Source organism: Dryas octopetala, chromosome 4 (assembly GCF_963921425.1).
Source record: "Dryas octopetala chromosome 4, drDryOcto1.1, whole genome shotgun sequence".
Lineage (NCBI taxonomy): Eukaryota > Viridiplantae > Streptophyta > Magnoliopsida > Rosales > Rosaceae > Dryas > Dryas octopetala.
Genome location: NC_141369.1, coordinates 8,938,546 through 9,010,634, shown reverse-complemented (window position 1 = coordinate 9,010,634; position 72,089 = coordinate 8,938,546). Strand labels below are relative to the sequence as shown.

Here is a 72,089-nt window from a genome sequence, read left to right as displayed (position 1 = left end):
GAGAGAGAGAGAGAGAGAGAGAGAGAGAGAGAGAGATAAAATGACAAGGAGATGAATCCAGGTCGAACTCCCCCATTTCAACCTCTAATTCACACAACCCAAAACTCTGTTTTAGTTCTGAAACAAAACCCGATCGAACTCATAAACCCACCAAACACAGAACCTGTGACAGAGAGATAGAAAAAGTATATATATATATATATATAGAGACAGAGACAGAGAGGAAGAAAGCAGGAGAGGGAGAGATGGAGAGGGAGGTGAGGGTAAGCCGTCACCAGAGGTGGGTTGGGGCTGGGTGGGGAGAGGTGCTGCTGCAACATAGATCGATCTCCTCGTCATTCTTTTTTAGTTTTAACCTTTTTAAATATGTTTTAGTTATAATTCTTTTTGTTTTTGTTTTCAATTTAATCTTTTCTGAATTTTATTTCAATTTTAATATTTTATGTTTTTAATTTTAATATTTTATGTTTTGAGAATTAATATTTTCAGTTTTAATGTTATTTACTTTTAAACTTGTTTAATTTTAGTCTTTTGTAATTCTCAAAAAATTAGTTTTAAATATTTTGATTTATTTTTAGTATTAATCTTTTTAGTTTTTGAGTTTTAATATTTATTAAGTTAGAAATTGAATTAAAATTTTATTTAATATGAAATGACCAAATTATCCCTAATGTGGATGAAAATGTAACGGAGTTGACGGATTGTTCCACTATAACACAAATCTTAAATATGTGTCATACACTAACACAAACTCAAACGGTGTCCTAAACTAAGATTGACCCCAAAGTATGTGTCCTGTTTGAAAAGTTTTTCTTTTAATAAATGACAATATATATGACATTTTAAAATAATAACAGGGTTAGTTTTGTTAAAAAAAGAAGCAATAAATATTTTTCCAAAAGGGAGGAAAACAAAACCCAAGCTAGAGCAAGAGTTTCATTTTCCTCCCAATAAGAGCATCAGATTCTTTTAGGCTAGGAATAGATTTCTCTTCTCCGCCTCCAAAATTTGAATCAAACGAACTCTTAAAGTTAACGAAAGAATAATGCTATATTTACCATATTTTTATACCATCTTACGTGTCATTATTTTACTGGACAAAGTTTTTCTTTTTCTTTTTGAATTTTTGTTTTTATTTTTTAGTGTCCAATACATGAATGCCATGTAAGTTGTCACATAAGGTGGTATGAAATTATGGTATAAAAATATGAGATGTCTAGCACTACTGTTAACGAAAATCTTGAGATTAACTCAAGTGGGTGGGGTAAAGTAAAGATTAGAATGATATTATATTCAGGATTTGATTCTCTTCAATGTTACACACAAAAAAAAAAAAAAAAGTTAAAAAAGATTTGTCTTTAATCCCTAAGGTCGGGGATAAAACATTTACGCTAAAACCTTGCCTTTGATGCCAAGACTTCCCTTATTGTTGTTTTTGGTCATGTAAACGACAATGGACTTGGGCTTAACACTGATTCAATGGTCATGCCAACTCGTGGGCCGAACCCTGGCCTTCTGCATATCAGACAATCATAATTTCTCTATCTTGGTCTTCAAATCACCTACCATATATGGACTCAAACGGTCTGGTCACAACATATATACCACCTTACTAAGCCCACAAATTAAATCCGGTCCAGCAGGAATCAGATTAATCCACACAATTATAAATTCTTTCCTTCTGTCCAGAAAATAAAAAAATAGGAAAATTACCACATTTCCTGGGTTTTACTAGCCAGTCTCTCTTATTGGCTGCATTGTCCATCACGCGTGGCAGCCATAATCTTATTAGCCCGTCCATCACGCTATACACATGGCGTGCTCATAGCCTTCTTCATCAATTGTTTGTCAAAATCACACTAACTATTCAACGTTTCAATATCTCCGGTGCCTTTTTTTTCTTCCAATTTGCTGAGTCTCTCCGGCTTCATTCATATAGGGCTTGACAATTATATATATTCTAGATGTACTGACAATCAAAGTTTACTTGCTTAGTCTCTCTCTCTCTCTCTCTCTCTCTCTCTCTCTCTCTCTCTCTGTGGAGATGAATACATACAGGAAGACTGGAATAGTAGTAACAGGGACTTAGAGGTCATCCATAAATGACGGGTTTAATTTTCTGGATAAGCTTTGAATTTTTGCAGGGAAGGTATTCAGGTCAATGACGATAGCTAGACCAGTCCAAGACCACGTACATCAGCAATTTGGTAGTTTCCCAGCTAGTGCCCGTTTTAATTACTTGTTATACCATGGAAACTTAGACCCGTAATTAAGTGCTCATCATGCAAAAGATCAAAAAGTTAGGCCGCTATAAGCCTATATATATAAACCACCCCTTGCTTCCCAACTTCATCAAATTAATCAAAGTAAGTGTTAATTAATCCAAGTATAGCAGTAAGGAAATCAAGAGTTAAGACATTCAACGATGATGATGAAGAGCCATGTACTCCTGGGCCTCACCTTGGCCATCCTCTACTTCGCAGGTATATTATATTGTGTAAGCTAGCTAGCTTCTTATTTTCTTTTAATTTGTTTGGCTTTAATTAGAGTAGCCATTTCCAATATATATGTATTGGTGCCTAATTAGTAATTACAAATAATTTATTTATTTAATTATTTTCACAATTGTATGTAGATGTTGTCAGTATTAATTGTAATCCGTTGCTTTATGTTGGATGCAGGCGCACATGCAGCTACAATCACTTTCACAAACAAATGCCCCGACACCGTATGGCCAGGAACCCTAACTGGTGATCAAAAACCTCAATTATCAAGCACCGGGTTCGAATTAAAATCCGGGGCTAGCCAATCCGTGGATGCTCCGTCTCCATGGTCCGGTCGCTTCTGGGCCCGAACCAGATGCTCCACGGACTCCTCCGGAAAATTCACTTGTGCCACCGCGGACTGTGGCTCCGGCCAAGTCACATGCAACGGTAACGGTGCAGTCCCACCAGCAACTCTAGTGGAAATCACTATTGCAGAAAACGGAGGTCAAGATTTCTACGACGTTAGTCTTGTTGACGGCTTCAACTTGCCCATGTCCGTGGCCCCGCAAGGCGGTTCAGGCGAGTGCAAGACCTCGAGCTGCCCCGCCAATGTCAACGCGGCTTGCCCGGCGGAGCTGCAAGTGAAAGCGGCTGATGGGAGCGTGATTGCGTGCAAGAGCGCTTGTCTAGCATTCAATGAGGACCGGTACTGTTGCACTGGCCCTAATAACACGCCAGAGACATGCCCTCCCACAAACTACTCTCAGATCTTTGAGGAACAGTGCCCTCAGGCTTATAGCTACGCTTATGATGACAAAAACAGCACATTTACTTGCAATGGTGGACCCAACTACGTTATTACATTCTGCCCGGCCTGAGCAAATATAGAAGGAAATTATCTATCCTTCTCTTTATGTTATAATAATAGATCAAGAGATCGAATAAATTTCATGGAGATCTTGACACATTGTTGTTGTCAAGAATATTTGTAATAATAAATGATTTTATAAAGAAATAAATTAATTAAGATTATGCTTTCGAATGTTTTGATTTTTGATTTTTTTTTTCCTTTTGGGTTAATACTTAATTAATACCAATGCTACTCAATTTATACGAATGACAAGCTTAATTTTGACTATGGATCGATTTGCATCCTCTACTAATCCCTTCATTCCCTTAATTGTGTCATGATATCATATAATCTAATCAATTAAAACTATATTAGTGTAGGATTATAATCGCAATCATTCATTTTTTAGATCACTTTTTAAAGCTCATCTACGTAAAAAATTAATCAAATAAAAAATTATTTGGTTGTGTAATTGTTATTGAATGAATAGACAATGAAAAATAATATATGGGGTAGGCCAGTTGGCCAAGAAGTTGTGCTGCCCCCACCTCATCGGGTTTCGATCCCCCCTCCCCCCTCTAGGCCTCTTTCCTTGGCCTCCTCCCTTTGTAACCAAAAATATATATATAATAAGTTCAATTTTATAGGATCTAATTGCTATGCTTATATATTAAATATTTATAAAATAATACACATACAAAATATGGAATTTATTGCCTATTGTAAATCACATTGAATTATTTCTATCATTATTACTTATTAGAACTCCTTTCAATTAATTAAAACTTATTTTTAAACAAACAAGACGTACCTCATACACCTAATAATATACAAAAGTGCAACCATAATTGTATATGGATTTTAAAAGATTTTTGTGAAGTTAAAAAATCATGTGGTATTCAATTAAAACTTTAAAAAAGTATGTTAAAATTTATATGTATTCAATTAAGAATTTTAAGAAGTTTATAAAAGTCATAAAAATCGTATAGTATTCAATTAAAACTTTTAAAGACTTTTAAAAAGTCTGTAAAAATCTATGTGTATTTAAAAAGTCATTGATTTTTATGGAATTCATTTAATGATAGATTTTAATAGACTTTAAAAGACTTTTATGTGTATTTCAAAGTTATTATAAATCCGATCTCTCTCCAGCAGATTTTTAAGAATTTCTCTAAACTCTGTAGAACTCTGTGAAAATTTATAAATTTTGCAAAAGTATGTTAATTACTTAAAAAAAGTCTACAAAAGTGTTTATAAATGTATATATATACACTACACCCTCAAACCTCTAGTAAAAAGAAAAATAAAATATAAGGTTTAATTGAAGAGGAAATTACAGATTTAGTCAAGTTATTTTATACCTAATTCAATTTTGGTCCACAATCTTTTTTAAGTTATGTTTTGGTCCACTAATTGTTCAATTTGTTCAATAAAGGTCCAGATTTTTTTTCTCAAATTTGGCATGCCATTTGCCTTATCAAATCTCACCAAAATTCAGCAAACATATACTTATTTTGAAGCTATGCATTTCTTCTTTACAACCATATAAAGATCATTCAAATTAGAGTTCTAAAACTCAAAATAATTAACCCCAAAGTAGGATACCTGAAACTGTCAATTTTTCAAACCTCACCAAATCTTAATTCTCTTAGATTCTAATACTCCAAATTTGTTTTTATGACTAAGAAATGATGAAATATAACTTATACTTCAATTATAATTGAAGAAAACATTACCCAAAGGATTTAAAGTCACAAATCTGGACCTTTATTGAACAAATGAAACAATTAGTAAACAAAAACAGAACTTAAAAAAGATCGTGAACCAAAATTGAACTAGGTATAAAATAAGTGGACCAAATCTGTAATTTTCTCTTTAATTGAATATACATGAAAACTTAAAACTCATTATATTCTCAACACGCGCTCATACACATGCCAAAAGTATTTTTTATTGTGCAACAGTTGATTTGTTTTTTCATTGTGGAGTACATGGGTAGTTGGTGGGAAACTTTCACCAATTAAAGAACGTGTTCTTTTGTTATTTTTGTTTTAAATCATTTTAATCTAAAAAAATATAATAGATTGTTGAGTTAGTGCTATACCCTCCATTAATATAAAAATTTACTTGACATTTTAATTAATTATGGACATGCAGTATATCAAATAGAGTGTTTTGCATTATATATATAAAAATGCTCTAAAATTAACTAATTAGTAATTTAATACGAAACAAACTACCCTTTTAGGCCCACAATACGATGTAATCTCATAATTCGAACCGCGCGATTCATTTTTAGACCTCACTTCAAAGGTTATCTTTATAAAAAATCTCTCAAATCAAGAATCTTTTAACCATTTCATCATAATAAAAACCATTTACATGTATTTATCGAAATATAATATTGTCTATTTATTTGATCATAGTTAGATTGCTAAATATTTATGATTTGGTTGATTTTTTTTTTTTTTTTGCAATATTGATATTTTGTCATGGAAAAAATCCGAGAGGTCACGTGCATAGCCGAGATCGACCACAACACTCCTCGTCGTAAGTGTGGTGAGCTTTCCGACCTTAGACGTGAATGCAGGTATGCCACTATTCGGCTAGGAATAAAAAAGTATAGAAAAAGATAATATTTAATGCAAAAATAAAAATAAAATGTAATATTGTGTCAAATTAAAAATCTAAATTCTAACCAACTATTGTGCGATAGGAAATGGAAAGGAGAACTTATATAGATTATTTTCTTGCCTAGGATTGATTAGGACTTTGAACATGAATAAACAAGAAAAATAAATAAAAGAGCAATGAGATTTGATTGAAAACTAATGAAAGATGACATTAATTTAAATTGGTACTAAGAGAAAGTTCAATCTTAGTAAAGCAACAAATGAAATACATAGAAAAAACTATGAAGAAAATATTAAAAGGGCTAAGAACTTGACGAAAATATAAAAGTAAATTAATACAAAGAGAGCTTTAAAACACTGTGAAAACTAAAACATTATAGAAGTTGCTGGGTTGAATTGATTAGTTGTTGGAGTGGGCGTGTGTAGGGAGAGCTCCTAAAAATTGTTCTGTGAGCTTCCTTTTATAGTGGTCTAATTGCTTTGTCCTCAAGTCTTTCAATAGGATGCAATCATATTTTTGCCAAGATCGCTTATACTTGAGTGGTGAATAGCTCTTTATGAGCTAAGAATGAGCTAGATTAATAAGCATTGCAATGTGTTTATTTATGTGGGTCAGTTAGCTAAGAAAATAGCTAGCTAGCCCAATTTCCCAATGTTAGTGTTATGTTGTAAGTAACCAAATGATTTGTTTTTGTCGAGCATTAGAATACTCAATTAATGCCCATGTTTTAACATTGATCAACAACTTTTGATAATTATGTCAAAATAATAGTTTTGTAAATAATAATTATATATTGTGTACTACAAACTTCATAACTAATAATTAGGAGAAAAACTTGTGTGGGGAGTTACTTGCCAACTCACCATGCTGAGTGGCACTACCTTCCACTTGAAACTTGCCACTTAATTAACTTTAATTACTGCTTTTATTTATTTCTCTCTCAAATTAAAATTAAAAGAAATAATTAAAATAAAAAAATAAATTAAGAACCAACCCACTCATTCTCACTAGACCAGGCAAAAATGCTCACAACTCAAAACGACACGAAAATTTCTTGTTCAGGTTGGAGCTTATCGAGCTGGGTTGATATTAATGTCACCCGTTAGTGACCCGTTAAGATAACGGGTCGTATCTAGTGAATTCGTGGGTCATCCATTAAGAAAAGGGCATTTATGTCACTTTATCACATCTAACAAAACAGCCTCTACGCCTCACCATAATGACCTCATCCTCTATGTCTCTCAACTTTCTGCAATCTCTCTCTCTCCCTCTCTCTCTCTACGATCTCTCCCTCTCGACCCTCAGCCTCCATCGAGTTCAGCCTTGTCTCGCCTCACCTCAGTTACCTCACCCTCTCTGTCTCTTGGTGAAGTCTCGGTTTGGGATCGGTGGGGTCTCGGAAGAGCCCACAGAGTTGGGATTTGTGGTAGGGAGGCTGACTGGTGGTTGAGGTTGTTCATTGTGGCAACTTCACCATCCCCATAAGTCAATTGGCGATGACGGCGAAGACTAGAAACAACATCTCCCAGACTCATAGCCCACTCTCTCAAGTCTCAAGTGAGAAAAATAAACACAACATACCCCAAAAAGAGATTTTAGGACAGTATGAGATTTTTATTTGTAGTGCTCTTTGCCTTTATCAATCAAACCATGATGTTTCCAAATCTCCATATTTCAACTCCTACCCTCCCACTGCTCCTTCTTCTTCTTTAATTAGGTAAGTGAAGAAATTTTCCTAATTGCCATTTCACCAGGGGCCTATGTTTATTTTCCAGAACACTAGTGGTAGGCATTAATGTTAACAATCTGGGAATTAATTATAATTTTGTTTAAAAAATAATAATTTATTATTTTTAAACAGGTGAAATGCACGAGTGTCGTGTTCACTAGTTTATATTTGTGTCGTGTTCGTGTTTTAGTCACCCGTAGCTCAATGGGTTTTATCGTGTCATGTTTAACCCTAACTCGCAAAACACAACCCGTTTACTAGGTCTATTTATCACCGAGAAGAACTTCAGTGGCACCCATCCACTCCTCCTTACCAGTGGCGTCGTCATTGACGGCATCTTCACCAACGCCTTGCATTGTCGGCGCTGGCTAACATCTTCCAGTGTATTTACAAGTCATCAACTACAAACTTTTTTCGCAAATATTTGGATTTGAGAAGTAGATAGATTAACCAACGTGCAATACCCATAAAATAAAAGAAAGCTTTAACTATCCAAAAGAACAAGAGAAATAAAGACAAAACATTACAGATCTAAGTATTAAACCACCTTCAACTTAAATCAAAACAGTAAAGAACAATAACTCTTTCTTACTGTTCATGAAAAAGGTTTACAGTACTTTTAAGGAAAGATGACTACCTAAAAGCCAAAACAGTGAAGAAAATAGATTAACAAGACAAAGAAAGACTTTGAATATTTAAAGAACTTCTGCTTTGGGATTTGAGTTTTGTGGGGGGATTTGATGATGCCTTCATTCCTTCAATAGCTTGGCATTTATAGTGCTTTGTGGATTAGGGTTTTCAGGTTGCCTTTTTGGTGATGCCTTACACATGTAAGGCCCACTTTGATCATTATTTGCCCGACCTACTCGTACTATCGTCAACTTTATGCATGTCACATCTTGTTTTTTTCCCAACTGGAATAGTAGTATGATAGTGTCACTTTTCAGAGCTTGTCCCCTTGTATGACATCACAAGATTCTCTCGGATTGCCTCGTTGCCTCGGCCTGATTGTTGTTTGTCGACTTCAACTGAGGTCTTTGTTTTGGTCGAGACTAGATGAATCTTAGTCGAAATATGGCACACGTCACGTGGCCGAAATATGGCACGTGGTCGAAATATGGCATGTGGCCAAGTCAAGGAAGTGGCACGTGGCTTTTCAATTGTTAGTTCCAACAGGTTCTTGATTTGTTTTTTATTTTTTAATTCCAAGTTGAGAAAAATGGTAATTAAAGCTAAACAAATGTCAAATTTTAAGTGAATGGCTGTGCCACTCAGCATGATGAGTTGGCACGTTTGTCCCCACTGAAGTTGTTCTCAACAATTACACGAGCTTACAAGGGGTATTGAAAGTTCAAATTAACTCAAAACTGGATCCAACAAAGACATTTAAAGGTGAGTTCTTTATCAATGTAAATGTGAAGTTTGTAAAGGGCTTTTTAAACAGTGTCTATTTCTTTTGTTTCTCTAATTTATTTATTATTTCATTAGTTCTTTTGGTAGTAGCGGTGGAATTTATTGGAAGGTCAACCGTTGACATTGGTAGCGATGCACCAGACTTCCATGCAAAATCCACGTGCTGTATGAAACTCAAATAGATCTGAAGTCAGTAGATCGACGGTTGACAGTACACACCAACAAGATCAACGGTTCAAGTTAATAGAGGAGCAAGGATAGTAGTGCTGATGCGTAGCAGCGAATCCCCCATCTTCCCTTCGGTCCTTCCTCTCAACGATTCGATCAGGACTGAGCCTCGTGAGAATCAAAACACGCAGAGAGAGAGAGAGAGAGATTGTCGATCTGCTTCGGTGTGGTTCTTCAATGGTGTCGTGTTAAAGTTTGTGGATTATAGGTGGGAGCTTCGATGGACGTGGAGAGGTCGTCGCTCTGTAATTGCGTGGTGAATTTTCTGCTGGAGGAGAACTACTTGCTCACGGCGTTCGAGCTGCTCCACGAGCTTCTCGATGATGGCAGAGACGACCAGGCCATTCGCCTCAAGGACTTCTTCTCCAACTCTTCCCAATTCCCTCCCGATCAGATCTCTCGCTTCAACTCTCTCCGAGGTTAGTCGGTGCAGCGATTCTGAATTTGTTTGAATTGGCTGTTGCAATGTCTTTGTTCCCTTTTGGTTGAAATTCGAGAATTTGAGAAATTTGGGGAGGAGTAGATTTGGAATTGAGTTTTCTGCTCTGATGTCATGGCATTCTCAAAGGCACCAAATTGGCGCGCTTGTGATCTTATACTTGGTCTGTTTTTGAATGATCCTTTATTTGATAAGTGACCGTTTGAATTGTTATTTGTTGCTTTGAAAAGCTTTTGCTGACGGCAATTTTTTGGAGAAACTAGAACTAAGTTTTGTTTGTTTGAGGTACAAGTAATATTGGTAACTAGTTACTGAACTTAGAAAGTGTTGGGAATGCTTTTGATTAGGTGCCCAAATGGGCTACTTCAACCATCAGGTAGCACTTTATAAAGGAGAGGTGGTGACCCAAATGGTTTGCATAATTCAACATCAGTTTCTCAACTATATGTATGCTAGAAATTAGTCTCTAGTAAGGTGAGAACTGAGAAAGCAAATAGTGTAGAATGTTATCGAATTGGTGAAACTACTTTTTGTAGAAAAAGGAATGCATATTTGTATAATGCAGCCAAAAGCGTGAGTATGTGGGTGGGTGCGTAACTATACTGCCTCTCCTTTCTGCTGCTAGGGCTGTGAGACCTGAATATGAATATCTTGATGGCTTTGTTCTGGAGGCATATATAGTATTTTGGACCCAAGCTTCTTTGGTGCATTTGGTTATCATTCATAAGCAATTTTACATTTCCAAAATCTAAATATAAATTTGTGAGAAATGGAACAAACAACAAGTTTTGGCAGCTGAGTTTGATCCTTAATCAGAGAACTTATGTAAGAAGATTTAAGTATGCTTTGTTTTACAAGTTAATCCCTCAAATCCCAAAATTTCAAAGTAAGAGAAACAAAAGGAACAACCTATTTTCTTTTGGAAAGTTACAATAAAGGAATCCCATCAATCTCTTGCATCCTGCATCCTCTAAGCTCAACTGTAAAGTGGGGGAGGGGTTGTGAAATTTTCTGGATTTGTGTTTCCAAAGTACCAGAGGGCCCATTTAGTAAGAAAATGAAAAAAGAAAGCTTCTCTTAGCAGCACACAACAGAAAAATAGAAAGCTAAGACAGCCTACAACAATTTCAACACCCAAAGCAAACCAAAAAGAGCCTAAACTACAAACAAAAAACAAACAACAAAAACAAGCCTACTAACAGAAAGCTAAGCTGAAAAGAAAGAAAAAGAAGGAAAAGATAGAGCCTATGTTGAACTTTCTCAATACAGTGACAGAACTGAATCACTAATAGACAAATGTTTGATCCTAGTTCTCTTTGCACATCTTAATTATTGGATTCCAGGTAGTGGTGATGATATCATAATTTTATTCTACTTATCATAGTTTTCATGCCTCTTCTACATGAATTGATAATTGGAGCTTGATTCTTGCAGCCCACTCCTGAAATCTCAATACTTAATATCTCCCTATTGGAACATTACTAATCCTTTCTGCTGCATTCATTTTTGAAATGCAGTTGCAGATCCTCAAAGTTTGCTAGAGGAGAAAGAAGCAGTAGAAGAAAAATTAGCGATTAGTGAATATGAGCTTCGCTTAGCCCGAGAGGACATTTTGAAATTCAAGACTGAATTGCAGAAGAGAGCAGAATCACCTGTAAATGAATGTAGAGGTAATTTTCCTTCTGTGCAGCATTTCAAATTGTATTCTTCTGTATGTTTCAGCTTCTATTAGTACACATCTTTCTATATTGTAGTCAATATTATATTGTTTGCTGCATAATTTTGTACTTAGTAACTGTGCATTTATAAGGAGTAGATGCTTTATGGTTATTAAATCAGTGAACGTAAGTTGTCATGTAGAGCGACCATAAAGCCATAGGCAAGCTGATAGTGAGGTTCTTAGGTAAAATAACTAGGGTACCCCTTTGTTGCTTTTGTGATTCTGAATATGCACATCCATGCCTGTGCCCTAGTTGTACTGGGATTCAGTTTTCTAGAAAACCATACTAAAACATCCATGTCAATGCTGGAGACTGACACCAGTTCTTTTTTTTTTTTTTTTTCTCGTTATCATTCATAGAAATTGTTTTGTCTAGAATCTGTATTGCACCTGTAAACAGTGGGAAAATGTGACTCACTGTATGTACAATATTCTCCTTTACTATTAAAACACAAAATTTTTGTTGTTTTTTGACTTTCTCCCAAATGTTGGATTCAGAGTCAAATGCCAGTATTTCTGAAAATAATGGACCACAATTTCAGCGGAAAAAGAGCGATGTTTCTTTCTCTGATTTGGGTCCATTGAAGGATAATGAACGTCGAGATCTTAACTGTGCTATAAAAGAATATTTGCTTATAGCAGGATACCGGCTTACTGCAATGACGTTTTTTGAAGAGGTATGGGACACTATGAATGCTTAATTATATTTTTCTCTCCTTGTCCTAATTTTTTTTTTCTGTTCTTTTCTCTCCTTGATATTCGTATATGAGAAAAGATGACTCATTTAGTCATTTCTTATTTGTGCCACACATTGTTTATGAATTGAATTCAACCACCTTTAGAAGACTAAAACGATTAAATTTTATAGTGGTTGCAGACTTGCAGCTGTAAAAACAGGCTGTCTTACTAGGGGAACTGGATAAGAAATCTTAACAAATTATACCGGATTTAATATGCATGCTGGAAAGCAAGAGAATATTGTAATCATAATTCCAAGTTAGAAATATTTTGTTTCATAGGTTTTTTTGGTTGTTGATTGGTGCTTAAGTTGTTTGGTTATTGATGCCTGTCCAGACATTTAAAATATACATATGTTTTTTTTGAGGCCATATTTGTGGTGAGGCACGTGATTCCCACCTTAGTCCTTTCTTGAAGGCAAGTGACTTCTTTGTGTTGTGGAGGCACATGATGCCGTGCAGTTTGTAGACATATGATGCCTAAGTTGTTGAAGTGGGAAATACTATTTCTGGTCAATTCTTTAGGGGAACATCATCATCCAAAAATTTATAAGTTTTGGTTCAAAATCTGTGACAAATTGACCACCTATTTGATGAGGATTTTTCTTTGATGTCGAATTTGATGGGGAGTTTTGAGGATGATTAGATGGTTATATTTTCACTATCACCAAATGTATTGCCTTCTCTATCTCTCTCTTTGTATTAATGACGATGACTAAGTAGTTATAATTTTTTTTGGGTATGTTGCACATGGATACATAATACCTGCTTTATTTGATTAAAAAAAAAACAACGCAAATAGATTTAGGAAAAAAAAATGAAAAATGAAAAAGTTTTACTAGATAGGATACGCAATCTGATCTGTTTATTGCAGTAAGCAGTGACATTGAATTTTTTTAAATTTTTTATTTTAATGAAATATGGTGCTAGATTGACCTGTTTGGAGGCTCATTAATTTCTAAAACCTTTGCATCAGGTGAATGTGGTGTGATTGTCACTTCATTTCTGTGGCTAATTTTGACATGTTATCATACTCTGTTCGACTAAACTTATCATAACCTGTCAATAATTTCTCCCCAGGTCACAGACCAGAATCTAGACGTTTGGCAGAACTCACCTGCATGCGTATCAGATGCCTTGCGCCATTATTATTATCAGTATCTTTCATCCACTACAGAGGCTGCTGAGGTATTTCTTGAAACATGTGATGTAGCCAAATTTCTTAGGGCCCGTCTGGTGACGTTTTGCAAAATGTTTTTTTTTTTTTTTTTAAACTGTTTTGTAAAATGAAAATGAGAAATTGATTTTGACCTTTTTTGAAAACTAGAATTTGAATTTGTACATCATGATAGATATTAGATATATGCATCTTCTATGAAATTGCCCCTCATTGATAAATTAGCCAACAAGTCATCTTGTACTCAATAATACATCTTAGAAGAAATTCTCACAACCATCTCAGTCATCTTCTCATTAATCTTCCACCGACACCTAACATTACTCTAAAACATGTTAACTTGACCAGAGCTTCTCCTCTTAGCTCTCTGATATATTTTCCAATATAGGCAAGTTAGCATGAGTCCTGGCTCTGATTAGACCATTTTTTCATAGAATCTATCTGCAAGCTCGAAATATTTTGATTTGACCATGCAACCCAAAATCAAAGACTGATTAGTTTGCTTATCATCGCAAGTGAATTCAACTGCCCTCTTGGATCAGTACCAAGTTTTCATGGCATCGATGTCTCCCAACTTTGAGAATCCAAATATGAATGCATCATAATATTAGAATTGGGTTTAGATCCAATTCAACCAAACTCATCTGAAAACAAAGACAGATCCAGAATTACCTATTCATTTTTGGATCAAAGAATAAGTACACACCCATAATACATCAATAATGGAGAGGGAGTTTTAGAGACAGAAAAAAAGCAGATAGTTTAAGAGAGAGAAAGAAGATGATTTTTCATAGAGAAAGAAAAAGTGAGTTTACACTGATATGTATAGATTTGTGTAGACATCTATGTACATAGATTTATGAAATTAGAAAGGAGAGGGATTTAATGGTTCACTGAGAAATCATCAGAGCAAGTGAGGGAGAACTGTAGGGCAAGTGAGGGAGAACACTGATATGTAATTGTTTTGATTATATTGATAAATAGAATGATTATGAGCCATTCCTCCATATTTCATTAATAAAAGCATGTATCACTCAGAAATTAATTTATAACTAGATGTTGTTGACTTTTGCTATTCTATATTATCAATATTTAGCACTTTGGATATGTGAGATAACTGTCATAAAAAAACCAATCTCTTTAACTTTTTGATATTTAAAGAAGATTTATTATGTCAATAAGAAAATCATTTTCTACAGCCTTGGGGTATGAGCATATCGATCTCTAGATTTGTGGGCTGTGGATTTTCCCCTACATTTGCTCATATAAATTATCTCTCAATATGAAAAGTGCTTTTTCCTAGCATTAGATTTCTGATTGCAAGAAAACTTGTCATAGATACTTGCACAGTATATTTCACTTTATAGGTTGCTTGATGTTTCTTGAGTCTTAAGAATTGAAGTTACATTATTAATACTTTGTGACTTTGACTATAGTGTTTCTTGTACTAAATTCAACATAATATAATCATGCAGGAGAAAATTTCCATGCTTCGAGAAAATGAGTCGTTATCGAAAGAAAATGAGAGGCTGAATCATGAAAAAATGTGCTTGCTTAAAAATAAAGATTTGGCTGAAGGTCAGATTAGTGCACTAAACAAATCATTTGAAGGTTTTCAGAAGGACCTTAAAGACAAAGAGAACCTTGTAAGTCCCCTTACTACATTGCATCGTGAGCTGCTGTCCGATAAAGATTCATATTTAACAAAATAATACACTCTTCGTTTCAGGTACAAGTTTTGAAGCAGTCCTTGGAGAACCAAAGAAAGGAGCTCAATGATTGTAGAGCTGAAGTCACTGCATTGAAAATGCACATTGCAGGATCTCTTTCTGGACGAAATATAGTAGCTGGTGATGTTGATCATGTCCAATCCCTGTCCTTGGAAAGATACAAGGAAGAAATAAAATCACTGCAGATGGAACTACAAAGTTTAAAATCCAAAAACGCAAATGCTCCTGATTTTGTAGATTCCACCCATTTTGAGAAAGAGTCTATGCAAATGGAAGAAAAAGTTGTTGTTATGGATGAAGATAAAAGTGTAAGCACACGTCCAGTTGATGTAGCATCAAGAATTGTGGAAAAGGAAGATGATCAATCAATGGTTGCTCAAACTTTTGATGCCAATGTAGTTAAATCTGAGGAAGTATCACAAGAATTTTCCACGGGTCCTTCAAATGATAGTGGTACCTTGGCGAATGGTGAAAGTGTCTCCAAACAAAATGGTGAACCATCATCAGGCAGCAGCCTACATCTAACGCCAGAGGATCTTAGTGCTGAAACTGTTCCGGAGAAAAGGGCAAGTTCCTTGAACTTTGTTTTTGTCTTCTGCTGGGTTTGGCTGTGGGCACATATGGGTTCATTCTTTTCATGCCGACCCTGGGGTACCCCTTTTTCTCTTCTTTTTGGATGGTGCCCCATTCTAAATGATAGAACTCCTTATACAGAATGAATTTAAAAGCTTTGGAACCTTGCCCAACCCCCTCTTTTCCTTTTTTCTTTTGGCTCTGCCTTCTTTGATCTGGAATGTATTACACCCACATTTAAGTATATGTTTATGCTTTGACAGGGCCTAGAGACCATTCAGATCCTTGCTGATGCCTTGCCCAAGATTGTTCCTTATGTTTTGATCAACCATCGTGAGGTTTGTTTTTCATTTTTGTTAATATATATTTTTGAAAACATAAAATCCCACATCAGGTATTTGAAGCCTTGCATATTTTTGTTAATATATATAAAATCCTGGGCCCCTCCACCCATTGCCATTTGGTTTTGGTTGGATGCTCTAACTTTAAAATATCTCTTATATTTGTACGTGTATATTCAGTTACTACATATGAATCCTTTAATGAAAGGTTTTGACTTTTTTCTGTAATATATCCAAAGGAACTTCTTCCCCTGATCATGTGTGCGATTGAGCGCCATCCAGATAGCAGCACTCGAGATTCCTTGACCCACACACTGTTTAATCTAATCAAACGTCCAGATGTGCAACAGAGAAGAATTATCATGGATGTAGGCTATTGTTCAAAGTACTACATTATGTTGTAATTAGCTCCCTGTTTTTCACTTGTTCCTGAATCTTCCAACTGTGTTTCAGGCATGTGTTAGCCTTGCTAAGAATGTTGGAGAGATGAGAACAGAAACAGAATTGCTTCCACAGTGTTGGGAGCAAGTAAGTTTGAGCCTCAATTTTGCAGGGGACCTTCTTTAACCATCGTCTCTTTAATAACTTTGGTTTTCATTTCTCTCGTTTATGGGTTGCAGATAAATCATATGTATGAGGAGCGCAGGCTGTTAGTTGCTCAATCATGTGGAGAGCTTGCAGAATTTGTCCGACCTGAGATCCGTGATTCTCTTATTTTGTCTATTGTTCAACAACTGATAGAAGATGCTGCAACTGTTGTCCGGGAGGCTGCTGCACATAATCTTGCATTGCTGCTTCCACTCTTTCCAAATATGGACAAATATTTCAAGGTCAGCCTCACTAATATGCTTCAGAGGCTCTCATGGAGAGGAATTCTGACTTGACAGAAATGGCTACAATGTAAGCTCTAGAACAGGTTGATGACACAAGGTCTAGGGAATGGAGAATTTTCTCCTTATCATAATATGATGACTGCCAATGAAGAAAATGTATAAAGTAGGAAAGGATAAAGTTTCTACAATGTTTAATTCAATTTAATTTAATCTAATTTTAGGTTGAGGAATTGATGTTCCAATTGGTCTGTGATCCCTCTGGAGTTGTGGTGGAAACTACACTCAAAGAATTGGTTCCTGCAGTAATCAAGTGGGGAAACAAATTAGACCATATTTTAAGAGTTCTACTCTCTCATCTTTTGAGCTCTGCTCAGGTATGTTTGTGTTTAACTATACTAAATCATTTGTGTCTGAGGTGCTTCATTTCTTGTTTATAATACTTTCTTTAATTTACATCCTGGTGACATGGCAGCGTTGCCCTCCTCTTTCGGGGGTTGAAGGGTCTGTGGAGTCACATCTTCATGTTTTAGGTGAACGAGAACGCTGGAATGTTGATGTTTTACTACGAATGCTATTGGAAACGCTTCCTTATGTGCACCAGCAAGCAATTGAGATGTGCCCAGTTTCTTTTGATCCTGAAACAACTGGAACAATATTTTCTACATCTTTCCTTGAATTGTATGCAGGGTAAGTTCCATTTATCCTTTTTCGTTTTATATATTTTTTTGTTTTTTTTACGGTTCCTCTTCGGTTTTCTGACAGAACATAACCTTTTTTCTTGAGATGATCATATTGTTTAAATAGAAAATCTTGATTTATTATAACTGATTATTAGAAATTTAATCATCTGGCTAGGGGACATGTTCTATTGCCTGCATTTGAGTGGTTACATGTCGACTGCTTTCCTGATTTGATACAGCTTGCCTGCTTTTTACCTCCAAAAGAAGATAATTTGCGAAATCGAATTACCAAGGTATCTTTATATCTTTGGTGGATTTTTATATTACATATTAACAAGTGCCTTTTTAATTGTTCCTGATCTAGATGCTGGTAGTGCAGTTTTTGTTGGCTGCATCAGATCACTTTGGGGATTCTTATTTGACACACATAATGTTGCCTGTATTCTTGGTAGCCGTTGGGGAAGATGCTGATTTGACATTTTTCCCGTCTGCAATCCATTCCAGAATCGAAGGTGACCACATACAAAGAGTTTCTGATATCCTTTCACATTAGTGTGTGGTCTTTAATTGTTGCTATATAACAGGTTGGAGACCGAGAACAGCTGTGGCTAAAAGACTGGCTACTATGTGTGTCCTTCCTCTTCTCTTGGCTGGTGTTTTGGGTGCTCCTAGCAAGTATGAACAATTAGCAGAGTACTTGAGAAAGCTATTAGTTGAAGGTGTGGCAAATCAATCTACAAAGTGCACTGATGAGATTGTTGATGCTGTCCGATTCTTTTGGTTAGTAAAGGAATAAACACCCTTTCAAAACTAATTGTTTGTAGATTACTGTTTTGACTGATAGGCCTTTTCCATAATGCAGCACATTTGAGGATCATCATGGTATGATATTTAATATACTATGGGAGATGGTTGTCAGCTCCAACATAGATATGAAAATTAATGCTGCCAATCTGTTGAAAGTCATTGTAAGTTTAGTCATTATTTTGGAATCCTCATTCTTTATGCGTCTGACTTTAAAACTAATAATTAATTGACTGCGTCCATTTAATAGGTTCCATATATCGATGCAAAAGTTGCATCTACTCATATTTTGCCTGCCCTAGTTACTCTGGGCTCTGACCAAAACCTGAGTGTGAAGTATGCAAGCATAGATGCCTTTGGAGCTGTGGCCCAACATTTTAAAAATGATATGGTATGGATTTTTTCCTTCTGCAATTAAGAGATTGGCTATCTTAATGGAACAGTTCTCGTACATGTGGCTGATCAAATTTAACACCTCCCAGATTGTTGATAAGATACGCGTTCAAATGGATGCTTTTCTTGAAGATGGATCCCATGAAGCTACAATTGCTGTGGTTCGTGCATTGGTAGTTGCTGTACCACATACAACGGATAGACTTAAAGATTATATCCTCAACATACTTCCTCAGGAAATTATCTTTAGTACTTTTTCAGCAATGTGTTCATGTGCACAAACATATTATTTGCTTGACCATTCAGAAATATTCTATTGGATCCTACTGTTAAGCCATCGGTTACTTTGTTTCTTTAACATTATATACATCTTTTATCCAAGATTTTTCAACTAACGGCCACGCCACCTGCAAGTGACATGATGCGTCGTCGTGAGCGAGCCAATGCATTTTGTGAGGCAATTCGTGCTCTGGATGCTACAGGTTTTCTTTTCTCAAGACCAAAATGTTATCTATATTGTTATTTTTTTTTTTTCCTTTTCTGTTAGCTTTCCCTCACTTTGAGCTACATTTACTTCATTTCAATAGAACATGACATGTGTGTCCAAATTTTAGGTAACTTACAAAATAAGTTTTCTTTGATTACCCGAGATTACTTTCAGAATGTAAAGAGACTTAGTATGCATTTTGTTATTATTTATTGTGAAGATGGTATTCTTCTTTTGGACGCAAACAAACGTAAAACTTTTAAAAACTTAATGTGTTTAAATGATCCCATGTTCATGTTTCGAAGCTTGCAATCATGCATACCAAGTAGTTTTTGGTTGTGCAATAGCGTTTTCTGGATCACCCACCTGAGAACACATAGGTAAAACATTTGATTATCGGTAAATCATTCAAGCATCTGCCAATGACCATTTGGTCTAGTGCTGGCATTCAGTCTCCCCTTTGTGGGAGGAGGTCCTGAGTCCAAATCTCACGGAAGACAGTTGTTGATTAATCAAAAAAATAAAAATCATTCAAGTATCTCACTTTGTTACTTGAACACACTGGATCCAAGGGGTTGTTTATGTAATATATATATATATATATATATATATATTTTTCTTTGTTTCCCTTTGCTCCCCCTTTTCTTCTGAATATGTCACGATGAACTTTCATTGATGATGAACTATTTGTAGCACAGGTGCATATATATATAAATAATATAGTTTGTAGGAATAAACAAATAACGTTGTATTACTTGTATTATTTCTTTGGCAACCTGTTATATAAGTCCATTAGTTGGCATGTTTCATGAAAAATTTTGCTCCCACACCCAAACCATAATCCCATACCCGTGTTAGATGTTCCAGTCATTGGTATGTCATGCGTCGCAATAATATCTGGCAATGCTGCTATTATATATTATGTAGTATCCTGTTTGTGTTGCTGGTGGGTATATCCTTTGAATTGGTATAAGTTTAAGATGGCAATGTCCTAGAGTTTTTCTCTTTACCCTTTGCTTCTTCATCTTTTAGAAGGTGGCTGGAGATTCCTTTTACGAAATAAAGCAATTGCTGTTGCGTTGAGCGCTTTAGAAATTTGCCTTTTGTTTGCAGTAAGAAAGGATAAGTAAACTGCGTAAACATGGTTGTTCCCGCAGCCATTTGTTGCTGTGGGAACTCTGAAGCAAATAAATTTGTATTTTGATTTCTAGGTTAATTTAGATTGAGATGACAAAGGCCCCAAGACTTAGAAAAACAGAACTATTTGTCTCAGTTTTAAGCAAGTCATGTTCACTAGAGACTCATTATAAGAAATCATTAGTATAGACAACCAAAGTTTTTTTCTAGTTTTACATTTTCTGGCGAACTAATCGGATACCCTGAATAGGGAAGAAACGTTGCTTGTAAAAACAGATGGTGCCTTAACAATTCCTACCATAAACCAAGTTGCCAAACTATAGTTTCCCAGATTTCTGAGCTGGGGACAATCTGTGTGCAGACTTACTTAGTTGATGGCCCACTATTATTTAAATTCATTGTCAGCAAAGTTTATATTTGCATCTACTTTCGTTTTTTAATATTTCCAACTTTTTTAATTGTTACTGATGTTCAGTGTCAAATTATGTTAATTAATACAGATATTTCAGCAACTAGTGTTCGGGACTTCCTCCTACCTACCATACAGAACTTGTTGAAAGACTATGATGCGCTGGATCCTGCACACAAGGAAGCTCTTGAAATTATAATGAAGGAGAGATCTGGTGGAACTTTTGAGACTATCAGTAAGGTGATGGGTGCTGGGCTTGCATCTTCTGTTAGTAGTTTCTTTGGTGAAGGTGGGCTACTGGGCAAGAAAGAAAGTATTGAGACAACACCACCGGAGCCAGAGTCCCTGAAGACTGTACCACTGCCACCGGCAGAAGACACTAGATTAAGACGCATCATGAGGGGGCATTTCACTGAAATGCTCAGAGGCAAAGGAAAGACCCAAGAGGAGACTCAATAGAACCAATAAAATTTGAGGTTCTCCTGAAAGGGTGGCAAGAGTACATTTTGCATCTCTTTTTATCTCAGGTGAAGATCATTTGTTCTCAATATCAAGGTTGTGGTCTGCTGAATACAAGGAATTCTTTTATTTTTTTATTTATTTTTGGTTTCCTCATAGAAAAGAGAGTTTAAGAAGGGAAGAGCAATATCTGTAATGCATTTTTATTGTTCTGACTTTATAGTGTAGAGCTTATTGGATTGATCAACCTATTGAATTTTGTCGACAATTCAGCACACATCTTCTTGATTGTAAGCAATTCGGCATTGCTGGCCCTATCATAAACCCAGGCTTTATGGTCCATAAGCCTTTGATAAATCCCGTATCATATATATATTCTCAATTTTTTAATAAATTCATAATTCTTGGGCTTCAAATCCAGACAAATTGATCTTTACCTCTCCTCGGTAAGCCTATCAGTATTTGTCCAGAAGTTAAATGGCCACTAGGTGAAGCCAGTCCGAACCAATGTTGAATAATGGTCAATAACATTATTTTTGCTTCCGAATAGGGTTGGTAATTTGGTATTAAAAAACCACTTACAGTATTATCTGAACACTAATATTGCAGTAGTATTATATAAAAGGACTAATACAAATCTGCCAAATCTGCCACACTAATTTAACTTGCAGAATAATATACTAACACAAATCTAATACTAATACTAATATAAAGGAGTTTGATTGGATTCTTGGCGATTGTGGCTTGTCCCAAATCTGCTACACTTATCGAAAAGACTAATACAAACCTGATTGTGGCTTGTCCCATTGTATAAAAGGACTAACACAAACTCAAGTAGATAGATCATGGTGGAGTGTATAAATGGTCGTCGATGTGTGCACTACAAGAAAATCAAGCAAAGGCAACCAATTTTTTTTGGTAGGCATAGAGGCAACTGCCACTTATTTTAGTTTGTATTGTCTCTTGCCACACTGCAGTCACCATATAGCATGTTGGAGGTTGGTGTTGGGGTGGCAAGGGAGCTAAGGCCACCCACATGTAAAAATGGTGGAAGCTTCTGCCAAAACCTGCAGTGTCAGTCTGACAGGTCCGGTCCTCACCAATGCTGCAGTTAGTGGGTTTCACTTGTTCACCATCTCTATTGGGGTTGCTAAATTGGTGGAGGATTGATATTATTAATTAATGTCATACCATGGTTTCTTCTACTATCTTGTTAACAGTGGGTATGAATGCTCACTAATAACAACCATTGCTTACTGCACTCCCACCTTATTGGTATTAGTTTCTGATTTGGTTTCAGAAATTAAATATCCTCCACTATGCAAGAACTTTGGTGACTATTTATATGAGATTGAGAATGTATTTTCCCACCAAAACGATTGCTGCAGTGGGATTGAATGTATGAATAGTGTCCAATTAATCTTTCATTTGCAACAGTCCGAATATGCATTTTTCAATTCCAGTGTGCTCTTATAATACTAAGGATGCTTGCAATGGCTGTTACACCATATTATTCATAAAATGTGGAAAGGCTAGACTATTATTGGAGGAAGCATGCTTAACTTTCAGTCCAGCAATCCCATTAATAGGAGGGGTATGTAGCAGAACCTCAATGCCATATAAGAAAAATTAAAAACAAATAATTGACAACTCAAGTTGCACAGCTGAACTCACAATCACTGACTTTCTTCATTGATGCAAATACGACTTGCTATATACATTGAAATTGCATGTTTAATTCAAGTAGCGGTTCAAGTGCATAGTTACAACCACTCTAATATCCTTTCCCCATACTTCTCACAATTTCTAAAACAAAATGAAACTTAGATACCAAAAACAACAAAAGCTTAATCACTAGCTGCAAAACACTTAGTCATATGATCCCAACAGAATATCCACACTTCCAAACTTGGTGATATTTATCATAGTCTAAACCATAATATAACCCACCAAGTTTATAGTTGTATCACAAAAGCTGTTCAAAATACTAGCAGTATATTACTCAAAACAACAAAAAGTATTCTTACTGGCAGCCATGATTTTTTTTGCTATGTCGATCAGTTGTGTTGTGACCTCCCAACCCTGCTGCTTGAAGCGCCTGCATCTCCCGCAACACCATCCTCTACTCCCATGTTATTCCTAGCATGCTGTTGCGCCAACTGTTGGGGACCAGCCATTCCTGCTGTAGAAAATGGCGTAATCACACTTGGCATCTGTGGAAGGTGGAAGGAATTTGTGCCAGTCTGAACTGGGGGTAGTGGGGGTGCCAAGGATGGAGTGTTGCCGGTGCTTGTGCCAATGCTGCCCCTTAAGTAGCTGTCTAAAGCTATGGTAAGCCTTCCATTCAAGTTGAAATCCATGTGGGATTGTTGCCTTTGAATGTTCAATATATCTTGAGTGTTTACCATTGCAATCCTTTCCAATTCAACCCGTACTGCTCCATCACATTGCGGTTGTGCTCCATCTCAAGCTTTTGAAGCTCCACTTGCGTGGTTGCCTCAGCCACCAGCAGTTGATTAGCCAACCTCAGTTGTTGAAGTTCTGCCCCAACCCCACGACGCTGAATCACCTGCCCAAGTATATCTGCAGGGGTTACCCCAATTCCATAACCCTTTACTCGTCCATTGCTCTCAGGTCCTACTACATCTGAAATATCTTATTGTAGACAGCAGGAGTGATAGGTGGGTTTTCTGGCATCTCCTCATACTCTGCCACAAGCCTATCCATCTCATCCTGTCAATCCAACAAAATTTTGTTACAACATGTACATGTTTATGTCAACCAATAGAAAAATCCTACCTGCCTAATACTATTTTTTCTCTAATGAAGTAACATTAATGTGGCTGCATTCTTGGTGAGAGTAGTTAGTGCATCACCAAACTTACCATGATTTCCCGAGAAGCCTCGTCAATAGGGTTGCCATTTGTTCTGCGGTGAGTTAATTTGAATAGCTCAATTCGGTTTGGTTCATGACCATCATGATCCTGAGCCTGTAAAGAAAAACGCACTCTTTAAATAATAAAACCATATGACTTTAAAAATGCATTGCTTACTTCATGTAAGGTCACAAATTGGGAGTCTATTTACTTACGTATTCATCCCTCACTTGCGTGTGTGACTTCGTTCCACTAGTGTGTCCCATTAGAAGCTTCCCTCTGTTAACTGTGTTAATTACACAGCGTTTCTATTCCATACACACCATTAGAAGCTTAATAAATAAAAGCACATTATCATGGGTGTCTTTCTATGACTATCCATATTCTAAACTCAGATCACTGCCAAATAAGATTTCCTTTATGAAAAAAAGTGATGTAGGACAAGGTCAGGTTTTGAAGATTGGGGAGTTGACCTCACTGCATGGTCCGGTTCTCCAAAACCTCCCCTAGTGAAAATATAGCTCATGTATAATTTTCCCGACTCGAGGTCCGGACTTCTAATAAGAGGTCCGGACTTCCCTGCATGAAATCTCCATTTCAAGCTGCGTCGTCTCTGAATATCCGGTTCTCACAAGCTGAAACCAGACCTCCCTGCGTGCAAATTCCATTTCACTGCTGCTACCTTCTATGGAGATCCGGTCCTCCAGTGTAGAGTTCGGACCTTCTCCCCTCATAATTTTGGCTTTCTGTTTTTTTTTCTTTTCCTTTCTTCAACCAACTATGACCTCCCCTGTCATGTTAGGGGTCTCCTGAACCACGTCAACATCCACAAAGGGTTGAGATATTCCTTCTGATTAGGAGTTAGCCATTGAGGTGGACTCACACTAAGCAAAACAAATCCAAACATGGTTAACTGTATTTGGCACATGATATAATGAAACCAATTGGATTCCTTCTATGGCTACTTTGATATAACAATAAAAAATTCACAAGATCCACCTCACAGACAATATAACTAACATTCAGTAGGGGTTTCAAAAGATTTCAATGTGAACTAAAAAACAATAATCATATAAATCCACTACTCCATTTAATACTTTAGATTATTTGTTAAGCGAATGCTCATATATTGTTCTGCCACATGCCATTTGTTTTTAACAAATTATCACTGAACAAATTTGGTAAAGTTTTTCCTTTTCACACTTGCATAATAAACGCTTATTAAAAATTTAAATCTCCCACTAGCCTCAAATAAGAACACACAGAGGCATTCACACTTTTTGTTAGTTTTATTTGGTCAATTTCTAAGTCATATCATCTGGGTGAACTTCCATGTGTATCATAACAGCATCAACTGTGATAATGTATGGTGGAACATGTAAAAGTGCTTTTACTAACTCTCTGAACCAAGTACTTCCAGTAGTGATGCTATGGAAAAAATTTTGTTTTTAACTATATAAATAACAGCATATCCTAAGTTCCATTACCATTGAACAATCTTAGGTCATACTCTGTCCATTAAGGTTGAAAGCTACAACACAAATAACCTCTACAAGGTCTAAACAGTTTGATATTTATTGCAAATGACAAAAACTGAGGTTTGTGTTACACCTATATGCATGACTGTGGGTGTGTGTTCAACTAAAATGATCGCAACAAGGCTTAACTATGGAAAGCCTAAAGTCAAGGATTGCCATAAGTGCAGGGAATATGCCATACCTTACAGTGTAAAGCTTGAGAATCTTCTGTAGAGCAGTAGATGCAGATGATATTCTCTTTGCAAAGTCTCTTGAATGTAGCAGTAGGTCTACCTGCTTCACTGCAGCCTTGTAAATGCTCTTGAAAATATCTTCAACACTTTATGGAGGATTTCCTTACTGTATATAGTATCCCTTGAAGCCTGTCAACAGCCACAAGTAGTTGACACCTTATCAAGTCAGTCATGGGTAACTGTGATTCCAACCTACTAAGCGCCATTAGAAGGAGGGAAAATATTGAGCATGGGCGGGAGATGGCTTTTTAAGTTTGTCTCACTGACTGGACTTACTTTATTGCAGGCTTTAAAGACACCATAGTTGGATTTTAATTTTATGATAAAAAATGGAAAAACTGGTTACTGTTTTGTACAATCTCTGATTGGTTAGTACAACCCCAAGTACATAGTTGGAAAAGGTTGAAAATTATTATTTATTTTATATTGCCCCACCTTTTTAAGGGGAATAGGAAATTGGTCAAGTTGCTATTGTACCTGATTTGTAAAAGGGGTTTCCCACTTGTCAGCACAGCCATGAATCAGAGGACCGGACTTCCACCTTAAGGATCTGACCTCCAGGACGCACACAAAAATCTGAGGCCCGGACCTCCAAATTGAGGTCCGCTCATCCAAAACCTCCAGCAATCAACACATTTTACATCATTATTCTCAACACAACTAAGACATTCAAACCATGTTTGATCTACTGCAAGCTTAACACAAAAGACAGTTATGCCAACAAAAGTCTTAATATAACCACAAAGCATAAGCTTGTTGGTAGGAGAGCAATAAGTGAAATTGTATAATTACTGATTATCATCTTTTGCAAATATCGCTTTCCTGATTGTTGGAAGCTTCAGAACTTCCACAGTCGGACCAACTCAGAACTAAATTATACGGAACACAACCGACCCCTCTGGTTTGTGTACCAGGTGCTTCCTCATTCACGCACAGCCGAAGCACAAAGAGAAACCAGAATTTCTGAAAAAACCCAGGTGCAGGTGCCATATCCATCTAATCACTGTAACCATAGAAGCAAAAAAACCCATGAATTTCCCCCACCTATGCGCAACATCAGTGGAAGGATGGAACCCAGTTATTTGGCAATAACCAACCCCTTGCTGAACCCACCTTCCGATGGTGACTGGAGGAGGAGCAACCCCTTAATTTGGGGATTTGAACCGATCGGCACTTTATGACGTGACCGGTGACATCCACGGATGCTGGATCCCGTTTGACTTAGGGGTGGGAAGAAAGAGATGCTGCCACAAGGGAACCCCAATAAAGGTTTAGCAACTCGGAGCAACCAGACAAAATAGTGAATTCATTTTTTAACTCCCTGCTTTAGTCCTTAAATTAGTTGACCCCCTTTTTTTACTTTAAATTACTGGGGTACCACTGATTAATCAACTAATCAAGCACATTAGTTGATTCTTAATTCACTGCCAATGTTTGACATAATAATGTGATCACTAATGTTAATTATTAGTGAACAACCACATTAGCAATTGGCACCCCCCCAACTTTAGTGGAAATCATTGGAGGCCTTTGGCCAAAATTGTTGTAGTGGTGGGTGGGTTTGACAACATGCATGGTAGAGTGGTGAGTGCGGTGGTGGGTGCAATGGTGAGAGGTTGATTTTCAAGAGATTGAGTAGACTTACTGGAGGATGAAGGGAGAATGTTAGAAGAAGTGCTCAAAGGGAGTATTTCATTTAAGGGTATTTAAGTCTTTTTAACCTCAATTTTGGTCAGATTTCTAAGAGTTCTACAAAGTGGGCTAAATGTCTTCAAAAAAGGGTTATTTTTTCAAACTTCTCCATATACATACGTTTTAAATTTTTAATGAATACTAATGTGAAAAGTAAACTTACACTTTCAACCTGCATGACCCGTTGATAAGACTCCTACCTAATTTTAAGACTATGTATAGTTCGTAGTTACTATAGTCTTCCACTTTCTCCAAAGTGGGATTTGTGCTCTCCAAAATTAATCACCATAACTAGGTACATGTTACTTGACCCGTTGACTCTTCTTCGATGGAAGACCAAGAGTTCTCCACATTTATCTGCCCTTAATTCCTCTCCCACCACGTATGGCTGTGGGCATGCCCAAGAGTTGTCCACATTTATCTGCCCTACCAAAATTCTATAAATTGTGTGGTGCCCATGCCCAAATGTACCACACCCACCCCTCTCTCTCTCTCTCTCTCTCTCTCAAACACACACACACAAAGCATATCCAAGATGAAGCTGCCAAGTGGTGTGGCAGTGTGTTTGGTGGTGGTGGTGGCGGCAGTGGTTCTAAGTGAAGTGTGCATCATGAGAGCAGAGGCAGTGACGTGCAGCCCCTTGGAGCTGAGCTCATGCCTGGAGCCAATAAGGTCGGGGTCGCCGCCGTCAGGGACATGCTGCCAGAAGCTGAGGGAGCAGAGGCCATGCCTCTGTGGATACCTCAAGAACCCAGCCCTCAGGCAATATGTCAGCAGCCCCAACGCCAAAAAAGTAGCTTCCAGATGTGGTGTTCCCTTCCCTAAATGTTGATTCAATAACCTAGCTACAATGAATCCCTTTGGGTTTGGTGAGATCCATCAACAATATTAATTATTAGTTATTCAATATTACTAATAAGAATGATGGATTCATGTCATGGTTCATCGCTACTGGTTGTACTATGTCTAGTAGTACGTCCTATGAGAATAATTAATGTGATATGTAAGTTTTGGTATTGATTAAAGGAAATAAATTAATGTCATTGTAATCGCTAGTCATCTTCATTTGACTTCTGAAGTAGATCGTGGAATGTTGTTATTGCTACTAGAATTTTAATGGCTATTATTATTGTAACTGGTGAATATGTGTCCAAGTCGTCCTCTAAAACTTTATCTTGGTTATAATTAACTAGTCTAGCTTTATATTTTTCAATTGATCCATTAACAGATGTTAATGGATCGGATTTTGATTCGAATTCAATCTGAATCTGATGTGATTAACAAAGATGGATTTGGTGATTTAATCCGATAATCTGATTACAATTTGAATCCAATAATCCATTAAGTTAACAAAACAAATATGAATTTTAATAGAGTAATTCGATCCGATGTGATTAACGGGAGATGGATTTAGTGATTCAATCCGATAATCTGATTACAATCCGAATTCGAAAACCCATTAAGTTGAGTGCAATCTGATGGATTGTAACCCGAATCTGATTACAAAAATGAATAGAGGCTCAATTGAGTGCTAAAGAAAAGAGTAAATATAAGCACTCAAATAATAAACAAATTTAATGACCTACATTGAACCATTGAGAAGCAACAAAAGAGAAACAAACAAAAATGAGAAGTAAATGGGAATGAAAAAACAGACAATTTATAGTCAGATTTTGTGTTTTACTTTCATTAATATTTTATGCTGGGCTGTGCCTACGGCCTCGCCTCTTGTCTTGGCTTTTTGGGCTACATCTAGGGGTGTGATTTGGATTGAAAAATCCGAATTCGATCTATTCTAATCTGAAAATTTCTAATTTTGGAATGCCTGAATCAAATTCGAAATCCAAAAATGCCGAATTCTGAAAAAAAAAAAAAAAAAAAAAAAAAAATTGGATTGGATTGGAATTGGAATGTTTCTGTAAATTCCGATTCAAACAAAATTCCGATCCGAAAAATTTTGAAATTTTTCAAAGGCATTCCGATTCGATATTTCCGAAATTATGCCAATTTATTCCATATTTATATTAATATTATATAATTTATTTAGTTTTCTACTATATGTTTCATTACTTTGTTATTTGTTTCAAACATACACATACATATATATTAAAAAAAATTACTGATACTATATATTAATATAATTAAACATATGTATATTATAAAGGAAAAAATTACAAATATGACACATACTTTGATAGTTGTTTTATTTCAGGACATTAATTTTGCTTTTTATTAATGAAGGACACATACTTTCATTTTGTGTTAATTTAGGACCATGTTTTTTTTTTTCAGTTCTTATCTCAACTTTGCCCCAACGTTAGACCCATCAAAACTCCACCAAATTCAGAAAAATTATACTGGGTTTAAAGATATGCATCTCATCTTTACAACCATATAAAGATCACCCAAATCGGATCTCTACAACTCTAAATTATCGGCCTCAAAGTAAGGTATCCGAAACTGTCCGATTTTTCAATTTTTTTTTTTTTTTTTCCAGAGGTTCGATTGGATAGTTGGGTATTCTACTTTTGGGCCAATTATCTAGAGTTGTAGATGTTCGATTTTGAGTGATATTTATATGGTTGTAAATTAAGATGAGATGCATAGCTTTAAACCAAATATAAGTTTGCTAAATTTGGTGGAGTTTTGATAGGTCTAATGTCGGACCAAAGTTAAAATAAAATAGGGTCCTTAATTGACACAAAATAAAAGTATGTGTCCTTCATTAACATGAATTAAAATTAATGTCCTGAAATGAACATCTATCAAAGTATGTGTCCTATTTGTAAATTTTTTCTTATTATAAATATATATGTATCATAATAACATAAATGCTAACAAAAACACCTACATTTTTTGTACGTGTAATTACTAATTTTTTTTGTTTGTGCTTATTAGGGTGGATGAGAGATCGAAGATGAGGCAATTCTACGGTGCTTCCAATTGGGCTACCCCAACAATTGTGTAATTACTAAATATTTGAGTTTATTATATTTAAAATTTCAAACATGATATATATATCATATATGTGTGTGTGTGTGTGTGTAGTAGTGACATTTATTCTCATCATGTTGGATGAGGTCCAAAGATTAATTCCCTCTTCTAAGATATTAGATTTGGGCACTATTATAATTTTTTTTAAAAAAAGTAACGTGAAGATTCTGATTTTTTATCTGAAAATTTTGAAATTTTATTCGAAAATTCCGAAAATGTGATATTCCGAAAAATTTTGAAAATTTCGAGAAATCGAAAAATTTCGAATTAGAATGAGATGTTGAAATTCCAATTTTTTGGACTGAAAATTGAAATAGAAATTTCATTCCAAAAATTTTTGGATTGGAATTAGAATACCCTATTTCCAATCTGATCCGTTCGAAACACACCCCTAGCTGCATCTAAATCCTTGAAAAAAAAAATTCCCAATAATTCCTCTAGTTTCCATAAATCTTTTTATCGATTTCTAAAACTGCTATGAAATGATCTTATATATATATATATATACATATTGTATGTGTTACATGAAATTTCATATTTTATGACTTATTAGTTATTATGTATTGTATGTAATGAAAGAAATAGATACGTAATGAAAGAAATATATACAATGAACTTAATAAACCTGTTGATAGAAGTAAGGAGTTAAATTTCGAAATTTTTGGCGAAATTTCGGCGAAAATTTCGTTTTTTTAGGGTATAGAAATTTTAACACTAATTCGTCAATTTTTCGGTAGTATTTCGCCGAAATTATCGAATTTGGCGAAATTTCGCTCAAGAACCCAGCCATCTGTCTTCTACATTCTCCTTGCTAGCGGTTACAAATCCGGCCACCGGAGTGATTTGGGAAGGAGGAGAGAGAAGGGAGAGAAGCCACCGGAGTGATTTGGGAGGGAGGAGAGAGAAGGAAGAGAAGAGAGAAGAATGGTGGAGAAGATGAAAATCAGATCGGGCCCATCGGGGAGGGTGACAGGACCGCCCCCGAGTTCCACCCAGAAACCCGAAAGGGTCCTGTGGGAATCCAAAATCAAGGAAAATCCTACTGAAAATTCGGCAGAACCTCCTCTGAAAATGGACTAACCCAAAATTTTCAAAACCTGTTAAAAGCACTTCTAAATCATCAACCACCTCTACCACAACCAAATAGGGTCTCAGACCCAACAATTTCACAGAGAAACCAACTTAATATTTAAAGTGGTTATCAGAGCCTCTATTCTATTACAAGGAATTTTTACAAGAATAAAATGGCGTCTACAGGGTCCGACTAGGGAGATGGATGTAACTGCCTTGACGTGATTGGCTCGACCTCTACCAAAACTACTACCTGGGGGGACAATTTAAGACAAAACAAGATAAACCGTGAGACAAACTCAGTGAGTGGACAGTTTAATAGAAACGAACACAAAAGTAAACTTCATGTTTCAGAAAATCTTTCAAAACCATGTTCAGCTCTAAGACCTCACGTCACTCATTGAAATCCCCCAGTTTTAAAACGTTTTCAGAAAAACACGTTCAAAGTTACTATCAAAATTCAATAAACCAAACCGAAGCATAAACTCCTTATCAAATAAAATTCAAACATTAAGATTCTAAGTAGCTTATAAATTTAAAATAAACTATCGCAATAAAACTGTATAATACATTTATAATAAAATAATTTAAGCTAAAAACTTTCTTCTCAAACCACTCTCAATATATTGAAAAATTAATAAAACTGCTCAACAGAAACCGTCGTACTTAAAAAAACATTTGCTGCCATAAACTCATCACTTAAAATACTTAACAACTGAAAACACACACCAGTCAGTTACCCATAAAATCTGTCATACACGCGCAAAGCCAAGAATCTGTCGTACGCGTGCAGAGCCACAAATTATGTCTTACGTGCACGCAGAGCCACCCCCAAAGGATCAAGCATCACGACACACGGCCCAAAGCCTATGTGTGTGCCGCAATGGGTCCCAAAAACCTATCTAATCTAATAACCTGGAAGGGCACTGAAGTGGGTGGTTTGAAAATCAATAACAACTCATAAACTCATAAAAACCAATCTCAAGTCCTTTCATTTTCTTTCCAAAGCTCCCCGTAACAAGTCCAAACTCATCAAATATGCATTTGTTCAACTCACAATATCTAAATTCATGAATCCATGAAACTTTGAAAACAAAAACCATAAATCTCAATTTAAACTTAGGAAAGAAGAATTTAAAAGCCAAATTTAAACTCAAAAATCCTTTAGCTTAAATTCAAACTCAATATAGTCAAGTAATAGAATTTAATCATCAACATATAAAAAATTTCAGAAAAATTAAAAGTTAGTCCACTCACAGTGAGAATCCTATTTTCGATCCTCCACCGGATCGTCATGAGCAACGGTTGTCTCGCCTTGATTGGAAAATTCTTCCTAAGATGAATTTTAGTATCGGCAAGGTCACAAATTTCTGTCCAATACTTCTCGGCTTCTCCAACAACTTCGGACCTAGCCAAAACAAAAATCTACTTAGAAATCGTTCTAAAAGCAAGTCCTAATTTCACGCTATGACAGTGGTGAGCAAGACTACCACTAGTGCTGCCCAAAGTGGCCATTTTCAAGACCAAAGTAGCCAAATAAGGATGACTTCAATAAGGCCCAATCCTAAGCATAAATTGAAATTTCTAGAAATGAAATTGTCCCAAAACAACGACAATAATTCGCTCCCAATCGAAAATCCAAGTTAAAACCTGAAATGGCATCAAACCCCAGAATTTGCAAATTCCCAATTACTCGAAATTGAACAACATAAGTTTAGGGAAATGAAAACCCAATAAATAGGGAAGAAATCTCACCAAAAATAGAGATGAAAGGGGCTGGGATTTGGCCGGAATCCAGCGAGACAGAGGGATGTCTCTGGCGTCGTTACTGTGCGCGTGGGTCTGGGCTGACTGGAGGAGGGCCGAGCTGAGCTAGTCAGCGTCGGGGGAGGCTCGTCGGAGGTTGGCGACTGCGAGAAGAGGCTGGCGGCGTGATTTTTCTGGTCGTGGTGGTGCTGTTGGGTTGTGGGCGCAGGGGAGGCTAGGGGTGCGGGAGTGGAGTGAGAGAGAGTGTGCCGGAGAGAGAAATAAAAAGGGAGGAGAGAAAGTTCTAGAGAGAAAGAAAGAGAAACTCCTAAAAATCTGATTTAAAAATTTTAAAACCCAATTTGTCAATTTTACAAAATTGCCTCTCGCTTCAAACGCTCATATCTCTCAAACCGTAACTCGAAATGATGCGTGCTACGTGTCTATGAACTTGTGGGCTCGAAACCTATCCAACGGACCCAAAGTCAAAATCGAAAGCCCATTTATTTTAAAACAACTTTGGGGTCAAGTCTAATTTAAAACGAAAATAAAAAATAAATCAAAAACATTTTTTTTCTCAATAAATTCCCAAAATAATCACAATAAATTCTCCAAATCTTTCAAATACTTTTCGAAATAAAACTTAGAAAAATACAGGGTCTTACAAATTTTAAAACGAAACATTTTAAATTCAATTTAACTTTTAAATAACGTTAAATCAATTTCAGTGAAAACGTCGAATAAACTCTCAAAAACTTCCAAAGTAATTTAAAAAAATTTCCAAGGTCGCGAAAACTAAGCTTCCTTGAAACCCTCTTGAAACCAAGGTTAAATAAAAATTTAAACTTCCAGTAAAATTTGGGTCGGGTCGTTACAGAGGGAGAGAAAGATTAGCGCAAGAGAGAAGGAGAGAGAAATGAAAGAGATGATATATCATGATTCATGGCTCCGCGTGCGACACAGTGGCTTTGAGCCTATATGCAACACAGTGGGAGAGAGAGAAAAGATAGGGAAGAAGGAGAGAACCACGGGAAGAAAAGAAAAGGGAAAGAAAAGAAAAAGGAAAGGAAAGAAAAGAAAAAAAAAAAAAGAAAAAAAAATTATGGTTGATTGAGGTTTGGGGTCTTTGGACAATTGAAAAAAAAAAAAGTTTGGGGTTTCATTTAGTTATTTTTAAACCTTAACCATAATACATTTCTATATATAAAATAATAAAAAATACTCTGAAGGCCTAAATCCTAATATCTTATATTATATATATCCTAAAGAATATAGAGTATATTGTGTTTAGTGTATAGATTATAGAATATAAAGAGATTATGGTATATAGAGTATATAGGATTTAGCATTAGAGTTTAGTGTATGGATTATAGAGTATAAAGAATATACTAATTTTATTTATTCATTATACTAATTTTATTTAATAGTATTTGCCTCCAGCACGCATTATGTTAATTTTATATCACATGAAACCTACTATATAATTTGGTTTCTTTAATATTTTTTATCAATGTTGTAGATAATATGTTAAATAAACATATGGTAAAGTTTTATTCAAAATTTTCGTATTTTGATAGCAATTTCCGTCGTTTCCGTCTAATTTTTATCGAAATTTAAAAATCTTCGAAATTTCCGTCGAAATTTTTATCGAAATTTTCTCGAAACCCGAAATTTTATTCCTTGGATAGAAGTTTTTATCAATTCTAAAGTAATTTCTCGACCATTTTCCATACAACATGAAGATAACATGCACTTTTAACTTGCAAGACGAGTGCAGCTAATTCTGTTCCACTTTCTCCAAAGTGCGAGTTATTTTCAACTCAGACCCAAAAATTCTTTTTCCAAGTTTAGTCTCCAAATTAATGATCATAATAATATTAGGTTCATTTTCCCTGACCCATTAATTAGCTGGATTTGTTTTGATGAGAGACCTATCAACTTTCGCTCTCACCTTTTTTCGTAAGTCTTTCCAACAAAGAAGCTTCCTATAGTTGGGAAACAATCCTTCTCACTATTAATACATATAAATTTAATTCTAGCATAGAGATGCAAAAAGAAACTTTAAAACAATCAGAAGATTACAACTCTATAAAATAACTCATTTTGCGTCTACAATTTTAAGCCTTAATTATTGTTTTGAAAAAATAACAATTTTATTTTTGTCTTTTTAACCGAATTACTCTTTTCATTTAAATATGAACATTTGACCAACTCGACTCTAAGTAAATCCAATTAATCTTCTCAGCTTTTTAAGTAAATCTAATTATTTGACAGCTTAAAAAAATTGAAATTGTTAAATTAAAAAATAGAGGTGATAAACATTATAAACTTCTCGTTAAAATGTAATCATTTTATAAAGTTTTCATTTATTTTTACATCAATAAGGCAATTAAATATTTGTCACACACTAACCCACTACCTAGTACTAGTAGGTTGCACATGCAGTGCATCACAACACCACCGGAATAAGCAAAAGCTTAGCACAGAGGAAGTGAACAATGCATTGGAGTGGAGTATATACCTTGAACTTGAAGTAAACAAATCTCACAAGCTTTTCCAACACATCATTTGGGGGTTACCACTGCAAGCCACATGTAACGCTAATAGAGGTTTTCTCTCCAATATGGAAATGGAGATTTCTTTTTTCAGTGGATCACAAGCTCCTTCCTCCCTTTGCACTACCAAACAAAAACTCTTCTGTAGCGTTGCTTGGCTTTTGATGCAGTTTCGATGACGCATGCACTTCTTTAATGGCAAGGACGTCTCCATTGCCCCAACCCGATGTTCTCTTCTTGCAAGTGGGACCCACTTAATTCAATGTACTGGTCCCTCACTAACTTGCCTTTTCTACTGCTAGCTTACATATGCTGACCCATTTATGACCGTGTCACCAGAAAAACTTATGTAGAATTGGACAAAAAACCTTTTTCTGTCACGTGATCATGTCCGGAGTCCAAATTTCATGTTCAACAAATGACTTTTTTTTCGTGGTTATACTGATTGGAAAATTAGTATAAATTGGGTCGGACCTGATTTTTGAAGGCGGACAAAATCTAAATTGGGTCAATAATAAAAAGTTCTGTAAAATAATTCACAATTTGTAAGAAATTAATTAAGAAATTTTTGGTTGAATGTCAAGAAAATTATAGGAATATAAGAAAAAAATTAATAGAAAATTAGGATTAAATACCAAATATCAATAGTTTTTCAGTAAAACAGCAAGACACTAATTTGTTTTAGTTTATGTACTAACTTAGAGTAAGACATTTTGGATTAGATTACAAATCAGTTTGTTATATAGTTGTGACTGTCGAACAGTCACAGTTGTGATTGAACTGTGACTGTTTCAAATTTATAAAAATTCAAAATTTTTAAAAGTTTAATATTTTTTATTTAGGCTTGGGGGATAAAGTCATATAATTCAAAGACTAAACATTAAAGTTTAAGCCTTGCAAATATTGAAAAAACAACAAATCAATAAAAAAGTTATAACTGTTAGACAGTCACAGTTTGATATAACTATGTTTTTTAAAATTGGTACCTAAATTGAAATTTAGTACCTAAAGTAAAATAACATAAATGTTTTAGTAGTTAAAATGAAAAAACATTATAATTTGGTACCTAAAATCAATGGACCTAAAAATTAAAAGGAAAAACATACACTCAAACATTAATTTCCTTCTTTCCTTAATGAGAATTCTCTAATTTCTTTCGAATTGAAAAAGTGTGTAGAGAACACAAAAAAAAAAAAAAAAAAAAAAACAATTTTCTACAAGATTATATGGAGAGATAGAGATCCGTCTTTGTCAATTCAAAGCAAACATACTCTTTGAATTCAACTTCTCAGAAAGAAGGACATGTACTTTTAATGAAAAAAAAAAAAAAAGATGTATAAACCCAAGGGCAAAAATGACCCACTGCCATGCAGATGAGGATATTGGCTTGCTTCTCTTGTGATTCACTTGAGAAGCCAAGGAAAAAATAAAGCAAGTTGGCCAAATACAAGTTAAGGAAATAAAAAGAAATAAAAAGGTGGCTTTCAAATAATAATAAAAAATAAATAAAAGAAAAAATAGGTTGCAGAACCCAAACTTTATATCTTAGAAAGACCTAATTTTTATTTTTTTTAGTATAAAAGGGGCCTAAACCCAAAGAAAAAAACTAAATAACTATAATTTTGACACAATAAGTAAAAAGTACATAGTTACAGCGAAAATATTATACATAAACCCAACAACTATTTTTTTAATATATATATATATTAATAATATAAAAATTTATGGGCTGCCCCTTGAAGGTGGTCGCTAGGCGGTCCTCCTTTTCAGAGCCAGCACTGCAAACAGACTATATTCTAATAATGTGAAATATTTAATAAATGCTTTTTTCATATTAGAAATTTAGAATACAAATTTGTGAAATATAAGGAGTCATTAATTTATCAATATCAAAAAGGTTTCAAGAAAAACAATAAAGAAAAAGAAAATTTGAATGAAAATTTAGTGGATATCTACTACTTTGACCAAAAAGAAATGATATTTTTATTGGACGTCTAAGACAAACTGAGAGGGACCTACACAAGCTTTGCTAGCATTGCCTTCCTCCTTGGATCCCCCATCTATAAATTGTGCAGTAGCCCTGGCCAAAGTGCACCATACCTTCTTCGTCCTCTCTCTCAGTCTCTTAATTAATCTGAGTCTCTCTCTGAATCTCAAAGTCGAAGATGAAGCTGTCAAGCAATGTGGCAGTGTGTGCGATGGTGGTGGTAGCAGTAGTACTGGCTCTAAGTGAAGCAAGCATGAGAGCTGAGGCAGTGTCATGCAGTGCCGTAGAGTTGAGCCCATGCTTGGACCCAATAACGAAGGGGACGCCGCCGTCGGAGGCATGCTGTCAGAAGCTGAGGGAGCAGAAGCCATGCCTCTGTGGATACATCAAGGACCCAACCTACAGTCCAGTTGTCAACAATCCCAACGCCAAAAAAGTTGCTTCCACCTGCGGTGTTCCCTGGCCTCAATGCTAAACCAACACTCCCTAGTCCCTACTCTTGTGTTAGAAATAAGTTTGTCATCGTTTACTATTAATTACTGGTACTAATGTAGTAATGTGATCATTTCGTATCACTATATATGAGAATAATTAATGGGGTATGTACGTTTTGGTATTTCATATATTAAAGAAAATAAATGATTGTCATTGTGATCCTCAGTCTACTTGATTCTGTCTAATGATATATGCAAGTATGAATTAAACAACATATATATGTAGTTTTCTTTTATAAATTTAACGTTTGAATTCATCAATTTATTTATCATTAATGTATGTAATAACTTAATTTTGAGTAATGCTGTTTTGTACTCTCTGGGAAGAGAAGATTAATTAATTAATAGTTGACTCCATTATAAACCTTGTTATATGATTTATATCCTATAACCATTGCAAAATTCTTCTTTGGCACTAAGGCCAAATGTGAGGCCTAGCTAGATTGTTAGATGAGTAGATTAATTTGGGGAAAGTGTACAATTGCTCTTTAATTTAGAGATTTTCTTGGGTCCTATGAGTTTCTCAATCTGCAGTGGTTGCAAAAACTGCAAAGCACAACACTTGAATCCCATTACCAATTTGAGGCAATCGAGGAGATTGCACACTTGCACTGCATTAGAGTTGGTCCCGTTAGGGGATTCTAGATAGTCGATCACAACTGGATATGCTCTCTCGATCTCTCTCTCTCTCTCTCTCTCTCTCTCTCTCTCTCTCTCTCTCTCTCTCTCTTCCAATTCCTTAATTCCTGTTAAACTAATTTAAACAAAATGTAAACGATTGATTTTTCTTGATTGAGTTCTTGACTTATAGTCACTCTCTTAGACTTTTTTTTTTTCTTTCAAAATTTAGAGTTTTGGTTGAAAATATAAGAATTTTTTCCTTTTAGTAATATATATTTTCTTAATGAGAAACTGAATTTTTGAATTATGTTATTCTTTTGTCTGAAATTGTTGAATATTCTGTTCGAGTGAGACTTAAAAAGACAGCAAGGTTAAACCAATAGTGAAATTACAATTTTGAGGAAATGAGACAAAAAGAGGGAATATGAGAAATACGAAACAAATTTAAAGGAACCAAATTGGTCATTATATCTACCCTTTATGTCATAGTTGCTCTAATTAATGCATTGAGATGGTACCAACCTTTTTAATGTGGTGGCCGGATACATGACTCTTTGTCCTATATGTGAAGAAAAATGTTAAGTGTGTTAAAAACTCATTGTTTCAAACTTTCAATACGGGTGGGTACGTATAATAGAAGAATCCCTCTATCCAATTTTTTTTTTTTTGTCAGACTATGAATTTAATTTTACGTGGTGGTGAATGATGATTTTTTTTTTTTATTAGAGACAATTTTATTGAAGCAACTTGGAGATAATTATAATCAATATGCGGCTGAGAAAGGAGCCAAGATGGCGCCTTCCGAACCCAATTCAAACAACTACTACATTGAAGAGAGCACAAATTGTGCAAGAGTATGGGTAGCTCATAACAAGTTATCGGCACATAACAACAATTCGAATTAACAAACTCAAACCAGACTCTTTCTGCTTCATCTAAGAGATAGTCATTGTTTGTGGATAAATCAACATGGATTCAATGAACAAATCAGATGACGACACGTGACGCTCTGACTTTTCAATCATTGACTTAGACAAACCAACTATCCACATCATCACTCTAGCTCAGCAACACACGATCTCGACTTCACCATCGATGCTTGGCATACGCCACCCTATGATCTCGACTTCACCATCAAACATCCTATGATACCGAAGCATCATCTCCAAGTCTTCAGCTCGGTTTGGCTCGGCTAGACGATGATCATGATTGTACAGCTTGGTTAGGCTCGACTAGACGAGATGACGATTGTACAGCTCACCTTGGCTCAACTCGGACTAGATCATCATTTTGCTGATCAAACTAGACAAGATTATCATTGTACACTTGAGACATTTACAAAGTCATATGTTCAGCTCGGCTTAGATTCTCTTGTCAGCCGCTATTCTATAAGGGACAAAGTCATATGTTCGGCTTGACTCGGATGTTCTAGTACACCGCCTCAGAGATCCTACGTTGCACCCTGACCAATCAATAGTTGACCTGGTCAACCACCCCAGTCACCTTATCACCTCGGCTCAGCCCAATACCCGATCATGATCAGACTGGCTTGGATAATCTTGCCACCATTAGATTACCTTGATCATTGGGCTAGGCTCAGCTCGGCCTAATACCCAATCAAGATCAAACTGGCTTGGACAATCTTGTCATCATTGGATCATCTCGACCATTGAGCTCGGCTCGGCTAGGCCCAATGCCCAATCATGATCAGACTGGTTTAGACAATCTTGCCACCATTGGATTGCCTCAACCATTGGGCTCGACTCGGCCCAATGCCTTACATTTCCGATCTAGCACTGACTGCCTCATATATGGGAGATCCACAGAGGACATGTGTTCGGCTTGGCTTGGGGACTACGATCCACCGTTCTTCTGGAAGGTCTGGATAATATCTTCAGTCATACTCAAGTGCCTACCACTTGACACTACTGTACCTGACACTCTAGCTTTAGATCGGATAGCTAGGGCTACCCATGGCACCAAAGTCTCTTTTGCATTCATTGCAAGCTTGTTGGGTAATTGTGCATAACACTATTCTGAACGGATGACGTGGCCTCTTCTCCACCGCTCATCCTCTAGCATGTAAATATCTTATTTACCTCTTATTTGCCTATAAGTACACACTTATAGCCACAAAGAAAAGGTTCACACAAAAACCCTACACACTCACACAAACTTTTGAGAGAATAACCTAGAAGATCTTACCTAGTTCTTCATGGTTTTCCAAAGTTCATACTTTTTTCTTGCTAGTTCTTGCCCAAACACCTCCTTTTGCTCTTCACTGACTTAATAATCTGAGCGTAGCTGGCTGGAACCACACCGGTGCTACTTCCTTTGATTCTTTTTCATGCAGGTCATCTTTGTTGGAGATCACTAGCAAGCTATCTCATCATCATCACCCTTGTTCATCCTCCAAGAAGGCTGAATCATCGTCCACATTACCATTTTTAAGTTGTTGCATCATCATACGAATTTTTACATCAATAGCCATCAAAAGCCAAATCCTCTTACAACCTCTAAAAGTGAGAAAGTACCCTTGTCCGTACGATTCAAGATAGAGAGAAGTAAGACTAGCCCAAGGAACCCTAACATGTTCAAAATAACTAATATCTAGAATGCTATAGGGTAGAAATGGCAACGAGAGGAAGGGCCATAGCCACATCAACCTCCTCCACCTGATTCTGCGATTCTAATAGCACGCTACCACCGACTCCAAAAATGGAATTAAAAGAGCCATCAAAATTTTAAGTTTAAAACTACCTTCTGGTGGTGCCCTCCGGCCAAGAGGACTTCATGCATAACTGACTTAGAAGCCATCCCAACACGAGAAAATTGAGCTTGGATATAGTCTGCATGATACGCTAAAGCCTGCTCAATAACCACTGTAGCCTCATTACTAAAATGTTTATGAACTAAAGAGTTTCGCTCCAGCCATAGTTGCCAAATAATAAATCCAAATTGGGCAATATATTTAGTAGTAGATAAGACATGCGTTACATGCTCCATAAGACCCGCAAAAGAATGAGCCATCCACAACACCAAACTGTGAAAAGCATAAAACACCCCCCACAATCTACGAGCAAATTTGCACTGCCAAAAGACATGAAATGTTTCAGCAGCAGAATGATAACAAGGACATGGCACCTCCGGCGTAATAGAACGCTCTAAAGAGCAACCATACACGGAAGAGCCTTGTTGATGACTAAAAATGGATTCAAGAGTGGGATGGTTCAGTCGAGGTTGAGACCAGGCAGTTCTTCCAAATCTGGCAGGTGAAAACATACCTAGATCGTGCAGCTAAAACCTTGTAAGACAAAAGCAAAAGGCTATTGAGGGCTGGTGACACCGGTATGGTACTGTACATATGTAGGCCAATGACCCTGTGATTATTTAGATATTAACTTGATTTGATAGACGAGTAAATTGGCACAACTTCCTTTATAACCCACTATACAAGGTTATAATTTTCTAATGCATGTATGTGGGACAACACTCCTCATTCTAACACGCCCTCGCATATGTGGCGTCACTGAAGCCAAATACGTGGACAACTCATATTGGGTGACGTGAAGCACATGTGGTGACTCGGTCTGACACACGTACGTGGTTGATCGAACGTACGTGGCTCCATGAAGGAAATTATAACATTTAACCCAAAACCAATAGGTTGAGAGACCCAAGACTTGTATAAACACTTACAAAGGCTATAATTTTCCATACTCCATATTCTCACAATTTAAAGAATTTTTTATTTTAATAGCCAAAGGAAGCATATATATTATTGATAGCTTTATCACGTACGGTGCATAGAGTTGGTTACTGTAGTTTATTTTTAATTATTATGATTTTCCATTTTATTCTATTCTAATAAAGTTTTGTTCTTTCAACAAGGTTTTGAAGTAAGAATACTTTCAAATTTTGAAATGTCACACAACATATTAAAGTTCTCCCTTTAATAATACAAAAGATGATGTCGTATGACATGTACAAAAATTTTGCTCGCCATGAGGCACCTTAGCCTTTCCCTTCCACCAAGGAAGCTAGTCATTTCTCTCCTCTATAAATTGTGTTGTAGCCTTGGCCAAATGCACTACACCTTCTCTCTCTCTCTCTCTCAACATCGAAGATGAAGCTCTCAAGTGTGGCAGTGTGTGCCGTGGTGGTGGTGGTGGCAGCGGTGCTTCTAAGTGGAGAAAGCACGAGAGCTCAGCCGGTGACATGCAGTCCCTTTGAGTTGAGCTCATGCTCGGAGCCAATAAATTTGGGGACACCGCCGTCCGAGACATGCTGCAAGAAGCTGAGGGAGCAGACGCCATGCCTCTGTGAATACATCCGGAATCCCGCCTTCAAAGAATATGTCAACACTACCAATGCCATAAAAGTTGCTTCCTCCTGTGGTGTTCCTTTGCTTAAATGTTGAACAGCCTACAAAGTACAATCGCTTTTAGAATGATGAATTAATGTCATTGTTCATTGCTACTGGCCGGTACTATGATCATTGATCAATTAGTACTATGATAATAATAATGAGATATGTATATATATATGTAACTATGATCAATTAGTACTACTATATGTGAATAATTAATGAGATATTTATGTACGTTCGGGTATTGACTAATTAAAGGAAATAAATTATATCATCGTAATCCTCTATATATAATGAAAAATATATGTAGCTTTTTTATCAATCAAGCGTTTGCATTTATCAATTTATTTATCATTATCTGTATAATAATTCAATTATGAGTGATCTTGTTTTGTTAGATACACACTGTCTGAAAAAGAGAACATTAATTAATTAATAGATCACCGACCAAATTCAAGGCCTAGCTAGATTTCCAGATCATTAGATTAAGGAAAAAGGACCCACCAAGAGCTTTGATTTAGGTCTTATCTAGATCTACTGATTTTAATTTGCGTGTTTTTATAAGGGGAATGTGATGATCATCTAATTAATTTCTTTAGGTGATTGTAATGATCGACTGAAACTTTGCACTTTTAGAGGGTTCTTGGTTCTATGATTTTCTGGATCTCCAAAACAAAACTCTCTGATTATGTAACAATTTTTTTAAGAAGAAAAGACTTATATATAATTTTATTAAGAATCATCGTCGGCTACAAGATACTCATATTGAATAAACACGCAAAGTCATTTTCTAACAAAAATAACAGACCACGCTAGCTAGCTCCTTCAATTAATTCAAAATGAACAATATATCCAATGACACTCTCTCGGTTGGTAACAAAAATCTGAGAGATTGGTTGGAGTCAACAAAGATTTTGTTGGAAATAAAGTTTCCACTGATGCTCGAGTGAAGGAAGACTGATCTTAGTATAGGAAGTTAAATAATGCTGATGTGGTATTTTAGTGAGTTTCATTAAAATGATGTAATAGAGTATGACAGATGGCATTGTGTAATTGATCAAGTGTGTGTGTGGAATGAGTGAGGTAATAGGCTCACGCATCCTTTTTCAGTTTTGTAACAGAATTGCTTTCATCAATATAAGATCACACACTGAACGTGAGTATGCAAGTGAGCTACTCCATTTTTACACAGCTCTGTTTTCTTTCCTTCCTAAACAAATGTCTCTAAGAAATCAGTAAATCAACATGGTATCAGAGCCATGGATTCGACCTTGAGCTGGGCGTATTACTGTGATTGAGTGATTGAAAGTTTAAAAAAAAAAAACTGAAGAAAACACAAGGATTTTTTCAGAAATGTCTGGATCTGGCAGTATGGAGCTACGAGCTCCAGTGTTTGATGGAACAGAATTTGATTATTGGAAGGTGAGAATGGTAACAATTTTCAAGTCTCAAGGACTTTGGAAGCTGGTTGAGAAAGGGATCACAGTCCCTGACTCTAAGAAGAAGAAGAAAGATGGAGAGGCTGGAGGTGCTGATGAAGACGATGAGATCAGTGCCTATCTTGAGGATCAGAACATGAAAGATGCCAAAGCACTTGGAATCATTCAAGGAGCTGTATCAAAGACAATTTTCCCTCGAATTGTGAACCAAGAGACAGAAAAAGGAGCTTGGGATTTGCTGCAAGAGGAATACCATGGGGATGAACAAGCCAGATCTGTGAAGCTACAAGGTTTGCGCAAAGAGTTTGAATACATGAAAATGAAAGATAATGAATCTCTTCCTGCATATTTTAGTCGTTTCTTTGATCTAACTAATCAAATGGAAAAGTATGGTGAGATTATGTCACATCAGAGATTGGTTCAAAAGGTTTTAATAAGTTTAACTAAAATCTATGATCCAATGTGTGTGATAATTGAAAGAACTGTTGATATGAATACTGTATCTGTGCATGAGGTAGTTGCATCACTTAAAAGTTATGAGGTGAGACTGAGTAGGCATGAAGAGGATGATGAGAATTTTGAAAAGGCCTTTGCTAGCATGAGCATTGGTTCTAAAAATCGAAATGGCCAAGGCAGGACCTATGGCAATGATGGAGGGAAGCACAATCAAAGGCTCTGGAAAGGCAAGCCCAAGAAATGGGATAACAAGCTTACAGGAAGCTCAAAGCAAGTAAGTCACAGTGATGCAGGGAAACAAAAATGCAGAATCTGTGACAAAATGCATCTTGGAGACTGTTGGTTCAAAGGCAAAGTGAGGTGTCACAATTGCAGTAAATTTGGGCATGTGATGAAAGAATGCCATCAGCCTAAGAAGGAACATTCAGTGAATTATGCAAATCAAGTACAAGAACCAGCTGCTATGTTCTATGCATGTCATAAGGCCTCTGTTGACAAGGACAAAGAGGTCTGGTATCTAGACAGTGGTTGCAGCAATCACATGACTAGCAATGAGACTATGCTCATTGATATTGACAGATCAATGACATGTAAAGTGAAAATGGGCACTGGTGAGTTGGTGAAGTCAACTGGGAAAGGTACTCTTCCCATAGAACATGAGGGTGGTGTCAGATACATCAAGGAGGTGATGATTGTGCCTGGACTCGATGAGAACCTATTGAGTGTGGGGCAAATGGTGGAGAATGGATACTGGTTGGTGTTTGGTGACTTCATGGTTAAAGTTTATGGTGATGAGAGTCTGCAACAACTTATTGCTGCTGTGCCAATGAAAGGAAACAGATGTTTTCCCTTCTCATTTGACAGTCTCAATCCAATATTGGTCAATCAAGCCACTGTTGTTGATTCCACATGGAAATGGCACAGAAGAATGGGGCATTTAAACTTTGAGAGTCTGAAAAGACTACAAGATAAAGAGATGGTGATTGGTCTGCCAAAGTTAACTGGCAAAACTCATGTATGTGAAGGGTGTGCTGCAAGCAAGACTCACAGAGCAACCTTTGATAAAGGGCAAGTGAGAAAAGCTGCTGAACCTTTGGAATTGGTCCATACAGATGTGTGTGGTCCTATGACTGAGTCTATGGGAGGAAACAGGTACTTCCTTACATTTATAGATGATAAGACTCGAATGTGTTGGGTGTATTTTCTGAAATTCAAGGCAGATGTATTCACTGTTTTTAAGAAATTCAAGTCTATGGTTGAATTGCAAAGTGGCTATAAACTGAAGAAACTAAGAAGTGACAGAGGGGGAGAATACACTTCACATGAATTTGTCAAATTCTGTGAAGATGTGGGAATTGACAAGCAACTCACTGTTGCATACTCACCCCAGCAGAATGGAACAGCAGAAAGGAAGAATAGGACAATAGTTGAGATGGCCAGGACAATGTTGCATGAGAAAAGGATGCCAAGGAAGTTTTGGGGTGAAGCAGTGCATACTGCTGTTTATCTCTTAAACAGGTGTCCTACTCAAGCCTTAGACAGCAAGACTCCATTTGAGGAGTTCAGTGGGAGGAAGCCTGGTGTCAAGCATCTCAGAGTTTTTGGCTCCATCTGCTACACGCACATTCCATCTCAGCAAAGGTCCAAGCTGGATGAAACAGGCCAGAAGGGAGTCTTTGTAGGGTATGGAACAAGGGAAAAAGGCTATAGAGTTTATGATTTGACCAGTGACAAAGTTATTGTCTCAAGGAGTGTGACATTTGAGGAAGCAGGTATGTGGAATTGGGAAACCAAGGAAGCTGTCTATGTATCTGTTCCTTGGGATAACAAAGATGAGACAAGTGGAACTGATCCTGGTTTTGAGTTTTCTACTCCAACACAAGCTGTGCAAACTCAAACCATATCACCAAGCTCATCTGGATCAAGTCTTAGATCAGAGAGAAGACATACAGAGACTGAGGCACAGAATCAAGAAGGAGATGTTGTTGAAAGTACAGAAACCAGTGAGATCGAAGTATCAAACACTTATGACACCACACCACTGAAGTGGAAGAATCTAACTGAGGTTTTTGCACACTGCAAGCTCAGTGTCATTGAACCAGAGAATTATGCTGAGGCTGCAAAAGATATGGCATGGCAAAAGGCTATGAATGATGAGATAATGATGATTGAAAAGAATCATACATGGGAATTGGTAGAAAGACCAAGTAACAAGCCTATTGTTGGTGTGAAATGGATTTTCAAAACTAAACTTAATATGGATGGAACAATACAAAAGCACAAAGCAAGACTGGTGGCCAAAGGATACACTCAGAAGCCAGGTGTGGATTTCAATGAGACCTTTGCACCAGTTGCCAGATTAGATACTATCAGGACCTTGATAGCCTTGGCTGCAGAGAAAGGGTGGAAACTGTATCAACTAGATGTCAAGTCAGCATTCCTAAATGGAGTGTTAGAAGAAGAGGTCTATGTGGATCAGCCAGATGGATTTGTGGTTGAAAATGCTGAACACAAAGTCTACAAACTGAAGAAGGCTCTTTATGGCTTAAAACAGGCCCCTAGAGCTTGGTACAGCAATATAGATGCTTATCTGCTGGAATGTGGATTTAAGAAAAGTCTTAGTGAAGCTACACTATATGTGAAATGCAAGGAAGGTTTTGGGACTCTAATGGTGTCGATTTATGTTGATGATATTGTCTATACAGGTGACAATGAAGTGTTAATTGAAGAATTCAAGAGAGACATGATGCAAAGATATGAGATGACAGACTTAGGACTTCTGCATCATTTCCTTGGAATTGGAGTAATTCAGCAAGAGCATGGGATTTTTATTCATCAGAGGAAATATGCAATGACTCTATTAGACAAGTTTGGTTTGAAACACTGCAAATCTGTATCAACACCATTGGCCACCTCATACAAGCTTAGAAAAGAGGATGGAAGCAAGCCTGCCAGTGAGGAGTTATATAGGAAAATCATTGGGAGTTTGCTATATTTAACTGCAACCAGGCCAGATATCATGTTTGCTACCAGCCTGCTTGCTAGATTTATGCATTGTCCCACTGAGAAGCACCTTGGAACAGCTAAAAGGGTCTTAAGATACATCAAAGGTACTCTAGACTATGGCATTCAATATCAGAAAGGGGATTCACCAATTCTGATTGGATATTGTGATAGTGATTGGAGTGGAGATGAGGATGACATGAGATCAACCTCTGGATATGCTTTTTCATTTGGAAGTGGAGCTTTCTCATGGGCCTCTGTCAAACAGCATAGTGTGGCTCTATCCACAGCAGAGGCTGAATATATAAGCGCAGCAGAAGCTACAACTCAAGCAATTTGGTTGAGGTTTGTGTTAGAAGATTTTGGTGAAGAACAGGTGGAACCAACTACCATTATGTGTGACAATACCTCTGCTATAGCCATGACCAAGAATCCAGTGTTCCATCAGAGATCGAAACATATTAAAAGGAAATTCCATTTTATAAGGGATGCATTGCAGGAAGGTGTGATAGATTTGTTATACTGCAGAAGCAAGGATCAGATCGCAGACATCTTCACTAAGGCTCTTCCAAAGGATCGTTTTGCTTTCTTGAGAAACAAACTTGGAATTAAATCAGTGCAAACTTTAGAAGGGAGTGTTGGAAATAAAGTTTCCACTGATGCTCGAGTGAAGGAAGACTGATCTTAGTATAGGAAGTTAAATAATGCTGATGTGGTATTTTAGTGAGTTTCATTAAAATGATGTAATAGAGTATGACAGATGGCATTGTGTAATTGATCAAGTGTGTGTGTGGAATGAGTGAGGTAATAGGCTCACGCATCCTTTTTCAGTTTTGTAACAGAATTGCTTTCATCAATATAAGATCACACACTGAACGTGAGTATGCAAGTGAGCTACTCCATTTTTACACAGCTCTGTTTTCTTTCCTTCCTAAACAAATGTCTCTAAGAAATCAGTAAATCAACAGATTTGACCTCAACTAGAGCACCTTTTTCCCCCAAGAAAGCCCCAACTAACTCTTCAACTAGGTTTTCTTTTGAGACCCGATACTCTACTGGATGACTATCATTGAGCACACAAGAAGAGAGTCTGAATCCACAATAAGAGAAATTAATAACCCACATCTATAAAATATTTAACATTTTATTATAAAATTGCTCATATTATGAGTTAAAATATTTTAAAATTGTAATTAATATAATGATATTTAAATCCTACAATTTGTTAAGGGTTTAGTTATTTATATTATTGTAGAAATCCCACAATTTATTAATGATATTTAATGATATTTGTTGGATTTAAATTCTACAATTTAAGGGATTTATATATATTCCACGGTTTATGAGATTTAAATTGTAGAAATCTACAAAATTATGAGATTTAAATCCTAAATAAAAAAATTTAATCCCTAAAGCCCAAACATGATACCCCATGGACAATCGCATGACGATCACTCCAAATCTTTCATGCAATAAAAGAAAATTGAGCAGCCTAGCTCAACATGCATGAGATAATGAAGCACAAGCACACTCTATTGTAGGCAATATGTTATGCGCAGTTCTCCATATATACAATGATTTATGCAAAATGATAACCTAAACTGGGTATATTAACACTTCAAGAAAACTCATATAGAGCAATTTTAATGGACGCTAGGGCTACTTGACTAATTAAGAAGATGACATACTTGATGGAGTGAGAAAATTTAAAACATATGACAGTTATAATACAGTAATTGTGACAATAAATTTTAGAGGACAAGATAAGACGCGAACCATAATCGAGAGTAGGCATAAGCATAATTAAGTCTAGTTTTAATTAATAGTCTTTTTTGAGTGGTAATATGTATCATATTAATATGACTACATCCTCTTAACACGTGTTGCGGGCTTGCGGCTCATAGTAAAGGCTTTTCCACGGTGCATAGAGTTTTTTTTTTTTTTTTTTTTTTTTTTATTGCCAAATCATATTAATGATAGCTTTTCCACAGTGAATAGAGTTGGTTACAGTAGCTTATTTGCTGATTTATTCTATTTTCAACAAGTTGTGTTCTTTCAACAAGGTTTCTAATTTAGCTAATGAAATATGAAGCCGATTATAATTAAAAAAAAAAGAATATTTCCAAATTTTTAAAAGGTACACAAAATGGTAGAGTGATCCTCTTAAGAGTCGTAAAGATGATGTACACAAATTTGATAGCCATGAGGCAACTAGCCTTTCCCTTGCACCACGGCAGCCCCTACTCCCTTCTATAAATTGTGCAGTAGCCCTAGCCAAATACAACATAACCTCTCTCTCTCTCTCTCAAAATTGAAAATGAAGCTGTCAAGTGTGGCGGCGGTGGTGGTGGCGGCGGCGGTGCTTCTAAGTGAAGCATTAACGAGAGCTCAGCCGGATGAGGCGCCTCAGGCAGTGACATGCAGTCCCATGGAGTTGAGCTCGTGCTCGGACCCAATAAGTTCGGGGGCACCGCCGTCGGACATATGCTGCGAGAAGCTGAGGGAGCAGAAGCCATGTCTCTGTGAATACATCCAGAATCCACTCCTCAGGGATTATGTCAACAGCCCCAATGCCAAAACACTTGCTTCCACCTGTGGTGTTGTCTGGCCTCAATGTTGAACAACCAACAAATACAATCCCTTGTGCTGTGTTGTTTGAGATCAACAATATTACAAATAAGAATGATGGCGAATTCATGTACTCGTCATTGTTCCTTACTACTACTAATAGTACTATGATCGATTCGTACGACTATGACTATAATTAATGGAGATATGTATGTTTTGGTATTGATTACAGAAAATAAATTATTATCATCGTAATCCTCATGAGTTTACTAATGAAAAATATATGTAGTTTCTAATCAATTAAATGTTTGCATTTGTTAATTTATTTATCATTAATGTATATAATAATTAATTTAATTTGGTGGTTTGAGTTTAATAACTAAATTAATATGTTTTTACAGTTGAACAACTAAATTAATTGTTTTTCAGATTAGCTATCAGTAGAAAAGTCAAACAACTACTTAATCTAAATGACAAATTATTATTATATATATATATATATATATATATATATATATATACAAACTGCCACACTCAAACACATTGCACCAAAAACTGAATGGACGTACGTGGAGTAGAGAACACATTAATAAGACATGTCCATAGACATTGGCTTGCCGACCTACCTTCGTCGGAAAAATGGCAGATGATGCTAGAGTCGAGTTTGGAGCTTCGAAACCACCGAATATGGTGGTCCGATGTCGGCATAGAAAAAAAATATCACCTGAAGTCAGAATCCAACACTGATGCGACACCGGAAGGAGGCAACTCCAGCGTGTTGAAGTGTAGAAAATAGCGCAAACCTTATCATTTTTTTAATGGAAAACTAATTCGATCACGTTAGAATAAATTACAAGTTAAAGAAATTAAGAACATTCAAAATCAGAAAAAGAATCTGAAATTGAAAAATTGGAACCTTTTGATATATATTAATTAGTTTACACGGCTGTCTGAAATATAAATAATAAAAAAAATTGAAAAAAAAAAAAAAAAAACCATTATGCAAAATCCATCACACGACAGTACGTTGATAATTAAACCCTGGACATTTTAATCGCCTGGCCCCCTTCTTCCACATCAGGGTTCGCTTCAACCTCCATGGAACAGGGCTGCCCTCTCCTAGTGTACAAGAAGGATTGGATGTGGCTACAGAGTTGCTTGTGTCCCCTCTTTCCTTGGGGCCTTACTAACCCGCCTTCTTTTCGGTTCTGAAAGAATTAAAAGAGAGTAAATTAAAAATATTAAGATATCGGACGAACATACAACAAATTATGAGTAAATATAAACTTGTAGCACCCCACATTGTTTAGCAGAGAAAGAATCGAAGTCTACTGTCTACCTCTGTATACAACTTCCTCCTCTCTGACCACTTTAAGGTTCATGAGGTTATTCCAAGATGTCCTCAGAAACTCCTCCACTCTTGCTTTCTCATCCAGTTTTGCTTGAGATGGCATCCCTTGAGTACACTGATCTTGTGCTGTGCTTTTCATAGAGGAATTACCCAAATCCTCATTTTTTTGGGTCCTCTCTTCTTCACAAGCATTCATCATTTGATCATGTGTTCTTTTTCCACCGGCAAAATATTGAAGCAACTGCACTTCTGTCTTCCGTACAGGTGTGGATCTGGACCTTGATTTCTTGTCAGACTTCTCGGCCTATGGAAACAAGCTTGTACTGTTAACAAATTAACTTAAATATATATATATATATTTGTATATCTGAGTTCTAATCGATCTTTAATTATACGCAAAAGATACATATGTATGTATAGATAATTGCATGATCAAACTCACTGATTGGCCTCCTTCCGCCTTTCCTTTGTTTACAACTCGTCTCTCTGGATATGCCTCGTAGAGTATGAAATTTACCACCTCTACAGTTGATCGCAAATTTGTATTTGATCTTCTGTGGTGGAAGTACTGCATGAAACATTTCATGCTTTAGAAAATGTATAATAAAATTATTTTACTTTTCTAAATTTTTAAGATTTCTAAAATAAAAATATTAAGGTTAATTTTTGGAAAAAAAAAATCAAAGAATTAATGTTTTCAAAATCACATAAAATAATTTTATTTATCAGAACAAATTTTGATAGACATATTTTATATACTTTCAATAGGAGATCAGGTTCAGTGAGATCCAAATAATACACTTGTTAATCAAATTACCATATCATATCTTCCTGTGGCTCTTTGTTTTCTCTCGATCTTCCAATCCTCTAGTCTTTCAGAGAAAGAAAATCGGCGTATATTTTGAGTACTTCTTTCACTCTTCCCATCGACCTTCCCTTGGGGCACCAACTGTAGCCATCCGTAAACATGTAAATTATGATACGATAGGCAGATAAATTAACGTACTGGAGGATAATTCATGTCATGATGTATCACTGTTGACATAAACATTGAAGCTATACCTTCTCGACCTCTAGATCATTTAGAGGAAAATCCTCTGGGACTTGAAACGAAACCGAAACTTCACCAGCCAGACTTGTCGGCGATCGTTTGATATTCATTGCTTTTTCAATCTTGAAATGCAAAGCAGATTATGTGAGAAATGACAACGTTGTATATATATAATCAACTCAATTACTAGAAAGCCTGCCCTAAGACCCATCATATATATATATATATATATATATATATAAACTACCTGGTCCACTCTCATGGTGTTGGGATCACATTCTTCAGATGGTTGGTATGATAAGGGAACTGCTGGTATTTCCGGGGCTTTTTTGCCCGGAGTTTGATCTGCTGGCTCTGACGGCATCCTTTTCAACTCTACTTTGGATTTCTGTGTGCGTAAAAATGAAAATTTTCAGACTGTTGATATCAACTTCCGCAAATTAACCACATTTAAAAAAAAAAAAAAAAAAAAAAAACCAAAGTAGTGTAGCAGTTTAAGAGATCAAAGTAATGGAGGAATTGACAGCCAAATGATGACTTACTGAGACCGACTCTTTTAGGATTTTGTAGAGTTGGGCATGCAACTCATCCTTTTTTCCAGAACCCCCCTCCATTTTCGGCACCTTTGGGCTGGAGGTCGACTCTAAGTTTGACCCATACACCACTATAGCCCACTCATTATCATGATATGGCGGTGACTGTGTTTTTTCATCAGGTGTTTTTTGTGGTGACTCTATTTCTAAAGTATTTGAGAGTATTGGTGACATGCTTTGGATCTGGTCCTGGCTATCAATGGGAAGAGACATATTTGAAGTTACAGACCAGAGAGAGATATATCAAAGAGACTAAAGAGAGAGTTTTTGCAGAGGATAGAAGGTAGTGGAAGGGGGCGTACAGAGAAGGCTAGGAAAGGCTCTAGATTTATAGGGAATTGAAGAAAGGGGTTCTTTTTGTTTCTGATGTAGAAAAGAACGAAACCCCCCCCCCCCCCCCCCCCCCCCCCCTGAAAGTCATGTACATTCACTCAGTAGGTACCAGATATTCAATTAAATGAGCCTTTCATTTTGTTGCCAAATAATGTTTTGTGTAACAAATTTATGGAAAGTGTTTGACAAAATCTGACTCAGATTTTCAAAAGGGTGTAAGTGTGTAACTGCATTCACTGTCCCATATCCAGCTATGAAAAGGTTTCCTTGTTACACCATATTCAGTATTTATTTTCACTGGATATTTTTCCTAATCAGGTCAATCCAGACCATGCATCTGGTTTGGTACCCTCTACCAACCTCTTGCGCGCAGATGGCTCTAAATTAATCTGTCCAAAACTGCAAACCATTGGGTTTATCGAGATGGCTTGCATGACGAGTTAAGTGGGTATATATGTCTTATCTGACGTCACATGTTATGTGTGATTTCAAATTTTAAAATAGTGCCACATGATTAGTTGTATATATTATTTTTTTTTCTGGTTCAAATTCATATATATATTTAACAAAATGTTAATGCTAACTTATGCTAACAATCAGTAAATGAACATAGAGTTCTGTATTTTCCTGATCACCTTTTTTTTTTTTTTTTTCCAAGTTGCACAGATCATTAGAATATCTCATGATTATGTGTATAATCTTTTTCCCTCTTTAGTAAACTTTTATTGTTAGAATTTATATAAAAAAGCGTCTAACGAACTTATATATACTAACAGTTAATGAACGATTAACGACTAACGGTCAACCGTTAACCTAGACTTTTGTATATGAAAAACCTAGCCACATCCAATACCGGACCAATGAGTTGAGCGATACGCCCCAACTTTTAGATATCTTTTTAGGGTCAAAGTTCGTTATGTATCCAATGATTTGGTATATATCGTTTTTTGTCTTCTTAGTAATTTTTGAGATTGTTGAGAGAGGATATCGAACATTGAGCAATTAAGGTAATTTATAAAATTATAAAAGACATTGGGCCTCTCCAACCATATATGTCCAATTGATTTTCGATTCGATGATTCAATTTCTTCATGGTATTTAAGCGTAGACCGCCACACGTATAACCCACATTGGGAATATAAAGTCTCGCATAACAAAATATAAGGTACCTGGACTCTCCATTCATATATTGTCAATTAGTTTTACGTTGAAAATTAACTTCAATTACTTCATGGTACATATTAATTAGAGCATGCAATCTGGCCACGTGTTGGGTCAAACAGGCACATGTGATCCAATGTCACCAACATATATTGTTCACGTGTTTAGCAATTTTAGTAATGCCGCACGTGAAGGGCCGTATTAAGAGAGATAATCACACATCGAGAAATTAAAGTCTTGTATAACAATATATAAGATCTTAGGCCTCCCCACCAATATTTCAATTGGTTTTGATTAAATGCTCCAATTTTTGCATAGCTAATTGTTAGCAATCATGTGTATAACTAATTATCACTCTGTGGTATTTGAAAGGGGCAAATGTTTGTCAACATTAAATAAGACCGAGAAAAATGACACTGCAAGTGCATTTATAAACTCTGTATACAACCTGGCCAAAAAAAAAACTATGTATACAACAAGTCTAGCTATTAACTTTAATTTGCTTGGATACCAATTAGAGAGTGATCCTTACGAGAGGCAGCGTTGATTCCTACTAAGAACAAATCCATTTAAAGGTAGTTGACCACTCCTTGGCAAGACCGTCTCTGGACATGAGTAACAAAAAATAAATGTTTTTTTTTTTTTTTAGTCCAAAAATTAAAATAGACTGATATAATATAACCCATATGCTACAGTAAATGCCAAGTCCGACCCACTTCTTAAAACACCTTCAGTTACTGAAACAAAAGAATCTATAATTACTTCAATGCCACCATGTCCAAGGCTCCATCTACGTTAATGCCACTGCACACTTTAACTCCCAGTTATTTTATTTTTTCTTTTTAGTCAAAGTTTTAACTCCCAAATAAAGCAGTTAACACAACACTAATCCCCATGCAAAGCTGTAACTCCCATATAAAGCTTTATTGCATTTTTCATGTCAAGTTGTTAATGTGAAGATGTCATTCATCCTGCAAATTTTTTTAAATGGAAGCAAGGCCGTTGCTTTTCTTGCCTCGACACTTGTTATATATTAAACTTGGAGAGTAGTTTTGTTCACTCCTATTAATTAAGGTGTATGATCACCTCCTATTTAAACTACTGTCATATGTTTAAAAATCTAATTTGAGTTAATTCAAAAATATTTTATTCTTTTTTGTTCTTTTTTTTCTTTTTTTTCCCCAAAACCCAGTTCCTCTTTTTTTTTTTTCCTTTCTTTCCATCCCCGTGCTTCTCTCTCTCTCTCTTGGCATTTCCATCCCCAGTCCACCTGCAACCGGTCAACCAGCTTCTCCCTCTTCTATATCTCTTGTAGCCTCTCTCTCTCTCTCTCTCTCTCTCTCTCTCTCTCTCTCTCTCTCTCTCTCCTGCTTTCTCTCCCTCGTTCTTTCCCTTGCGCAGACGCTGCACACAGCCAGACATCTAGAAGAAGACAACCCACCCTAAATCAAATCAAACATCTTTATTATTTCTTTTTCTCCTTTCTCTCCACCCCATGAGTTAATACCCATGAACATGTGCATACATCCAAATCAAGAAGAAGACAACCCACCCCAAATCAAACAATTCATTTATGGCAAATCAAACAAATCAATGAATTGCACACAGCCATACATCTAGAAGAAGACAACCCACCCCAAATCAAATCTAACATCAAATACCCAAATCAAGCACGGGGGACAAAGAGAAAGGAGAAGAAAAAAAAAAGGGGGGGGGGAACCAGGTTTTGGGGAATAAAAGGAAAAAAAATAAAATAAAATATTTTTGGGTTAACTCATGATTAATTTTTTTAACACATGGACATGACAGTATTTTAGATGAAAGGTGAGCATACACTTTTCCTCTTCTCATCTCATGTCCTCTCATTCATTAAATGGTACCCAAAACCAAAGTCACATTTATGATTCAAACTTAGAAACTCACATAAATCATAAAATACCTCTTGCCATTAAAAAAAAAAAAAGATTTCAATTACTAAAGAAACAAGAAAACAAAATTAAAAGATCAATTGTCACTGTTAAACAGTAACAATAACATAAAAACCTTTGTACGCATCATTAGCATTGACTAACAAGTTCACAACTGCAACATGCAACTAAAAAACCATGAAAATAGGAAATAAAAACTTCTAGAAAATCCAAAATGTCAAAGAATGTCATTTAAAACACTTAAACAAACACAAAAACAGCCACAATAAAAGAAACAATAATTCTTTTAGACATCATTAGAATTGACCAACCAGTTCATAAGTGCAACTTGCACCTAAAAAACCATGCAAATAGAAAATAAAAATTTCTGAAAAGCTCCAAAATGACAAAGAATGAATTTTGAAACACTTAAACAAACAAATTAAAGAAACCACACTCACATATTACTACTGTCAAACAATAACAATCAACATAAACCCCAATTGTTAAAAATCTTAAAACCATTTCAAACCTTCCATATCATATATGTAATCCTAAAAGCTACAAGAACCTAAAACTAGATGGGTTCTCTAGCTGTAGACTGTAGGTCTTCATGTTATGACCATTGGATTTATGTCAGCAACTGCATTTTGTGAGCCAAGAACCCTCTTCGCCTTTATGAAAAAAAAAAAAAAGAATTAAAGAACACTAAGAGCTTAAAAAAGCGAATAAAAAAACTAAATCAAACAAAAACCAAAGAATTAATCAAAGAAATTAGTAAAACAAAAAAATATGAAGAAAAAACAAAATAGAAAATAAAAAACATGTCAGTAATATTGACAATCAAAGTCAAACTCAAATTGAGAATGAATCTAAATTTGAAAATCGATCGTATTCAAATTTAAATTCGAACAAAAATTAGATCATAATCAAACTGAAAATTGAAATTAAAACTGAAAATCAAAATCACACTCAAACTGAAAACTGAAAATTGAAAATCAACAAATAAACATAAATCTACAACATGCAATTAATTCCTATGAGCAATGCAAAACTATAAGCTAATGAAGAACTAAACTACAACCAATAATCTCCAAATTTATCAAGCATGCATTCACAAGGAGCAGCTTAATAATTGACTGTTGAAGGATTTCTAAACCTTAGATTATCAAGATGTTTAGTGAATAAACCAACAAGTTGTTTTTGTGTGGACACAAGATATGAATGAATTCATCCAATTGCATTCATGAATATTGTAAAGTAGAGGAGCTGTTACCAAGGCTTAATAAGTTTAGGGCAATATAATTGTTCTCCCATAAATTAGAGTGCAACTAGCTAGAATTGTGTGGTTGTTAACACAACGGTCAAATAAGGGGTTTGCACTAATTATATATGTTGCTAATTGTATATATACATGTTTTCACCTTTTAGATCAAACTCACACTTCATGTGCTATCTATATATATATATTTATATCCTGCACAAGCTCCAACAAAAGAAATTCTATATTAAGTAAAATATTTTAATTTTGCTTAATTGTTTAAATTGTCTGGGTGGTGTAGTTGGTTATCACGCTAGTCTCACACACTAGAGGTCCCCAGTTCGAACCTGGGCTCAGACATTTGTTTTATTTCTTTTCATTTTCTTTAATTTCATTTACGTTTACATTGTATCATCTTTGTGTAAGGTCTGGTTATCCCTGCACCAAAGGCTAGGATAAAATTCCTTCAGCAAAAGCAAAATGGGACCCACCACTTGGATCTGAATGTTCAACATGATATTCTACTTGGTCAATGATCATGGACTTTCCTTTTGACAAAATAAGCTCAGCCTCAGCCAAGAAAAGGAAAAAAAGAAGCTATAAGGGTGCTGAGGCCATACCTAGCCTTGTGGGTTATCTCAAAAATCCAAACCTCAGGCAAAATATCAACTCTTCCAATGCCTTCCCTAATTGTTTGGAGCAAACGACAACAATGGTCCTCCAACTTTATTTTTAGTATGACTTTGGTTTACGAACTTGGTTTTTGAATTCTATAGTTCGTGAACTTTTACTGTGTATCACTTAATTAAGTCAATTCCGTCAATTATATCCATTTTTTTCGTCAATTTTAGTCACATGTCAAGTATGTGAGCTACTTTTGAAAGGTAAAAATAGTTATTGACCCCCTCTTTTCTTCTCCAAAGTGATTTACTTGACTAAAATTGATGAAAAAATATATATAGATGAAATTGACAGAATGAACCAAAGTGATATATAGGTGAAAGTTTGTAGACTATAGAATTCAAAAAACAAATTCATGGACCAATTAATTAAAGTGATATTCGAGGTAAAATTTGAAAATCATTGCTATAATTCTCTCATTAATTATTTGCCCATTAATACCAATTCATGGCTCGGATATGCATGGTTTAGCTTTGTTAATTAATTCATTCTTAAACTTGCATGTCCAACCTTAAATAATGTGGTGTACCAAAATGCTTTATTAATTATCAACCAACAGGACCCTTCCATTGACGATCTGAACAATCGATTTTTTAAGTCTATATTCAAATATTATCCTTACAAAAAATTAGACAAATCAGAAACCATTAAGCTATAACACTTTGATTAAATAGAAAGACAAACAAAATATTTTCAATAAACACTTGAAATGGTGACCATTCAATCAACGGTTAAATAGTTTTCGATTAACCTAATTTTTTGGAAGGACGATCCTTCAATGGAGACAAAAAAAAAAAAATAGAGTCTCTTTGCATAATATGGATTTCAAACATTCATGATCTGGATGTGAATGAGTCAAATTACTTATCCCTCAGTCTATTAGTGGTGTTTCCAGTGGCGGACGGGTGAGTAATGCGTAAGAACCTGCCCTTGGGAGGGGAACAACAGCTGGAAACGGCTGCTAATACCCTGTAGACTGAGGAGCAAAAAGAGGAATCCGCCCGAGGAGGGGCCACATCTTCTTAATCAGAAACAACTGGGAAGAGGAAATGTTCCTTTTTTTTATTCATACTATGAGCATAGTATGATGGCAATCAATCTCTCTTTGATTGATCAATGTGTGATATTCTAAATTCTCATTACTAATTCAAAATTTTCCATTGTAATTTTAACCCATATCCCACCCTTGTGGTTAACTTTAGCCCAGTTCCTGTGCTCCGGAGCTACCACTACCAATTAAGGTTCATCCCTTATTGTAGCTGTATGTGTACCAAACTTTGTCGGCCAAAATTTCGTGCCAATTAATTGCACGAACCACAACTACAACCACAAACACAACACCACCTCTCCAATTGAAAGATCAAAGAACTTGTACAATATAAATGAAGAAAAAAAAAATCTTGGTTGGATCAATGGAGCTTTTTTATTTTTTTTATCAAAGAAGAAGCATTTCATTAATAAACTAGGAAGAAGGGAAATCCAACAACACTTGAGATTCTAACCAAGATGGGACAAAAAACCCCCAGTGTTTTGGCTCAAATAGTGATCTCCAATGCCACGTAGGCAAAGAGGTGCGGGCGTGCCACCGTTCTTGGAGGATGGAATGAAAATATGAAAACCTTGGATGAGAATGGAAATGGGCCGAGGTTAGGATCAGGCGATTGTGGGTTGAGATGCAGAAATGACTCTCGGCCGAGGCTCTTTTCTTGCCGAGTCTAGTGCTAGGACTTCCCTTAATCTGTGTGGAGTTGGACTCATTGTGTAAATTCAAAAGTGGTTAATATAGGGATTAACTCAAACTTACTCAAATAAAAGCAACTAACCTTGAAGTGGAAAATGAAGGAGATATGATGTGGGTGAGGTTGGTAACTGATGGTAGTTCTTCCCACAAATTTGACCATATCTTTAACCCAACCATATCATTTTTCAGGAAAGTAGGTTTTGAAAATAAAAACAATGACCAAAAGAAGAACTGGCAGAAAACAAATTTGGATAATAAATGGCTTTGACTCACCGAGTAATGACTAAAATGCAAAGATAATACCCTTTTAAATGTTACTAAAAACTTAAGAGCTTAGAAGAGTAAGGGACTAGTCAAACATATGCATAAATAAATGTGCATTCACATTCCAAGCAAAGAGTAAACTATTTTCTCACTGTTCATGGTTTAATACTCACATAAAAGGAAAACGAGAAATATAGTAAAAGCTATTAACTGGCAAGTGACAAGAACACTTCACTCTTATAGAAAAAAGGAATCACTACAAGAAGAAATAAATAGCCTGAAAACCAGGTAGAAACAACAAAGATGGTGATAGTAAACTGACAACTACCTTAAAGCTTTGAGAAAATCGATTAAGAAGACAATACTCTGAATATTCAAAAGAGGTTTTTTAGGATTTGAGTTTGCTTTTTGGGAGTTGTTGATGATCTTTGAATCTTCCAAGGTTTCTTTTCAGATGGGCTAGCTCCACGCGTAAGGTGCATAGAATCTCACTGCTCCCTTTCAACTCTCACCTAACTTTGTACTATGCCAGCTGCTCTTTGTGCCAAGCATGTCCTTTCTTTGCTTGAGACAATGATATTTGTTGTGCTGCTTTTCAGAGTTTGTCACTTGGGTGACATAATTTTTTATTCTTTTTGTCCCTGGATTTGCACGGCCAAGAATGTTGGATGGCCAGTTGTGGATGTAGCAAATAAAGTAAGGCCAAGAAGTGGTTTTGCTTGGCTGTGAGTTTGACCACCTTGACCTTTGTGGTCTTTTTTTTTTTTTCTGGTGCTATTTTTTAAGGAGTGACACGTGGTGGTCCTTTTGGTTTTGGCCTGGTACTAACACCCTGCTTTGGTTGGATCGATGTAATTTTTCTAGTCCTTCCAATTAATGGGTTGACATGGTAAATTTGTAGCCTTTAGATATTTAAAAATATTAATGGTCCAGATTAAAAGGTGTATTTTAAAGATGTTAAAAATATTAAGGATAGTAGCCAATTAAGATGTTAAATTTACAGGTGTATTTTAAAGATTAAAATGATATTAATTGATTAGCAATAAATAACAATGTGATATCTCCAAGGAGGAAAATTTCGCCGAAATTTTCTATGAAATTTCGCCGAAAATTTCGTTTTTTGGAGAGGGCGAAATTTTATCACAATACCATATAATTTTCGTTTTGATTTCGGAATATTTCGCCGAAATTTCAAAAATTTCGCCGAAAACCTCGAAATTTCTGCGAAATTTTTGCTGGGTGGGATTTCTGGGTTTAGGGAGGCTGGGTTTTGGGGAGGCTGAGGCCGTGGAGGAGGGAGGAAGAAAGGAGAGACTGGGTTTTGGCAGCAGGGGCGACATGAGGGTGGGTTGGGATTGAGATGCCGAGAGAGAGAGAGAGAGAGAGAACCACGGGGGATGGGCTAATTGAGATAAATGAAAGAAAGGAGATGAAGAAAAAAAGAAGGCTAAAACAGAAAGCCAGAAAGGAGAAGAAGAAAAAAAAAAAAAAAAGAGGCTGAAAGAGAAAGCTAGATTCGCCAGAAAGAAGAAGAAGAAGAAGAAAAAAAAAAAAAAAGAGAGGGAGGAGAGAGAAGACAGAGAAGAGAGAGAATGAGTGTGTCATGCTGTCATGGGGTAGGGGGTAGGTAGGCGTGAATTGATGATGATTTATGTATTGCAACAGCCAACATCTAAGTAAAAGAATTAGATCACTAAACTGTGTATATATATTTAGTTGCTTACCAGCAGCAAAGCAACCACGATGGGTTTTTTTTGGAAAGTAATTACCATTAAAATTAGGAGCATTCATGTATGGACGGGTTATTAACTTCTAATACATTTTTGGTGGAGAGTGTGTGATCCCAATTAATTGAAGTGTACTGTCCATGTGTGATTTTTTCAACAAAAAAAAAAAAAAAGACATATTTTTTATAATAATAAAAATTAGAAATCTCAAAATTATCAAATTTTTGGCTTACAAGCTTAGGTACAAAAGTAACAAAACAGTTGGTTTTTTTTATTATTATTATTTTTTTTATGTTTAAACTGGGCAAAATTAAAGTGGTAAAATAAAAAAAACAGAATTTGATACATTATTTTTGACAGTTTAGTCTATATCATCTTATATTATATGAAACCTATTATATAATTTAGTTTTTTTAATATTTTTTTATTAATGTAGTAGATAATATGTTAAATAAACATAAAATAAAGTTTCATTCAAAATTTTTCGTATTTTAATAGTAATTTTTGTCGTTTTTGTCTAATTTTGTCGAAATCGAAATTTTAATCGAAATTTCAACGAAAATTTCCATCGAAATTTCCATCGAAAATTTCCATCGAAATTTCCATCGAAAATTTCTTCGAAACCGAAATTCTACTCCTTGGATATCTCCACATTATTACTTATTTCTAAATTAATTACATAATTTGGTGCCTGTTATATCTATATATATATATATATATATACAGCAAGGCTCCATTGTAGGATACCTCATGGGGCCTACTCTCATATATTTTAAACAATCCGAACCGTCTATTTTTTAAATTTCTTTTCATAGATCATCTTTACAAAAAATTAGCCAAATCGAAAATCATTTGTCTATTTAACTTTGATGAAACAAATAGATCGATGAATCAAATTTTTTTGATAAAATCGTTCATTTATTTGATCAAAGTTATATAGGCTAATGATTTCTGATTTTGGCTAATTTTTTGCAAGAATAATCTATGAATAGAGGTCTAAAAAATAGACGGTTCGGATTATTGAAAAATTACATAGGAGTGGGCCCCATGATGTATCCTACAAATAATTTTATTTGTTGGATCGTACAATGGAGCCTTCTTATATATATACCGACACAATATTCGTTTCTTAAAAAAACAATTAAACCAATATTTAAATGCTACTTAATACTTTAGGAAGTACGTGCTTGTAATAAAGGTAATTAAAATATAAGACCAACTACTTATCCGTCTAATAATATTTTTCTCTATTTTTATTAATATCCTCAATTTGAATTTTAACTAGACTAACTTGCTATAATATTATATATACAAGCGAACATAAGCATAGGCTGAGAATCAAATACAATAAATTAAAATTTAAAAATAGGTTCGTTGACTTTAGGTATCAAATTGTAATATTTTTCAATTTAACTACTAAAATGTTTATGTCATTTCATTTTAGATCCTAAATTTCAGTGTAGGTACCAACTTTAAAAAACATGGTTATACCGAACTGTGATTGTCTAACAGTCATAACTTTTTTATTAATTTGTTATTTTTTCAATATTTGCAAGGCTTAAACTTTAATGTTTAGTTTCTGACTTATAAGACTCCATCTCTTAAGCCTAAATTAAAAGCATTAAACCCTTTTTAAATTTTAAATTTTTATAAATTTAAACTAGTCACAACTGTATAACAAATCGATTTGTGATCTAATCCAAAATGTATTGCTCTAGGTTAGTACATAAACTAAACAAAATTAGATTCTTGTTATTTTGTTGAAAAACTATTGATATTTAGTATTTAATTCTAATTTTCTATTTAAAAATACTATATCGTATTAGGTTACGTGATAAGAAATTAGAGATAATAAATATATACAAATATTAGATGAAAATTATATTTAACAACCGTTGTTCTTAGTAGCTAGCTAGAATAGTCTAGCAACAAAGATAAGCACACCACCAACTAATAGTTCCCGCGATATCACCTCCACATCACCACATCAGCCACATCACCACATCAGCCACATCAATGCCCATCCAACCCAAAATATAAATAAGTATTCCCCAGTCGACTTCACCTCAGCTTTGACCGGTCTTAGATGGACCTCGCTCTTACTACTTGTCCATCACTAAATAATCAGCCAAATGTCCATTGTTCCCAATATTTATCAACACGCTCCTCCACGTACGACTTGCATGCATTTACATGTGTACAACTTCCAAGTTTTCCAGCGATAAAAGTCGGAGCAAAATTTTGCATATGCTGATGTGATATTTCAAATCAATTAACTCAAATTAAAATATGTGTATAATTATTAATATAAATACTCTGAAATGATAAATCATATTCCGAGCACAATATATTAATATTTCTGTACATTATCATAATTTGAGCACATTCGTACGTATAATTGTATATGTCACCTGATGAGTGATATCGAACAGGCCCGATATATCAACTCCATGAATTTTGTTTTTGTGACATGTAATTTGATTACTGTTTATAATCATCATACGAGTTGTCAGAAAACAGTTTTGTCAAAGGGAAAAAAACTTACCTATGCCCATGTTGTAGTGATATATATAACATCTATTAAAGAGAGAGATAAAAACAAAAGATGAGAGAAAGAGAGTGAGAGAAGAAAGAGAGCTAATGAGAGATGGTGCATGTGGATACCATATGGTATCACATGAGAGGATAAGTAAGTTCTTCTCTTGTCAAAGATCCATGCATTGTCATACAATATACCAACACTAATAAGGAAGCATTCAAATTGAATTTGCCTTCTAAATTAAGTACATTAAACTGTATTTCTTATAATTATCCTTTTGAAAGTCATTATTTATAATATATGAGATATGTATTCCGTGCAATGCATGTGCTGATTGAGTTGTAAACATTACTGACTTTTGTAGAAGAAGTCGTTGTATGTGAGCAAGAACCATCCTTTAGATTCTGTTTTGTTGTTTCTTTATGTTTTTTTTTTCTCCTAATTAATCACTAAATCACTAAATTAACCAATAACAAACAATTTTTAGAATTTTTTTAGGAAGAATTTCTTTTCTAAACTAATTGTGGCTAATGAGATTTAAACTTAGGATTTCCTCTAACAAAGAAGATTGAGTGTCCACACTAAATCAAACGGTCATTAACTTCTTTAAGAGCAATTGAATGGTTAATAATTTTGATGTTATGTAATTGATTACCTACATCAACCAATATATATGAAATACCAAATATGCCATTCTTATACCAATTTTGTTTACTAAGAGAACTGTAAATCTTTTTTTTATTCAAATGGATCCAAATTAACCCACTTCATATTTCATTTATTTCCCACTGATAAGATACCGATAAATCCACTTACAAGTCATTTGGTCAATAAATTTGTTACACAATTTTTTTTAGTGCTTATATTTCTACTCCTGTCATATTTGTCAATCCACCTTATTTTTACTCGAACCAGGATCCTCTACCCATTTCTCTACCATGCTTTTAATCTTGGTCATCAACTCTCCCACCTTTTTTTCTTTATTTCTCTCTCTTTGATGGCCAAGATTAAAACATGGTAGGAAAATGGGTAGAGAATCCTAATCCTTTTTATACACCCAACATTAAGTTTGAATAAAATATAAAAACATTCTTCTCACTTTCCATTATTCCTATAATATCATTTGATATACCAAATCAAATATCCACCGTCCAAATCATTTGGTCAACAAATCCGATACACAAATTTGTTCTTTTGAGCTAGAGCATTGGGTACACAAATTTAATAGCTCTAGCATTATTAAAATCCTAATTAGGTAGTATGGTAATTATCAAGAGCAAATCCACTTTCTCTCTCTTTTAGTTTTAGTTATCCTCTTCCAACACTAACTGTGATGATTTTTCTATATTAAACTAATTGACTTGGGTGTTAAACTGTTAATTAATTAATTCAACAAATCTAGCTTTGGAACTGTGAGACGTATGCGGCGCCAGGACTACGTACACCTCTCTTTCAATCCGCAGCCTCTTATTTCGTCTTTAAATACTGACTCCACCTCTTCCTCTAAATATGATTTAAGTAACAGTAGTGCTAGATATACCACATTTTTATACCATAATTTCATACCACCTTATGTGGCAACTTACATGGCATTCATACATTGGATACTAAAAAATAAAAATAAAAACTCAAAAAGAAAAAGAAAAACTCTGTCCAATAAAGTAATAACATGTGAGATGGTATAAGAATGTGGTATAAGAAATGTGGTAAGTATAGCATTATTCTTTAAGTAATTACTAAAATCTAAACTTTTCTTCTTCTCCATCCGCCATGGATTCTGATCTCTCCGTCCTCCTCCCTCGCATCCTCATCGTCTCCCGACGCAGCCTTCGCAAGAACAAGTTCGTCGATTTCGTGGGTACGTAATAATTTTCAACTGCCTAATTAAATTTCGGATTTCATATGTAAAAATTAATGGATGATTTAATTGAATGTGTCCATGTGATTTTAGGTGAATACCATCTTGATCTTATAGTAAGCTATGGCGCCGTACCCGTGATTGTTCCCCGGGTGAATGGGGTCCACATGTTGCTGGAAAGCTTCGAGCCGATCCATGGAGTTCTCCTCTGCGAAGGCGAAGACATAGACCCCTCTCTCTACGAGTCCGACGACGTCGTCAACGTTTCGGGGCTTTCGCCGGAAGAACTGGACGAAATACGTCGGCTTCATGCAAGCGACACCGCCATCGACAAAGAAAAGGACTCCATCGAATTGAGGCTGGCCAAGCTCTGCCTCGAAAGGAACATACCCTACTTGGGGATCTGCAGGGGGTCACAAGTCCTAAACGTGGCCTGTGGGGGTTCCCTTTACCAGGACATAGAGAAAGAGCTCTCCAACAAATTGGCACGTGACAAGAGAGTGGTGCAGCATATCAATTACGATCACTATGACGGCCATAGGCATGTTGTGGAGGTGGTCGCAAATACCCCTCTGGATTGTTGGTTTAATGGGTGTTTGGAAGTGGATGGGAAGAGGGAGATTTTCGTAAATAGCTATCACCATCAAGGGGTTAAGAGATTGGCACAGCGGTTTGTGCCAATGGCATTTGCACCGGATGGTTTGATCGAAGGGTTCTATGACCCGGATGCTTATAATCCTGATGAAGGTAAGTTCATAATGGGGCTCCAATTTCATCCCGAACGAATGCGGGCACCCGATTCAGAAGAATTCGATTACCCTGGTTGCCCATCTGCTTATCAGGTCTATTTCTTTTCTTTTTTTTCTTTTATGTAATATATGTCTTAATTATATTATGGTATTACTATTTGTATCATCTCAACTGATTATTTTGTATATTATTTTTTTAATTGAAGTTTGTGTGTCATCCCTACAAGTAGGCAAAATGATAAATTGAGATAGTGTAAACAGTTAATGTGGGGAGCATTTGCAAGAAATGTTAGGCATTTGAATGCTTGCTAGCTTGTGTGCTTGCACTTGTTGATGTCCGCACTTAAAAAAGTTTTTAAAAGAGATTTTGTTGCCATACATGGAGGTTAAATTTTTTGGTTTTATGGGATATTCTTTGCAGGAATTTGTGAAGGCAGCTATTGCTTACAAGAAGAAGCTTAATAGCTCAACATCAGTGCCACAACCATTAAAGCTTGATGTAGAAATGGAGAAAAAGAGGAAGAAAATTGTCAGAAGTTTCTCACTTGCGAGAAACATATACACTGCAGGCTTAGGACGTGGCATGCATCCAATCAAGGAATCTGAACTTGAAGCTGGAGCAGAATTTCTTGAGGTCTCAAATGGATGTGTTTGATGTTTTCTATTTCCAATTCTATATATGTTTGATACTTTCATTTGGGTCATTTTGTATGTTAATACGTGTTTCAATTGTGTGCAGTCAAATACAGCATTGAGTCTGCAACAGGAGAACAGATTAAAGCAAATGGGTGCCACAGTGAGAAATGCAGGTTCATACATAGAGAGGTTGAAGTTGAATGAGGAGAGAGAAAGACTGGCAAGGAGTGTGATGGGGAAAATGTCAGTGGAGCAATTGTCTGATCTGATGGCCTTCTACCATATGATGGGGCAAATCTGTTCAGAAGCGCTGGAAAGAAAGCTAAATGGGATTGTCAATGACATTGGGCCTTGACTTTTTCCTCTCCCCTGTTTTTCAGCTATGTCGTCATGCTTTGTTGTCAAAAAGGTCGCTACTGCTTTTGTGGAGGACTCACATGAATCTTTGGATGATGGGTTTATGTCTCAATCTCCTTTCACTTGTCTCTCTTGTTTCTTTTTACACCTCAAAAGATAAATTTTTTCTTTTTTTAGTTGAAAATGAAATAAAATGTGTAATTTCTGTGCATACAAATATACAATCACTACATGCATCTAATTGTCCGGTTTGATAAGATTTTGTTTTGTTTTGTTTTGTTTTTTTTTCTGTTTTTTGTTAATTTCTTAAATAGTGATGCTAGTAGCCTTGCACGTACCAACCACCCATTTTTACTAGGAATTTGATCGGATTCCTATGCGAAAATACATGGAGAGTAATATAAACAACGACAAAGATCGAATGAAGAATTACAAAATAAGCAAATTAAGAATCACACACAAAAACACCGATATAACGTGGTTGCTAGGGCTTTCACTATAGATGAAGAAAAATGCCAAACCACAAGAGCACTTGTTTTCCTCACAGTCAAACTCGGACTCATGTTTTAAGCTACTATGAAGAAATCATGATTAAAAAAGTGTTTTATGTGCAACAATTAAGTCTGACATGAAGAATTGATTCCATAATGATGATCACTTTTACAGAATTTGTAAGAACTTAATATCGTGCAAGAAATTACAATAACATCCAGAGAACTTAGGCCCTGTTTGGTATTTTATTCAAATTTTTTTTTTTTCAAAAACAAAACAACATGTTTTAGTCAAGAAAATATATTTGGTAGACCATTTTCAAAAATAATTTTTAGAAAAAAATTCAAAAATAGGTCTCTTTTTAAAAATAATAAAATATCGTTTTTTTTATTTTTTTTTTCACTTCCTTCTTCCTTATCTGCCATCATTTTTAAAATAAAAAAATTATTTTTGAATTTCATACCAAACAAGTTTTCAAATTTTAAAAATTGATTTTGAAAAATCATATTTAAAAAAAAATCCTAATTTTTGAAAAAAAAAAAATCCTAAAATTGAGTAGGATACCAAACGGGCCCTTAGTTTTAAACAATTTCAATCAATATTCCACTTCAAAACTTCATGGATATATATATCACTGATAGAATTAGAGCATCCAACCCAAAACCAATTGGCTATGGGTGGAGAGGCCCAAAACTTATAAACACATATGCTAAGCCTTAGTTTTCCGATGTGGGACATTGCTCCACATTACTCTCAACACGCCCCCGCACGTGTGGCGATATTTTGAGCCTTACACGTGAACAAATTGTATTGGGTGACGTGGGAGCACGTGTGGCCGTTGGGCCTTACACGCGGATAACCAAGCTCTGATACCATGATAGAATTAGAGCATCCAACCCAAAACCAATTGGCAATGAGTGGAGAGGCCCAAGACTTATAAGCACATATGCTAAGCCTTAGTTTTCCGATGTGGGACATTGCTCCACATTACTCTCAACACGCCCCCGCACGTGTGGCGATATTTTGAGCCTTACACGTGAACAAATTATATTGGGTGACGTGGGAGCACGTGTGACCGTTGGGCCTTACACGCGGATAACCAAGCTCTGATACCATGATAGAATTAGAGCATCCAACCCAAAACCAATTGGCTATGGGTGGAGAGGCCCAAGACTTATAAACACATATGCTAAGCCTTAGTTTTCCGATGTGGGACATTGCTCCACATTACTCTCAACAATTACTACCATAATTTATTTATTTTTATAACATTCTGATCATAGTTGTCTCTTTCCGTATTCAATTGAATCTCCTAATTGCATGTTTTGGTTTTAGAAACTAATCAGTATCAAATATAATATAATTAAGTTTTGTCAACCCAAAAATGCAAAGAGATCATCAAGGCCGGCTTGGAGTGAAGCATTGGTGGCCACCTCCTAAAGCTTGCCTGCAAAGCTTGTGCGGAGAGACTTCATGGTCAAAAGAAAAGGGGGGCATGTTGAGCGACCCAAACTAAGATGAGTTAGGCCAAGCTAACTTACGACCGAGATTACACCGACTAAGGCTGAGATATTATAGTTTTCGGCCGAGTATCGTCAAGCAGAGTAGCTCAACAAAGTGCAAACACAGTCGAATTGACATGTTCTATGCGTGCAGACATTGACGACCTCGATTGATGTAGCGGTGGTGCGGACTTGAGCTGATCAATTTCTAGCTTGTTTACGGTTCATTCCTGATCAATCTACTGGGCAGGTCCTTGCATATCCTAATATGCTGATTTTGTTGTTACTCTGTTATATTTTGACTTTGTTTACATCCTATTTTGGTTTTGGGCCGGATCCACGGCCAAGCCCAGTTCTGTTCGAAATTGAAGCCCAGCAAGACAACCCAAGTCCATGTGAAGTAGTGAAGATCTAGAATTATCCTGGTCATTGGCGCCGAGATCTCCTTAGTGGACTAGGAGAACTAAATCAGGCCAGGGAAATGAAGGCTAGGGCGTGAGGCTGAAGCAAGGGAGTTCAAGTTCAAATAGGAAAAGGTTTTCCTAGAAGATAGGGAGGTGATCACTATATAAGGAGGCATCAAGCACAAATAAGCTCTCTCTCTCTCTCTCTTTCTCTCTCTTTCTCACAATCAAAAAACAACTTTCGACACAACTTCAGAATTAAGCATCAAGACTTTCTCAAGCTTTCAAGTTTTTTTTCTTGTTTTTAGCTCTGCTAGGATTTCATATTATCCTTAGTATCGAATTTTGTTTAGGGTTTTTGATCATTGACTTCATGTTTATCAATCATGAGATTCATTGTTAAAACATCGATTACTACTCAAGTTCAAGATAATAAAATTACGTACACCTTCTTCATTAAAGTTCATTGTTTGACCTATAATCCTATTACTTTTGAGCCCTTGATTTGCACCTTTGATTTCAAAAACACAATCACTGAAACTTACGATTTCTAAAGTCCTTGAGGATCAAGGCAAGGAAGA

General features: G+C 35.8%; 4 protein-coding genes, 1 non-coding gene and 2 pseudogenes across 5 annotated transcripts; all 7 read left to right on the top strand.

Moving 5' to 3' along the window:
• Positions 1 to 2,323: 2,323 nt before the first annotated feature.
• On the top strand, positions 2,324 to 3,528 carry LOC147286557 (thaumatin-like protein 1b). The gene is made up of 2 exons (XM_086242777.1): positions 2,324 to 2,483; positions 2,682 to 3,528. The coding sequence occupies exons 1-2, from the start codon at positions 2,426 to 2,428 to the stop codon at positions 3,362 to 3,364; spliced, it is 741 nt and encodes a 246-aa protein (XP_086098903.1). The 5' UTR covers positions 2,324 to 2,425; the 3' UTR covers positions 3,365 to 3,528.
• Positions 3,529 to 9,443: 5,915 nt separating this feature from the next.
• On the top strand, positions 9,444 to 21,648 carry LOC147286556 (HEAT repeat-containing protein). Its single transcript, XM_086242770.1, is given in 20 exon segments — positions 9,444 to 9,759; positions 11,297 to 11,449; positions 11,998 to 12,176; positions 13,317 to 13,424; positions 14,889 to 15,059; positions 15,143 to 15,709; positions 15,980 to 16,054; positions 16,297 to 16,425; positions 16,511 to 16,585; positions 16,678 to 16,887; positions 17,112 to 17,264; positions 17,363 to 17,577; positions 17,746 to 17,863; positions 17,950 to 18,082; positions 18,155 to 18,350; positions 18,433 to 18,538; positions 18,625 to 18,765; positions 18,857 to 18,982; positions 19,138 to 19,249; positions 20,892 to 21,648. Coding segments are annotated over 20 exon segments (3,543 nt in total). The 5' UTR covers positions 9,444 to 9,560; the 3' UTR covers positions 21,269 to 21,648.
• Positions 21,649 to 28,063: 6,415 nt separating this feature from the next.
• On the top strand, positions 28,064 to 28,741 carry LOC147286555 (non-specific lipid-transfer protein 2-like). Its single transcript, XM_086242778.1, has one exon. The coding sequence runs from the start codon at positions 28,134 to 28,136 to the stop codon at positions 28,428 to 28,430; it is 297 nt and encodes a 98-aa protein (XP_086098904.1). The 5' UTR covers positions 28,064 to 28,133; the 3' UTR covers positions 28,431 to 28,741.
• A 9,332-nt stretch (positions 28,742 to 38,073) lies between these two features.
• On the top strand, positions 38,074 to 38,611 carry LOC147286554 (non-specific lipid-transfer protein 2 pseudogene; annotated as a pseudogene).
• Positions 38,612 to 50,650: 12,039 nt separating this feature from the next.
• LOC147286553 (non-specific lipid-transfer protein 2 pseudogene) lies at positions 50,651 to 50,953 on the top strand (annotated as a pseudogene).
• Positions 50,954 to 58,844: 7,891 nt separating this feature from the next.
• Positions 58,845 to 58,918, top strand: TRNAV-CAC (transfer RNA valine (anticodon CAC)). Its single transcript has one exon. It is a non-coding gene; the product is annotated as a tRNA-Val (tRNA).
• An 8,319-nt stretch (positions 58,919 to 67,237) lies between these two features.
• LOC147286551 (putative glutamine amidotransferase GAT1_2.1) lies at positions 67,238 to 69,318 on the top strand. Its single transcript, XM_086242776.1, has 4 exons — positions 67,238 to 67,368; positions 67,462 to 68,210; positions 68,539 to 68,751; positions 68,857 to 69,318. Exons 1-4 carry the CDS (start codon positions 67,281 to 67,283, stop codon positions 69,106 to 69,108), a joined length of 1,302 nt encoding a protein of 433 aa, XP_086098902.1. The 5' UTR covers positions 67,238 to 67,280; the 3' UTR covers positions 69,109 to 69,318.
• The last annotated feature ends 2,771 nt before the right edge of the window (positions 69,319 to 72,089 follow it).

Coding starts and splice junctions, on each gene's coding strand:
- LOC147286551 (XM_086242776.1), top strand. CDS start 67,281: ATGGATTCTGATCTCTCCGTCCTCCTCCCTCGCATCCTCATCGTCTCC. Junction 67,369..67,461: donor CAAGTTCGTCGATTTCGTGG/GTACGTAATAAT, acceptor ATGTGATTTTAG/GTGAATACCATCTTGATCTT. Junction 68,211..68,538: donor GTTGCCCATCTGCTTATCAG/GTCTATTTCTTT, acceptor TATTCTTTGCAG/GAATTTGTGAAGGCAGCTAT.
- LOC147286557 (XM_086242777.1), top strand. CDS start 2,426: ATGATGATGAAGAGCCATGTACTCCTGGGCCTCACCTTGGCCATCCTC. Junction 2,484..2,681: donor GGCCATCCTCTACTTCGCAG/GTATATTATATT, acceptor TGTTGGATGCAG/GCGCACATGCAGCTACAATC.
- LOC147286555 (XM_086242778.1), top strand. CDS start 28,134: ATGAAGCTGCCAAGTGGTGTGGCAGTGTGTTTGGTGGTGGTGGTGGCG.